Source organism: Bos mutus, chromosome 4 (genome assembly GCF_027580195.1).
Source record: "Bos mutus isolate GX-2022 chromosome 4, NWIPB_WYAK_1.1, whole genome shotgun sequence".
In the NCBI taxonomy this organism is placed as follows: Eukaryota; Metazoa; Chordata; class Mammalia; order Artiodactyla; family Bovidae; genus Bos; species Bos mutus.
In genome coordinates, this window is record NC_091620.1 from 67,215,414 (window position 1) to 67,287,502 (window position 72,089).

The 72,089-nt window shown below is 40.3% G+C and overlaps 1 protein-coding gene across 2 annotated transcripts; it reads left to right on the forward strand.

Moving 5' to 3' along the window:
* Positions 1 to 9,269: 9,269 nt before the first annotated feature.
* CAV1 (caveolin 1) lies at positions 9,270 to 44,971 on the forward strand. 2 transcript variants are annotated; one of them, XM_005899130.2, is made up of 3 exons: positions 9,270 to 9,426; positions 10,871 to 11,035; positions 42,772 to 44,971. In XM_005899130.2, the coding sequence occupies exons 1-3, from the start codon at positions 9,397 to 9,399 to the stop codon at positions 43,111 to 43,113; spliced, it is 537 nt and encodes a 178-aa protein (XP_005899192.1). In that variant the 5' UTR covers positions 9,270 to 9,396; the 3' UTR covers positions 43,114 to 44,971. The 2 variants fall into 2 exon arrangements, with proteins under 2 accessions (XP_005899192.1, XP_070225686.1); XM_070369585.1 differs by lacking the exon at positions 9,270 to 9,426 and adding an exon at positions 9,979 to 10,130.
* The last annotated feature ends 27,118 nt before the right edge of the window (positions 44,972 to 72,089 follow it).

Consider the following 72,089-nt stretch of genomic DNA (forward strand, 5'->3'; position numbering starts at 1 on the left):
AATCTGAGGACTAGAGTGAGACCCTCAGGTGACACAAACACACGCCCTTCCTGGCTAGCCCAATTTGCACAGGGCAGGCTCAGCAGGGAGGAAACAAAACGTGTAAAAAGAAGAAGCCAAGACAGATTGAGGCCTCTCCTTTGGGGTCGGCTGGCCCTCACACCTCGTGGTTATACTATCCAAGGCTATGGTTTACCAGTAGTCATGTATGGATGTAAGAGTTGGACTATAAAGAAAGCTGAGTGCTGAAGAATTGATGCTTTTGAACTGTGGTGTTAGAGAAGACTCTTGAGAGTCCCTTGGACTGCAAGGAGATCCAACCAGTCCATTCTAAAGGAGATCAGTCCTGAATATTCATTGGAAGGACTGAATGCTGAAGTTGAAACTCCAATAGTTTGGCCACCTGACAGGAAGAACTAACTGACTCATTTGAAAAGACCCTGATGCCGGGAAAGATTGAAGGCAGGAGGAGAAGGGGATGACAGAGGATGAGATAGTTGGATGGCATCACCAACTCAATGGACATGAGTTTGAGTGAACTCCAGGAGTTGGTGATGGACAGGGAGGCCTGGCGTGCTGCAGTCCACGGGGTCGCAAAGAGTGGGACATGACTGAGCAACTGAACTGAACTGAACTTGTTTGCTGAATAAAACTCTGAGCCATAACCGAGCTGTAACACTGGTCCACTGTTTCAAATCTTTGTTGCAGCAAGATAGAACCAAGGAAATTACACACTCTCCAGACAGTATTTTCTCAATATTTAAATTTACCTATATGCTGACAAATCAGATTGTATTATGATTTTGCTTTTAATGTAATTTATGGGGAAAAATTCAAGGAAAAATTGACTGATAAAAGAAAAACAAATCTTTAAATTTTGAATACCTACTCTTAGAAACAAAATTTTGCTGCTTTTTCAAAGAAAAATCATGTATCATCATATTGCGTTCTAAGGCTGGAGGAATAATAATGACAATGACAATAAGATGGTCTAATTTTTTGAAGGTAAGGTAGACTCTTAGCTGCCTTGAAAATCATATTCTGCTTTAAGGCAAGAGAATGTGCCTTGTGACCTGCTGGGACCCTCAATCTGAGGCCCTCTGTCAAGCATCATATTGTGAAATGAAAATATCTCCGGCCATATTAATAAATAAGAAATGTCACAGCCATCAGTAATTTCTGGCTTCCAAATGTGAGTGAGGGCTCCCAAAACTTCGATCCAGGGATGCTGTAACCCCCCATGGTGACTGCTGAGGAGCTGAGGGAATGCAAGAAGCAAGGTGAACAAGGATTGGCCCCAGATAGCTGAGGTATATATGAAAGGAATGAATTCAGTGAGCCCAGAGCCGTTCATCTACCCATATACATAAGCTAAGTTCCTTAACTTGACACCTGATCTTTTTGATGTTCAGACCGCCTGCTCCCTCTGCTGCAAACTTGTATATAACCTGACTTCGCCTCCTGCCTCCTTGGAGCAGTTTTCTCAGAGCTACTGAAATGCTGTCTCCTGGGCTTGGAGTCCTAAACATTCCCACCAAATAGTATAACTCTACTTCCAGGTTGTGACTATATTTTTCAGTCAACAATATTTAAGAATCTTCACATAGAAAATCTTCATTTAAGATGAAGAGATTTTGTTATTGTTGTTACAAATGGTTTAATAGATTTTAAAAATAATACATAAAGCTTTCTGAGAATGAAATAAAAGAAGCAAAGGGTATATAGAATTGATGCTTTTGAACTATGGTGTTAGAGGAGACTCTTAAGAGTCCCCTGGACTGCAAGGAGATCCAACCAGACCATCCTAAAGGAAATCAGTCTTGAATATTCATTGGAAGGACTGACATTGAAGCTGAAACTCCAATGCTTTGGCCACCTGATGTGAAGAACTGACTTATTGAAAATGACCCTGATGCTGGGAAAGATTGAAGGCGGGACAAGAAGGGAACGACAGAGGATGAGATGGTTGGATGGCATCATGGACTCAATGGACATGAGTCTGAGCAAGCTCCAGGAGTTGGTGATGGACAGGGAAGCCGGGCGTGCTGCAGTTCATGGGGTCGCAAGGAGTCAAACACGACTGAGTGACTGAACTGAATTGAATTGAGAGGGTATATCTCAGAAATTCGATTAAGACTTGAAAAACTGAAAGCCAAAATCCAGTCTCTAGTGACCCACACACAGTTGATGTAGATTTGGCCTCCTCACAGCTTGCTGCGTTCACACCCTTGCCTTGGCCTCATCTTGGGATTTATTTGCCAGTCCCTTGACTTTGGGTGACTTGCCATGGCCAACAGAACAGAAGTGTCAGCATGTCATCTCCAAGTGTAGACTTCTCGAAGTCTGGCATATTTTATCTTACTCTTGTGCCTCCGTTACTTCTCAGAGCCTGAGAAGAAGCTGCCCTGACTAACTTGCTGGTCCCAGGAGGCTGAGAGGCATACAGAGCAGAGCCAGCACAGACCTGCAGTGGGAAGCAGAGGTGCCCCAGCCACCCCAATCTAGACCAGCTGGGACCCAGCCAAACCAACCCATAGATTTGTGAAAATAAATGGTTTTTCTTCCACTGAGCTTTTATATAAATTATATATTTGGAATTTAAGGGTTTGCTATAATTCAAAAAGACCAGATAGATTCTCAGTTCAATTCAGTCGCTCAGTCGTGTCCAAATCTTTGCGACCCCATGGACTGCAGCACGCCAGGCTTCCCTGTTCATCACCCAACTCTCGGAGCTTGCTCAATCTCATGTCTATTGAGTCAGTGATGCCATCCAACTATCTCATCCTCTGTCATCCCCTTCTCCTCCTGCCTTCAATCTTTCCCGGCATCAGGGTCTTTTCAAATGAGTCAGTTAGTTCTTCCTGTCAGGTGGCCAAACTATTGGAGTTTCAACTTCAGCATCAGTCCTTCCAATGAATATTCAGGACTGATTTCCTTTAGGATGGTCTGGTTGGATCTCCTTGCAGTCCAAGGGACTCTCAAGAGTCTTCTCTAACACCACAGCTCAAAAGCATCAATTCTTCAGCACTCAGCTTTCTTTGTAGTCCAACTCTTACATCCATACATGATTACTGGAAAAACCATAGCTTTGACTAGACAGATCTAAATAGATCTTAGATGCTACTAACAGTATCTCACCAGGATTATTTTTTCTTCCAGTTTTATTAAGATATAATTGATATACAGCACCCCACTCCAGTACTCTTGCCTGGCAAATCCCATGGACGGAGGAGCCTGGTAGGCTGCAGTCCATGGGGTCGCTAGGAGTCGGACACGACTGAGTGACTTCACTTTCCCTTTTCACTTTCATGCATTGGAGAAGGAAATGGCAACCCACTCCAGTGTTCTTGCCTGGAGAATCCCAGGGATAGGGGAGCCTGGCTGCCATCTATGGGGTCAAACAGAGTCGGACACAACTGAAGCAACTTAGCAGCAGCATAATGATTTGACTTTTATAGAGAGTGAAATGATTATCCCAAAGTTTGAAAGTAAAAGTCACTCAGTTGTGCTGGACTCTTTGCGACCCCATGGACTATACAGTCTACGGAATTCTCCAGGCCAGAATACTGGAGTGGGTAGCCTTTCCCTTCTCCAGGGGATCTTCCCAACCCAGGGAATGAGCCCAGGTCTCCCGAATTTCAGGTGTAGTCTTTACCAGCTGAGCCACAAGGGAAGCCCATCCCAAAGTTTAGTAAACATTGACCATTTAATATAGATACAAAATTAAATAAATGGGGGGGGTGAAAATTTTTTCTTTCTGATGAGAGCTCTTAGGATTTACTCTTTCAACAATTTTCATATATAACATATAGCAATGTAAATTATATTTATCACATTGTACATCAGATCTCTATTACTCTTATCTTATAACTAGGGATTTATACCTCCTGACTACCCACATCTAAATCCCAAGGGAAGGAGGAAAGCTAGTGAATGATGACACTTTTGATATATTTGTTCTTTCCTGGATGCCCACGGAGCCTTCCCCCACTCCACTTCCCACCATACCTAGGGAAAGATTAATACAACAGAAAAGCAGAGATGAAGAGAGAAGGTTTCTCTTGATTGCAAAAGCCTTGGTCTTGGGGGAATTTAGGGCATGAAAAAGAACTGTTGAGTGATATAGGAGCAAGACTTCCCGGTCAAGGGAGAATAAGTTAGGAAAATAAGCAAAGTAGTTTTTGACACATGTGCACCTTTAGGACTAACCCAGATGAGGGAGGGTTTAAAAGCAGAGGTACTTGTGCCACCTGCTTGAGTAGGGCCCTCTGAGGAGTTCCTTCCAAGTGGTTCCCCTGCACAGTGGCAGGGCATTTATTCTGTTCTCCACACCACATTCACCACATGAGGCTCCATGATGCTGCATCAGGCCTGCCCACTCAGATTTATCAGACTTGCACAGAGCCCCAAGAAAAGGAAAGAAGTATCAAAAAGTGTCTTTAGCCCTACGGGTCATATTGAATGAGCATGAAGGACATTATAGCAGCATCCCCAACAAACCAGTGACTGAGGACAGACAAGACGATGCACCATCAGCAGATCCAAGATGTAAAACTAAGGAAGAGACTCTCCTCCACAGACCCACCCTGACAGTCCTTGGCAATAAGCCCCTGGAATTTATATGCAATACAATCTTAACAAACTGGAAGAAACTAGGAACTGATTGAGATGAAGTTTCTACCACCTGAAGGAATGGGGATTTGTAAAAGAAATTAAGTTCAGTTATTTAAAAAAGAGAAAGTTTTATCTCACAAAGGACTTCAATAATCTATGTTTTCTACTTTTAAAAATCTGAATCAAACCAGACAAAACAAAATTATTTCATCAAGCTGATGGTAGGTATTCATTATACTATTTGGTATATCTGAGATGGTTGAACTATTTTACAAAACAAATTTTGCAAAAGAAAATATATTTATTCCAATCCTGAATCTATGTACTGAAATTTGCCTCCTGAATCCTGGCATCTGCTATGATTTAGGCAGTATCCTCAGTGCTTTTAAGTGCATCACCTCATTGAATGTTCATGACACCCCTCTTGAGTAGATGCCAATTATATTTTTTATTTTACAAATAAAGAAAGGAAAGCTAATTTAAAGAAACAGTATAAAAAGAATATTTTCTTAGCCATCTTGATCAGATTTTTAAGATGTAGAAATAGTTGTCTTTTTTTTTTTTTTTTTAAGAAAATAAATAGAAAAAAATCATTTAAGAGAGTCAAAATGAAAAGACTCAAACAGGAAGATTCCAGTGAGGCCTTCAAACCAGCACAGGAACAGGAAGGGATTGGGTAATGAGGCAAAGACTTCTCTAGAAAGCGATTTTTTTCCATGTATAAAATGAAAGGTATAGAAGAAGTTATAGCAGGTAAGGGAAGAAGGCCTCAATGGGCTTTGGTGTATGAGGGTGAATAGGGAATGGTATGAGAGGTGGTGGTGGTGAAAATGGGGTAAATACTCAGCGGAAATACAGGCTGTAAAAATACTAGCATTTATGTACTTGTATATAAATAGTCACTGCTCTAAAATGTACTCCCTCCCCTCTTGTCCTTCTCCCAAGGGCCCCAACTCCTAGTGAGCCAGCAGCTAGCCAGCAGGACGCTAAGGCACAGCACCAGAGCTGGGACCAGCCCTGGAATGACTCCTTGGTGCCTCTGCATACTGGTTATTAAATTGTTTTTATATCACACCTAGTGATAATCCTTATTATAATCCAAGATATTCTTTTTGAACTCATCAACAAAGGCACATTTGGGCAGTCTCAGCCTTCTGTGTGTTAAGAAATCTTTGAAAGATGACTGCATTTTCAAACTTTCATATCACTGTAAGTGGTCAAACCTTAGACTCCTAATCCTGGAGCAGGAATCAGATGAAGCCAGCTGAGAGTATGAAGAGGACCCAGGGAGGTAAGGATGGGAAGAGGAAGCTGAGCTAAGGGGTTTAGGAGGCCAAGAGAAGGAGGTGAGAGAACATAAAAGGCAATGAACGTCACAGTCCTGCCATGAGCAGGCCCTCACTGCACTACTTAAGAATCCTACACCCCATAAGCTGTTAACAGTACCATAGTTATTTACCAACTTTAAAATGTTTCATTGCCCCACAAAACTCCTTAAGATCATTTTCTTGTCTTTAAACTTCAGTTTTTCCATTTTGAAGATGGCTGGTTTGATGATCTACATCCTTTAGCTCTCTATACAGTAACATTGAATGCATGAGCTAACCTTTAAGACAGCTTCTTATTAAAAAAAAAAAAGGGCAAATGGGTCTCCATTTACCCTTTTTTTTTTTTTTTCCTAGTCAATGATTTAGAGAAGTTATTAACCTGCCTCTAAGCCTAAAGTTATCTGTGTGGGTATCAAATAAAAAATATACATTTTTTAACATGATTATTCATTTCAATCTTATACTCTGCTAACAATGTCATACTTCATCTTTTCTTTATATCTCATAAAGTTGGATGCAGCCAAGTATCTAAATCAGCTGTTATAACCAGAATATGATCTGTTTCTCTTTGGTGCCAGCTTCTTGTTGGGGCAGGTTATTGAAGAATTTGTGGTTTTTCCTCTCATTAGGAATTCATTTTGGCCTTGACAACATTTCACTGATCATTATGATTCTATGTGCTATGCTGACTTTGGGGTGGAATCCCCAGGGAGGCTGCTTTCCCTTCTTTAAGTGCTAGTTAAGCATTACTCAGGCCTCCCCACAAAGTCCATTCCTTGCTGGAATGCAGGACATGCTGTCTCCCTGTTCCTGTTGACTTTTTTTCACAATCAAGATTACTCATCCCAGCTGAAGACTGGATAACAATAGATGGGAAACAGCTTCCACATTTTTCCATAGAATAAAACTCAACTGCTTTGCAGCCAACATTTACAAAGGAGTGTTTCAGAGAAGAAGCCAGTTCTAACCCTGCTGCAGAGAAGCAGCCAATTCTGACTCCATTTTGGAAACTGTTTGACTTGCTTTTCATTGCTTTTGTTATTATAATCATACACTAGGGCTTGTTTCAAAGGACCCTGTCCCTCTGCCTGAAACTAAAGTGCCTTTGTTAAATTCATAGATAATCTGACCCTGCCCACCTGTGAATAGAAGAGATTAACACACCCCTTCCAAAGGCTGGCCATTCCCTGGAGTTGTTTTGCAAGACTGAAGACCCGTGAACTTGACTTCCCCACTGCCTCTCCCTCTCTTTTCTGCCTTTTGATTTTAGTTCCTCTTTACTTCTTTCTCTCTGACTCTATAAAAGAACCTGGCATCCAGACCACGGCAAGATGGTTATTTTGAGGCACTAGCCTGCCATCCTCTCTGTTAGTTGGCTCCCTAAATAAAGTCCCTTCCTTGTCTTAACCCCTAGTTTCTCGGATTTATTGGCCTACTGTGCAGGGAGCAGACTCAGTAACAGGAAGAGTTAGAGGAACGGTAATCTTTTAAGAATTATTAGAGGTAGACTAGGCACTACACAGGGTTTCCTGGGTAGCTCAGCTGGTAAAGAATCTGCCTGCAATGTGACCTCTGTTGGATTCCTGGGTCAGGAAGTTCCCTTGGAGAAGGGATAGGCCACCTACTCCAGTATTCTTGAGCTTCCCTGGTGGCTCAGATGAATGTGAGAGACCTAGTTTCCATGCCTGGGTTGGGAAGATCCCCTGGAGGAGGGCATAGCAACCCACTCCAATATTCTTGCCTGGAGGATCCCATGGACAGAGGAGCCTGGTGGGGTTGCAAAGAGTTGGACACAACTGAGCGACTAAACACACACACAGGCACTACACAACACACTGACCCTGACACACCCCCCTTTGCTAGAATATCTTGTTTGTTAACATGTAATCTGTTTAAAGCATTTAGAAGTAAAACCAAAAACCCAACTTTGGGAAAAATTTTAGTATTCTAATGATGACTAGTCAGCATAATTAGTCATGCCAACATTTGTGACACTTCTCCTCCCTTATAGTTGAAATTTATCTTTTCTTTAAAAATTATATTGCCTTTCTGCCATCAACAATAACAAAAACCTTTGCGCTGTCATTCCCTTTATGTGTTTATGTTTTCTCTCCACCTCCATAATCAATTCTAGGAGTTCCATCCTCTATTTCTCCTTCTCCTCCTTTTGTACCCATATTCCCTTTTCTAGACTGCCATGTATCCTGTGCCATTTCTGGTATAGTCCTAACTTTTTCAAGTCATAATCTGACTTTTGATAGCATGTGGAACATACTGTAAAATGTCCTTTCCATTTTTGGAGAGTGAATTTCCTAACAATAATAAGTGAACTTGTCCTAAAGTAAAATGACTGATTATTGCTCAATTCATCTTGTGCTGATTTATAATAAGGCAAAGAGAGAAGCTCCCGATTTAGGAAGTTTCTTAGATAAGATATTTTAACTTCTAAAAACTTTTTAAAAATTCTAATCAATTACTTAATAAAAACAAGCCTCCTTTAACTCACAGTCAAGTACTTTAAAAAATGTCTGGAAAACTTGAAACTCCAATTAAATATTTGTACAACTGTAAATATTTTGTGTGTTTTGTAAACGTAGCATAACCTGTTGCCACAGATTTCCTTTGTTCCAGAAAAAAAAAGTAATACAATTATAGAAAAGTTAAACATTTTTATTTCTTATTTCAAAGCATTTGGGAGACGTTTCAGAAGCAGTTGGTAAACGTTAAATTCGGCAGGCCTGTTTTTCCAAGTTTCCATTCACACAGACTAGATGTAAACCAGTGTCACCAAAAGCACACCACACACGCACCCACACAGATTCCTTCCTTGTGTTTAGGTATGAATTACACCTAAAGATTCTGGGTCACTTTTCATCCCTTCCACTGTAAAACTGGGAGATAGTTGTATCTTAGGCAGCGACGGAACTTGGGCGACAGGAAGAAACGGCTTAAAACAAGGCAGAATTCTTTCTGAAGCTCGGTTGCCCATACTGGGCATCTCCGTACACGGTCTTCGTCTCCCTCCTCCCGTCCCCACCCCTGCTGGGATGATGCACTGCGAAAACATTAGCTCTCCCCAGTACGCCTCTCAGTGGCTTATAGCTGAGAAAATGTTGCCCCAGGTTTAAAATATCTGCCCAAGGAGCCCAGCGCGAGTGAAACGCTTTCTCGTTGCTCTTGACTCCCTGCGGGCTCTCCCCGCCCTCTGCTGCCATAACCTTGGGGATGTGCCTAGACCCGGCTCAGCGCACATCCCGGCCAACCGCGAGCAGAACAAACCCTTGGCGGAGAGCCAGGAGGCTCCCTCCCAGCCACCGCCCCCCCACCCGGCCGCCTCACCCTCAGCGCCTTTTTTTTTTTTTCTCCCATACAATACAAGATCTTCCTTCCTCAGTTCCCTTAAATCACAGCCCAGGGAAATCTACCCAGAGTCTTCAACCAGCCACGAGCCAGAATGTCGGGGGGCAAATACGTAGACTCAGAGGTACGCCTGGGTGGGTGCGCTCCGGAACGCGGCGCACAAGGAGTTCTGCTTCTGCTATCTCCACTCTAAATATTCTGACTGCTTTGCTTGCCCCAGCCCTCTCTCGACGTTGGAGCACTCCTCTGGCTCTCGCATTGCTGAGGAATGGGCTTGGGCGGGGAGGTGAAGAGGAGGCAGGAATGTTTGTTTCATGTTTTCCTATTAGGAAGGGGGCCAAGGGAGCCTAGGGGCCTAGGTCGCGGAAAGAGGGGGTCGTTGGGGTCCTGAAGTTGGTTTGGTCGGACTGAGGGCGCGTTTCTGAATGGCTTAGGGGTACTGCTTTATTGAGAGACCCCCAAGGTCCGGATCCTGTCTGCTGGAGAGTGGAGAGCTAGAGTGCAGGGTGGGAACTCATTCACTTGCAGTCTTGGGGACAGTCCCCCACGACTCCCCACCAGGCGCCTCAACCAGCTGGCCGAGGAGGCGGCGCGCGTCATGTTTGCACTTTCCAAAGCTCTTGGGCCACCTCTAGAACTCTTCCTGCATCTCGGCGCCTGGCAGGGGTGCTTGGATAAAGCACCCTCCTCCTAACTACCACTCCCCCCAGCCCCCACCTTCCTACCACCTCCCGGCGCTCGGGCTCCGCCTGGGTGTGGAAACCTAGTTTTCCCAAACGCAGCCGCCGCCGTTCAGCAACCGGCCAGGGGTCTGGGAGTGACCTAAGGGTGGGTCTGAGGAATTGTGCAGGTGGAATATCGTTCTAGACAGTATAGGGGGTCTGACACTTGGCTCGATCCAAAGATAGGGGATGCTGGCTAGTGTGCACCGGGGGAGGGGGGTGTACTGGGAGCTGTGCAGGGACAGAAACGGCAGAGGGAGGGTGGAGGACGCGGGCAGGTGCAAAGGATACTTGGCCAGAAAGGAACGAAAATGGGAACACTGCGTGGGTCCGGGGTGGGGGGTGGTTCATCGTGGATCTTAAGGATGAAGTTAGAAGGAATTACGGAGAGAAGGGAAATAGGGACCAGGGACTGGAGCAGGTGAAGAGCTGGGGAGAGGGTGGCCTGGCGGAGAGAGGGGCTGGATAAAAGTCGGAAGTCGGATCCCCTCTCCTGTGGGGGTCTCCGCGGGAATCAGCCTGTTGGGAGTGAGTTGGGCTGGGGCCGGGCGGACCGAGCTGCGGGGTTTGCCCTGACCCCTGGCGGTGGCGGGCGAGGGAGGCAGGAGCTCCCAGCCTGGTACCGAGGGGTGTGGTGTCCTCTCCCCGATCCTCTTAAAAAGCTTGCGGCGCCAAGGAGTTTACTGTGCGCCGAGCCACCGCTTCGAAATCGGTTAGTTCGATTTTGAGCCTTGAGGTTTGCCTCGCTGCCAAGGCTAACTTTTCTGATTGCGGATTTTTCTTTTTTGAAATTTCCTTCCCACCGCCGGTGCCACCCTCTCCCTCCGGGCCGTCCGCCCTCTGCAGGGACATCTCTACACTGTTCCCATCCGGGAACAGGGCAACATCTACAAGCCCAACAACAAGGCTATGGCAGAGGAAATGAACGAGAAGCAAGTGTACGACGCGCACACCAAGGAGATAGATCTGGTCAACCGCGACCCCAAGCATCTCAACGACGACGTGGTCAAGGTAAGGTGAGGCGGCCAGCAAGGAAGGGATGTGCCCCGAGGAGACGCTGACAGGGCCAGGACAGCTCTGTCTGGCTAGTAGCCTGTGTTTCTTTCCCTGTCTTTGCCACACACTCACCATTTTCTGGGGCTTGATGTGCGGGAACCGCGGTCGTCAGAAATGTCACATCTCTCCTACCCGCTCCTGCCAGTTAGTTCAGCTGGAATTTGGCTAACTTGAGTTTTGTGGGAGTTGATATAACTGCACCCTTCTCCTGGCATATGAACCTCCAGGTCTCAGTAACAGACAGCCCCGCACCCTTTGAGAGCGGGAGGTGTTTGCTCTGCAGGTCATCCTCTCTCCGAGTTCAGGTTGAAAGTCTAAGTGAAGCGTGGTGCTCCACTGCATATAGAATTAATAAGCAGTGAGATGGTTTTGTAAGGTATTATGCCAAAGGTAGCAACCGGAGTACTAAGGGGGCAGGTTCCCCCAGTTAAAATTAAGATAACCTGAAATAATTTTCTTAAAAATATGGATGGAAATGCTCCTGACTAAAGATGAAATATGTTTGTGTGCATATATATATGCAGAATAGAATCGAATATTTAATATTTATAAGAAGGGTATTGGAAAAAACATGGTGTTTGTTGTACACAGCTAAGCATATTTACACAACCAAAAATAATATGTGCCTTTTGATTTCTCCTATAGACCTCTAGTTAGTTGTGGAGAGTTGCTTCTTGAGCTTATGGGACATTCAGGTTGGAGTTCCTTTTTATATTTCCAGGATGTGCTTGGTGAGATTAAAAACAGATTAATTGAATGGGTATTGGCTAAACTTAGACCTGACTGGGTGGTCAGTTTTTAATTACCATTGTGTTATTCAACTTTGACCCTTTTAGTAAATCTTATCAGAGGAATTTGTTGCTTGAACCCATCTTGATTGGGAAATCATAGTCCTGAGCCATCCTTGGCAGAGGGTTTTCTTTTAAGAAAAGGGAAGGTCAAGGGAATTCCTGGCCCTTGACCAGATTAAAGTGTGAAGACCCCTGGGGCAGCCAATGGGGTGGATGACCAGTTTCCACCTACTCAGCATCCTATCCAGGATGGGAGGAGCCTTAGTTCAGAGACTGTTCACATTTATGAATAATATATTTCAAAAAGGGGAACAATTTAATCTGTAACTGGAAGGAAAATGGAACAGTCAGAATTGAGTCTCTTGGCTTGTTGGTGGAGGAAAAAGGAAAATTGGAGCTTTAGCAGACTTTTCTACTAGCCAGATTATGGAATACTTAAAAGCAGCAGCAACAACAAAAGTAGCTTATAAACTGGAAATTAGAATTGCTAAAAACTATTTATTAAAAACATTACCTTAAAGGAGCAAAGGGCATTTTGCTTGTTTCCCTTCTCATGTAGCTTTGAACAAGAAGGAAAAGTGTCAGGAAAAGAGGCAGATTTCAGAAAGGCCTAGCTTCATCTCAGCCTCCCTGTTGTTCCCCTGCAGTGGAGAGGGATTCCTGGAGCAAGAGAACCTCCCAGGATGAGTCAGAGAGGCCAGTAGTGTGGATGTGGGTCTCTACACATAGCATGACTAAGTTGAGAAAGAAAGGCCCCACTGGGAAAAGAGACTTCAACACAGATGGAAAAAAGGCATAACAGGCTTAGTGGAAATAGCAGTTTACAAAATAGCATTTCAAAGAGCAAGTGTGGGGATCTTCATATTAAATAAATTAAAAGGAGGAGATAGAGCAAGCTTCTGATGGCCTAGAGAAAACAAATCCTACCCACTTTCTCATAGAACTATGAGCAAAACAAGACAATCAGAAAAATCGACTTTGAGAAGAATTTCGTAGGACCACTTACTTAGAGGTCTTGCTTAAAAGGCCTTTTGAGAATGCCCTGCAAAGAAAGGGCATTTAAATGCAATTTAAAATACAGTTCTTCAGTCACACTAGCTACATCTTGGGTTCTCAACACTTAAGGTTAGTAGCTACCATATTGGATAGCACAGATATAGAATATTTCCACCTTCATGGAAATTACTATTGGACAGTAATTTCAATTACTTCTCTTTAAAAATGTCCCCATACCGAAGTTAGAAACTTGTAGGTGGAGAATAAATGAAACATAGATGTAAGTGTAAGGAGCAGCCCCATGTGTCTCCACAGTATCCTTTAGTCTCATAAAACAGCTATTTAGGGTGGAGAAGAAAACTCAAAAGCTAGAGGTGCCATGAATTTATATTCAAGAAGGTGGAGTATTATTACCTATTCCACTGGTGATAATAACATAAGTTAGACTACAATTTAGTTCCAATAAAACTGGTTTCTTCTTTCACTAAAGGTTTGTTGTAAGATGTCTGTATAGGTATTTATCCAAAAAAAAGTCAGTGATAGATTATTTAAAAAATTTCCTCTAATTAAAATAGTCATACCTCCAGACCCTCCATTCTCCATTTGAGATTTCTATCTTCTTCATTCATATGTTTACTGTGTACTATTTTGATTTTCTAATAAAGAAAATGGCTTCAGATTTATTACTCTGGTATCACAATAGCCATTGATCAATTTATTAAATTCCTAACATATGCTAGAATAGACACTGAGCTATGTTCTACAAGGGTAATTCCTAAAATAAGCCCTAGAAATCACAAAGATTAGAAGTGATGAAGATGAGATGCATATAGATTAAAAATACACACACACACAGACACACACACACACATACACGATCACAACAGTAAGTCACTGCCAAATATTAACTAATTGGTCCTTTTTTTTTTTTTTTTAACTTTGACTGCCAGGAAACATATAACTAGATTTTAAGTTTCATTAATCCATGTTACTTATTCTCTCACATATGGTTTTGAATTTTCACTTTTTCAACTGGCATGTTGTTTTATGTGCCCTCTATTATAATGCTTCTCATCATTATTTTGGAAACAGACCAAATATATACTATAATAAGAGCTTCCCAGGTGGTTCAGTGGTAAAGAACCTGCCTGCCAATGCAGGAGACAGAGACTTGGGTTCAATACCTGGGTCGGGAAGATCCCCTGGAGGAGGGCATGGCAACCCACTCCAATCTGCTTGCCGGGAGAATCCCCTGGACAGAGGAGCCTGGCAGGCTATAGTCCATGGGGTCGCTAAGAGTCGGACACAACTGAAGCGACTTAGCATGCACTCAGATACTATAATAAATTAAAAGAAAATAGTATTTAGCATTGCATAATGAAAAGTTTATTCAAAACTGAATCATATCAATTATCTTGATCTTAGTAATAATTCTGCAATATGCATGTATATCAAGTCATCATGTTGTACACTTTAAATATTATATTTGTCCATTATCCCTCAGTAAAGTTTATTTTATTTTATTTTAAAGTTTTTTTTAAAAGTTTCTTAAAAAGTGAATGGAACTGATATTGTTAGGGAGACCCTACTTGGATAGGGCAATAAGGTGAGAGAAGGATATACTATAGAAAGTTTAATGGAGAAGGGCATGAAGGAGATACAATCTGAGTTGGGTCATAATGGATAGATGGAGTTCAAATAGGTGAGAAAATTACAGGAGAACATTCTTAATGAAAAAGCATGGAGATGGGAATGTCCCACACAGGACATAAGTCTAGGAGGTTTAGTAGCCCATTTTGACTGACATTAGAGTTCATGTGGCATAGTCACAGGTCATAAAGAGGAAAACACTGAGTGTGGCCAGATGATAGAGCCCTAAGTCCAGTATTCCTGATAAGTTTGAACTGTATTATGTCAGCAGTGGGAAGCCAAGAAAACTTCAAGCTTGGGATGACATGATGAAGGTCGGGCTTGTTGGAAGATGACTGGTGGAGGTACAAGATGTAATAAAAAGGTAGCCAGTCTGGATGAGGAGCAGTTATGATGTAACTGCATCAGGGTCCAGACATGAAATGAGAAGAACAGGATGTGGTGGCATTGGAATAAAACCACATAAGCACAAAAAGACAGAATTTTAGAAATAGAAAAGAATGTAATGGTCATCAAGTTAACCTCCAATTCCTTTTTTTTTTTAACATTAAGAGAAATCTAAGGGTTAAGAAAGGTTAAATTTTTATACACATGTTCACATGGTTACTGTACAAAAACAGATATTTTCACATATCATAAGGGATGAATAGATAAGATTATGTGATTATTGTCCTTAAAGGAGAATTCTGAGCCTAGCCCTGAGACAAATCAAGACATCTTAGAGAAGATATTTTTGAAAATAAAAATAATGCATTTATAACTTTCTTTTCTAAAATTTTAGAGTAATATTATTAAATATACACAGATACAAAGTTTTCTTTAGCAATCAAGGAAAAAACATACAAATGGTAATCAGACCAGTTTTGGTTTCAAAATAACAGCCTAAAGCCACCATGATCCCTTTCAACTATAAAGCATTCTAGAGCCATTAGTGATTAATATCAACATAACCAATTTTAAATTTTATGTTTGCTTACTATACTTATAATCAGAGCACAAGATTTAAAAGATCAGACTGACCCAAAGCACTCAGCACCATGTTAATAGTCTCTTCTGTTGGAACTGGTATTGGTTTTGTTTATTTGTTTGTTCAGGAGATAGGCGCACAAGATGGTTATTAATATTCTGCCACATGTAAGATCATGCATGGCATTCAGAATCCCCAGTTTGTAAAAGAGCACTGTGGTCGTGTTTGGTGGGAAATTATTCTCACATCACTGAGCAAATAATGATATTAAAATGGGAGACATTATTCATTCTTAACCATCTGAAATATTTTCAAGGTTAGTCAACAATGATACACATTTTAAATGCTTGTTAAAAGAAAGTGTTATTTTTTTTTCTTTCTCTACCTCATAATTTCAGTCAAAAATTATTGAAGCATTAGCTCAACTTTGGTTCAAACTGAATAAACTTTCATATTATTTATTAAAATTTAAGAAAAATACACCAAATATTATTGAATTATTAAAAAGTTCATGATGCGGAGTTTTCTTCCAATTAATAGCAGTGTTGGCTACATTTTAAAGTGGCTTGAAGTAAGAACAGCTGCAAGAGTAAGCAGCATCTGGAAAGTTCAGTAATTTATAAAACCACCTGCTTATGCATCCTGCCCACTCAGGTTCATAAAATAGCACTTTCATATTCCACATGAAACTGCTTTTTAGTTTGCCCTACTTTTAAGCATAAGTTATCATTCTCTATGATGAAATGTTTAGAGTGAGCTGGTCCCACGATGAATAGGGCTGTGTGCCCTGAACCATGGGGTCCTGGGCTCTTTCATGATTCTCCTGGCCAAATTTGCAGTGGGAAAAGGGTAGGGCTGCTCTTTTCATACGAAGATGATTTAGACCAAGAAATACACTCTCTTCTTCCACTTTTTGGACCCCATATATACATGGGGCCCTAGAGAAAAAGATTTGCATACTATACTTCTGTTAAAAGAAGTTTTTATTTTTTTAAAAAAGCCTTTATCAAAAGCTTAACCATCAGCCTCTAGAAATATGCTTAACCATAGGTGCTCAGTGGCACCTTGACAGTAGAAAGAGTATTGTGTCAGGAAAATACATTTTTGAGACTTTGATAACTTTATTTTTTAAAACTTGAAAGTAATGATTCTTAAATATATTAGACACAAAATTCTGTTTCTTTAAAAATCAAGAAAAGGCATGCACACAATAATCAGGTCAGTTTTGGTTTTAACCTCAGGACCAAATGCTTTTGTGGTCTCTATTAACTGGAAAGTGTCTAATCCCATTAGTGTGGGACTGAACACCAAGGAAGAGGGAAAGTTATGTCAGGACAATGGGTTTCTCAGCCTCAGCAGTCCCCAAGAGTGGAACTTAGAAACAAAGAGCAAACTTGTTTGAAAGCTAGTAAACCCCAGCCCTAAAAATACTTTAGCAAAGCTATTTTATGTATCTATGCTTCAGTTTCTTTAACCATAAAGCAAAGAATGAGAGTCATTCTCATATAATAGCATTCCTCCCTCAAACCCATTTATCTTTCAATAAATGACTATTATATACCTACTATTTTGCACTGCACATGACTGTTGGAACAAAAGTAGACAGGAGCACGGCCCACAGAGTTTTTGACTATCTCCTTTGCCTCTCTTCACAGTTTCCTTTGAAAACTTTTGCTGAAATTCCTTTATCAAATTCTACTGTCTGTTAGATATGCAGATGACACCACCCTTATGGCAGAAAGTGAAGAGGAACTAAAAAGCCTCTTGATGAAAGTGAAAGAGGAGAGTGAAAAAGTTGGCTTAAAGTTCAACATTCAGAAAACTAAGATCATGGCATCTGGTCCCATCAGTTCATGGGAAATAGTTGGGGAAACAGTGGAAACAGTGTCAGACTTTATTTTGGGGGGCTCCAAAATCACTACAGATGGTGACTGCAGCCATGAAATTAAAAGACGCTTACTCCTTGGAAGGAAAGTTATGACCAACCTAGATAGCATATTCAAAAGCAGAGACATTACTTTGCCAACAAAGGTCCATCTAGTCAAGGCTATGGTTTTTCCTGTGGTCATGTATGGATGTGAGAGTTGGACTGTGAAGAAAGCTGAGCACCGAAGAATTGATGCTTTTGAACTGTGGTGTTGGAGAAGACTCTTGAGAGTCCCTTGGACTGCAAGGAGATCCAACCAGTCCATTCTAAAGGAGATCAGCCCTGGGTGTTCTTTGGAAGGACTGATGCTAAAGCTGAAACTCCAATACTTTGGCCACCTCATGCGAAGAGTTGACTCATTGGAAAAGACTGTGATGCTGGGAGGGATTGGGGGCAGGAGGAGAAGGGGATGACATAGGATGAGATGGCTGGATGGTATCAACTAACTCGATGGACATGAGTTTGGGTGAACTCCAGGAGTTGGTGATGGACAGGGAGGCCTGGTGTGCTGTGATTCATGGAGTCGCAAAGAGTCGGACATGATTGAGCAACTGAACTGAACTGAACTGTCTATTAAGATCTTAAACCTTCAGGACTGTCTTTTTAAAATGCCTCAGTAAATAAGACTAGCGGAAATAAGGAGCATATATTTTTTAAAACAATTTGCCCTTGTTTTGGTCCTATAAAAATAGTAACTAACTTATTATAGAAAATATTTCAGTTCTCTAATATTCTCTATTCCCATATTAGTGCTGAACCTTTAATCTTTCTATTGAAAATTTAAAATTTCCAACCTTTTAAAAACCTCATTGCCTCTTTGCAAACCCAAGAGGGCTTTTATATTCACCGGGCATCAGAGTCATCATAGGAGTTTTTAAAAATACAGATACCTGGACCCACTACAGAGCTACTAAATTAGGCATATATAGGAATGAGGCGCCTAAACTAGGGGGTCTTGGATCCCTAGATTGTGAAGTCAAGTTTAGAAATGATTGTACCAAAGGTCAGCTTAAAGATATACACCTGGATGTTACTATCCTAAGAGAACAGTCACACTGTGTAGTCTAGATGTTCTCCCTGCCAGAATACTTGAAGGTTGCGTGCATGCGTGCTAAGTAGCTCAGTTGTGCCTGACTCTTTGCGACCCCTGCGAGGCTCCTCTGTCCATTGGATTCTCCAGGCAAGAATACTGGAGTGGGTTGCCATGCCCTCCTCCAGGGGATTGATTCTCAGCCCCTGGTCTCTTATGTCTCCTGCACTGGCAGGTGGGTTTTTTACCTCTAGTGCCACCTGGAAGCCCCACGTGAAGGTTAGGCCGGTTTAAACCAGGGAGTTTTGAAACACCATAGACAGTTCCCAAATCAGCCTTGCTCAATAGTCCTTCATCCCTTGATGCCACTTGGGCTTACAACCAGCTGCAAGCTTAGAGCCTCAGGATGACCTAGGGTTGGGGTAGCCATATGTTCTAGGTTGTCCCACGCCCCTGAGTACTATTAACAGTGCCCTTTTCATGCTTAGAAGCATCCCAATTTGGAAGAAAAAGTATATCCTCTTGAATGAATTGGCAATGACCTGTAACTGATTCCTATACCTGGAATTCACCAGAAGTCCTTGCTTACATTATTTTTTTTTAGCAAGTGGGCAAAATTTCCACATTCTAGGAATGTCATGCTTTTTGTTCCTCTCCAGTCGCCAGTGTCACTTTCTCTTATCCTTCACTGGGCCATCAAGCTGCAGTCTAATTTGGATGACATGCTCTTAAGTATCAATCTACTCTACCCTCAGACCTTAAGTTTCTTTCCCTGCAACACAGGGTTAATGAAACCAACATCCTTCCAATACATATTTTGTCAGGTACTCAATCAAAGAGTAGCAGCAGCAGCATCAATCAAAGATTAAAATGTTTAAAATAGTTTTGATTTTTTTTATTCAGTCCAGGAAACATAAAATGGCGTGCTTTCATATGAGCCATTGTTTAGCGTGGGGGAAGTGCTTTTAATTTTGTCCTAAAGGAAATCTGCATGATCCATGTACTGTGCAACTACCAAGGGAATTTAATTGGTAGAACAGATTTACACCTGCACATAATACATATTTCCTGCCTCTCCTATGTTGATGTTTTAGATATAAAATACATTTTGTTTTCTTTACTGAGCCTTGAGAAGACGTCTCTTGTCAGTCATTATTTCATAGCAAGGGAAGTACATGTTCCTAAATAACTGAGCTTCCCCTTAGTCATTGTTAGCTATTTAGGTAATGAAGAGCAAGTCATTTTTAATTTTTATAAGACTTAAGTGTTGATAGTGTATGTAGGTGCTTAATATATTATAGCAATTTAAAAGTGAAATTTTTAAAAGTGCATTCAGTATATAAACCTTTCTTGAGCCCAGCAAGGGCATTATAATACAAATAGACATTGATATATTCTATATAAAAAGATAAACTACATCCAGATACTGCACTAGGTCATCTCACTGATGTAGGCATCAAACACAATTTCTCATTTATAGTGAAGAACTAAAAAAGATGCTGACTTCTGAACCCAAGTAGTGAGAAACTAGGAAATTGGGAGGGAAAGAAATAAAGATAAAGAAAGGACAACAAGGCCCCTTCTCCCTGCCCTGCCACTCACTCTCTGCTGGACTAGGTTTTACATATGCCAACTCCAGGACCCACCACATCCATTGCTTTGCATAGTGCTGGCTTATCTAATGATATGATCAGGTCTAGGCACTGACTATTAATTCTCAGCCCCTGCCCCCAAGGGGTTTAGAGGTTATCAGGAAAGTACACGTGCAAAGAAACAGTGTGGTCACCGTAACCTGGGGATGGCCTATAGCTGGGCACAAAGCAGAGAGTTCGCAACAGTCTCTAAAGCTGAACACCAGGCACACATGACAGGAAATGGATGCCACCAGAGGGAGCAGCAGGAGCAAAGGTATGGAGGCCTGGGGGCACCTAGCATGTTTTGGGCACCAGTGGCAGGTCAGTGTAGCCAGAGCAAGGGATCCAAGCTGGAGCCAGATCAGCAAGGCCTTCTGTGCCCAGCCAGAGCATTTGTCTCTTTGCAGTCTACAGCAACCCACACAGGTGTTTTTAGGCCAGGAAGTGACCTGATGAGATAAGACTTCTGTTAATAGAAAGGAATTTGAATAGAATAGAAATTAACTTCTGTTAATAGAAAGTTGCACTGGGCAAACCAAGGGGTGCCAGATGTACAGGTGATAGTGAAATAGGCATGGAGAGCTTTCTCCAGTACTTTGTATAAGCTAGCTTGCTGGTAAAGATTATTTTACTTACTCTTCCAATGGCCCTTTGAGGAGGTAGTATTATTTTCAGTTATATTCACCTGGTAGATAAGCAAATTCAGGTCTAACCATTTGCTCAGGATTTCATAGGTAGCAAATGGTACACTCAGAATTTGAACCCAGACCTCAGGACCAGGGTTCTCAATCACGTGCTCCAGTGCCTCTCTGTAATAGATCACGATCTAAGCAGACAATGGTGTCTCCATAGCAAGGAAAGGAAAGACATGACCGTGTTCTCATAGCGGCTGAGCAGCATTTGGCAGGGGGGATTCCAGACATGGTCTATTTGTAAAGTGACAGGTCTACAGTTCTAAGGTCAAACTTTAGATCCTGGTAGGTGAGTTGGGGGAAGAGGAGAAAGGACTAATGTAAAGACCAAGATAAAACCTCACGGTGGGTGAGCAAGCTCCCAACAAGGCAGCAAAGGTCAAATCCCAAAGACAGATGAGGGGTACAAAATAGGGATGTGTCCCAGTGATTAGAAATGGAATACACGTTTGGGATGAGACAAGCTGCTAGCTTGTGTTGAATTACCTGAACCTTTAAAGCACCTTGACTGCCCAGGTTGGCCATAGCTCCTGGGCTGTAGGGGTAGGTGTGAGTAAATGAAGCAGGTCCTGACATGCACTTTGCATTTAACAGCTTCATTTAAGGTTCTCAGTTTGTCTGCTCAGATATTCATGCCATTACAGGAATACATTGTAAAAATAGGAAACAGTTGAGAAAACCCCTAGTTTTATGCTGGTGGGAGAAATGCCTATTTAATCCTAAAAGAAGTTTCTCTGAGACTTCCTCCCTATAATTACGTAATTGTTCTCAAAAACAAATACCAGAAGTAAGGAACAGACTTAATAGTGCATTTTACAAGGCACCATTAATCTCTCAGAAAAACAATTAAAATGTTCTGTCAATCATAGCTTACTGTTTGCCTTTTCTATATTATTAGCAATAATATATAGCTGGAAATGGGCATACCAAGACGTGTTCAGGAAATGGAACTGCATTCATTGGATTTCATTGACAGCTATTTTGGATGGTCAACAGATCCCTATTTCTCACTTGTTCTTAGTGTCAGGCTTCTTGCTAATATGTAGCGAGAAATTGTCTAAAACAGTTAACAACCACCAGTTCACCAAAACATTTTGGGTAAACCTTTCTCTTATTCTAGCTATAAAGGTAGGAATGAGAGTCATTCTCAGATAAAGTGCTCCCCAGAAAGCCCATTCAGCAAATGTTTAGGAAGCACTTACTCTGCAGCATGCATGGAGCCTGCCATGCATCCTGGTACACCAGAACCTGCCTGACAGAACCACAGCCACCTGCTAAGCCTCACCTCAGATGTCTGGGCCTCTGTCAGCCCTCCCTGACAGCCCTCATCAGAACTGATCGTCTCTTCCCTTGGCTCCCAGCACACTGTGGTTTTTTGTCTATTTTAGCATGTATCACAGCCCTCTAAGCGTTCTGCTTCCCTATCCTCATGGCTCTCTCCCCGCTTCTCTTCCCACATCATGTGTGAGTCCTTCAGAACAGAATAGTGGCTCCCTGTGGTCTCAGGACTGTGGCTGCCTGGTGCTTACCCAGGGCCCCGACTGAGTCTGCTATCAGAAAACGGATGCCGAACTGAATCTGCTGAAAAGAATCTGAAATTTCTTTTTTAACTGACTGTTTTACGTGAGTGAAAAGACAGTAGGGTTATGTCACTGGCTTCCTTTGTTCCTTTTCTCTGTGGTGGCCACATTTAAAGCCTTACAAGGAAAAACATTTCCAAATAATTAAGAAATAAATCTAAAAACATTCACTCTATCTCAGGTAAAGAGAAAACTCGTTCTAACATGTATATATATTTATTATTAAAAATTCTTTTTAATCCTCAGTTTGAAGAGGACACAGATATGCCTCTCTTGAGCCTTCCTATAAGCAGCTAAGACACCTGGACAATCTCCCAGGGCCTGCAGGATAAGGCGAATCTCCTAAGTAGATGGCAGGCAGAGCAGGCAGATTCCCAGAATGCCAAGAGATACCACTGCTACAGCTTGGCACTGTCTCCTACAGCCAGAAGTATGAAGGCTGAGAGTTGGGTCTTAGGCCACGTGAGAACTCCCCTGCCAAGAGAGGGCTAGGAGGACTTCCTGTCAGACTCTCCATATACCTCTGGGCAATTGCAGGGGTCAACATCAGAGGAATGACTAGGTCAGGAGAGAGCCCTGAAGAAAAATCCAAAACCTGAAGAAAAAAACAAAGCTTAAAGAAGACAACAGCTTTGAAAATCCAAAGCCTCATCTTCCTGCTCTTTCATTTTATTACTTCTATATATTAATTATACAGAGCTCTGAGATTTTACTAGCTGGGAGGTGGTGACTATTAATCTACCATTTCAACAGCATAGAAGTTTCTTTGTACCTCATAGGTGGTCTCTCAGAGATTTCAGATCTCTTCTCAGGAGCAAAACAGAACAAAACAAAACAAAATAAGCAAAACACTTCAATATTTCTAGGAGTCAGACATCATTTGTTTCATTATTGCTATCTGGGCCAAGTGAATGTTAGCTCCTTTTCCAGACACACTTCTTTCTCTCATCTCCTGTGATACAAGGTGGATTTACTATAATAAGGAAAAGAGTAAGACACGTCAGTGGTAGTCGCTCAGTTGTGTCCAACTCTTTGCGACCCCGTAGATTGTAGCCCACCAGATTCCTCTGTCCATGGAATTCTCCAGGCAAGAACACTGGAGTGGGTAGCCATTCCCTTCTCCAGGGTATCATCTCAACCCAGGGAACAAACCTGGTTACCCACATTGTAGGCAGATTCTTTGCCATCCAAGCCATCAGGGAAGCCCCAAGACATGTCAATTTGATTCCAAATAGTTTCCCTATCAAGAAAGTATAGGAAATCGGGATAATTTAATATAAATTAATAATAATTTAATATAATTATTAATAATATAATATAAATTAAATAATAAATCATTATTCAGTTAAGCATAGGTAGAACTAGAAAGCTGCCATTAAAAAAGGATGCTGATGTGTAATGTGGATTTTAGATGTGACTCGTATCTAATACACAACCAGGAACACAGTTTTAGACATTTACCATTTTATCAATGAGTGGCATGAGCAAGTTAAGAGGACTCTCAACTTACAAATGACACTAATTATAACAACCTTGCTAACATCTATGATAAAAATAATATCAAAATGATTTTTGACAAGTTACAAATATTCGATACAAATAAGATTCAAAACCAATACAAAGTGAGATAATGTTAAAAGACTGGGAATACAACACATAGCTGTTAACTGGGAAACAAATAGGCAAAAATATGAAGAATAAGAAAATACCAGGAGAGGGTTTCTCCTGGTATTTCTGTGGAAGCTTGTGATGTGGAAAATCAAGATGCTTGGTGAACACAATGGATATAGAAACCCTTTGTAATAATTCCCTAGCCGCTAAGGGACCAAGGTCTCCTGGGTGAAAATCACTATTGTAAACATACCCTTGAATGAATCCATCAAGTCCCATACCCCTTGGGCAATAGGGGACCCAAACTAAGTCTTATCAATTATTCCTGAAAAACATCTCAATAATTTAATGATATTTTAAAGGAAATATAATAAATAGACTCAAAAGGAGAATGCAATCAAAAAAAAAAAAAGTCATAGACAAGATTCTCTACTTTATTTACTACGAATCAGACTTACTAAATATGGGTTCTGTTTTGAGCTTATGAAGGAGGTGGAGATGCTGGAAAGATCCTATAGAAGAGCAAAAGGAAAGAGACAGGGATGAAGAGAAACACCCAGGTAGGGCTGGGGAGGGACTGTCTTGTCTGGCAATTTGTTACAAGAGTTGAAAGGGACATAAAATGTCAGCTGCTTTTAGTTATTGCTAGGATCTTATGAGACTTACAAGGGAATTATTGCTCAGATGCAATCACCACTCAGGACAAGGAAAAAGGAGGAAAGAGTTAGTTAAAAAAAAAAAAAGATTACGTGGGAGAAGAAATTCCAAGTAATGAGTGGTTAATCCCAGGAATGTGTCACAAGAGGTTGTTTTGTAACAGTTGTGTGTTAAATTCCTAATTTGTCTATGTAGCTTCTCAAAACCTTCTATCTCTACAATTACATTTTGGTGTGTAAGAATACTGACACAGAGTCTCATAACTAAGCATAGGCATATGTATGAACACTTTCCTCTATTCCTGCAGGATACCTGGTTTGTTTGGGGGCAAAGAGGAGTTGATGTGGCATTGTGTTAACAGTGGTTGAGAATGCAAGTTGTAAACATCTGAAAGTAGAACACTGAAAAATGCATGCATTGTATGTTCCAAAAGGTCAGTATGAAACATTATCTTTATGGCAAGCCTGCCTATCCACTCCCTCCTACACATTGCATATTCACACAATTTTGCAGCTTGTATAAACCCCTATTGTGATGTAAACTCATGAGACAGTGTGGCTTCTGCAGAGGGTGGCTGTTTTGTGACTGTAGACCAGTGGTTCTTTATACTAGTTGCAAATCATCTGGGGAATATTTTAAAATACTGTTGTGCATGCCCCATCCTTAGAAATTCTGATCGAATTGGTCTAGGATGGGGCCCAAGCCTATGTGTTATTAATTTTATTTTTTGGAAAGTTCCCCAGGTGATGCTAATATACAGCTGGAATTGAGTCTGGTTTCAACTCAGAATTTCTATATAATAAAACCACACATCATGACAAAACTCTAAGCACTACAGTGGGAAAATTATTACTTCTCTAGGTCCTCATCCGGCAGAGTCCTTAGAATTTTTATTGGAATATGATGCTTGTCACTCAAATTCCTATTAAAAAAATGCTTTCTGGAACTCTGCTCTAGCAGCTATATAAGATAGACTTTGTACGTAGGATACATCTCATGTTACTTACGTAATTCAGTCCTTATGTTTTTCCCTTTCTTTTGCTCATTCTTTCTATTCTCTCCAAGAGGAAGGTCAGCTGGTTAAGAGTCAGAACATCATCCTTGTCATCCCTTTTTAAACTTGGGTTCATGGCTCAGGCATATACTAGGAATGGAGCTGACAACATGCACTGGTTTCTCTCCTAATGGTGTAGAGGCCACAGGAAGCTTCACTGGACCTAGGGATGGCAGTGTCCTACATTTCTCCAGGCCTGGCACAGAGAAGAGACCCCAAGTCACTGAGAAGTACTTTACTGATGCCAATCATTCCTCAGACCAGATGGGGAAACTGAGTCTCAGAGGAAACCTGAATTGCAGCCCTCTCTTGGACACTGACCTCAAGTATTACCTTGGGCCTTGGAAAAGTCACTTGGATCCTTTGGACAGCAGTTTCATCATCTATAGCAATCAAGAAGTTGAACTGGAAGATTTCTAAGTCACTTTTTATTTCTAAAATTCTGTGATTCCAGTTAACCAGTATTTATAAGTGTGGAACAGTATAAAAGCACGTAAAAGTCCATGCAGAGAGAAGGGTGGAGGACCCCTCATCAATGCTATTTTTATTACCTTCTTCCTAGATTTTACCAGTTGTCATTTTCACTTTTAATATTAAGGCTGTGGGACTTAATTAGTCATTTTTGAAATACTGAGCTATCAACAGATGGTGTGCTGAATACAAATATACCGCACACAAACATTTGGTCCTGAAGAAGATCAAGAACTGGAGTTCATTTCCCCTTCTCATTTGGGTTCAGAACTCTGTGGTCTTTCTTTTTATTGCCCGTGCCTCCAAATTGGCTGTTTGTGTTCCAAGATAGATCAGTTCCAAAGTTGGTTACAAACTTTCCGTACTTTTTATTTTTTTTTAACCAGCCAATTCCTCTTGGTTCACATAACAGAAGAGTGCATCATCACTTGCAACTTTAGTTAAAGCAATGGTGTTAAGAAGGTCTAGCTAAATAGAAAACGCTCAGACTTTCTGAGTGCTGACAGTTGTCAAATTCACCTAGTTCATACGGCCACATTTCTGAAGTTCTTTTTAACAGCCCATCTGTGAGCAATAGGATCAGATGACTAAGAACTACAGGGCAGAAGCACTATGACTTTGAATCAGATTTTCCCGTTACCCAGCTATAGAGTCTGTTTCTCTCTGACCCATATACAGTTCAGCATTTAAGACCTTATGTGATTTTAATTCCATCACTTAGCACCCTGGCTGTATGAATATGAAGGAAAACATGAATTTGTTCGAATTCCAGATGCCCTGAACATTCTCTGGAACTCATCAGCTCCCTAAGCTAAAGCTATAGGTTTAAATCTAAATCTAACTCCATAGGTTTCAACCTAAATTTCATGATGAACAAAACCTGAATAGACGTCTTCCCTGTCTTTGATCATTCTTTTTCCAAAATTACTATGACTGCATTAGGACAATAGAATGCAGTCAACAAACGCAATCACTAGCCCCTGGCCAGATAACACATTCCAAACTTTATTTCCTAAAGGAGATTTTATCAAGTTTGTGCTCTTATAAATAGGAGAAAGAGAGAAATATAACTTGGCAAATGGAAGTGTTCATTAATTTATCCATTTATTCAACAAACATTAATTTAGTATCTACCACATTCCAGCGAGCTTATAGCCTAGCAGCAGAAATAACCTCACACACACAATCAAACCATTAAATAAGTGTAGGGTATGTTGGATTAAAAAAATGGTCTGGTCTAAATTCAAGAGGTTAGTGATTTGGGGAGGGGCAAAAAAAGTGATTCTTCTATTACCTTAAAAGTAAGGAAGTGTACCCCAGAAAGACATCACTCCTCCTTGATAATGATTGTTGAGCAAGCTTGAGCAGCCAGAAGCCATCCCTATTTCATCTGCACTGTCCCCTTTTCAAAGATACTCGTACCCAAATCATAGATCCTATCCTGGTTCTGTTTCTTCATTTCATTTATTCCATCCTCAAAAAGTAGGTACTTCGTAACTACTGAATAAACTCACAAGGCCACAGAACTGTAAACCAAAAATGCCTGAAATAAATATGCAAGCATTCTAGTCTATAAATGTTTCTAAAGTTTAGGTTACAGCCTCATCAAATCGTATTCTGATTTTCTAGAGTAGCAGATTACAACCAGGGATAACTGTTTGCTCCCCTCACGGGGAACATTTGGCAATGTCTGGAGACATTTTTAGTTGTAACAATTTCGGAGGTGCTACTGGCATCTGGTGGTTAGAAGACAGGAATGTTGAGAGTCACACCACAGTGCCCAGGACAGCCCCCCAACCCTCACCCTAACAACAAAGAACTAGCTGACCCACAATGCCAACAGTGCCCAGATGAAGAAACCCTGTAAGAGAGATTGGAAGTTGTGTCTTGGGAGCCACATAATGGGCTGTGATTATCCTTGCTTAGGCCTTACAAGGACCCTAGTGTAAATCCTTTTCCTCACTAGCCAAGCAATGTTCAAACCTGCAGAGATTTATTTCATTCATTTTCTATTTGTTTAATAAACAGACTGGAAGCACTGGAGGGAAAAATACTCAAGTAGTGAAGTAAGATGAAGGATATTAGTAACCCTAGTTTGACTTAAGTGAATAGTAGGAAACAACATCTGCCATCAGGAAGTGAGTTGTAGAAACTGAAAAAAAAAGTTAAGAGTGTTTAAAAAGCTCTGGTTCAAACAAATATCTATGTGAACCAATGGGTAGCTTGAAAACAGTGAAGACATTTCCGTTTCTTATGTCTTTGATAGAATGGAAAGAGCTTTTATTTTCTTTAGCGTGGTAATCATTCATATTTATCCTATGGCATGCCCTAAAGCTTAAAGAATAACAAACTGCCAAGGGTAAACAGAATTTTGTGAGCGAGTGAGACCTCTGGATGAATCCTTATCATTGTATGCTTGGATAAAACAAGATTTCCATGCATTAAACAGTACAAGACTTTCTATTTGGGAAGTAAGCTCCCACCACTTTGAAGGGCTCTAGCTACTTCTCAAGGATAACAAACATAAACTCCCCCAAGGTATGACTCCTTCCCCGTTCAAGTTCAGCGCTCTAGTCTCAGTGCTCCTATCACCAGCCCTTGCTTGGCTTATTTTTACACTGTTCGCTGTTCCATGTCATTTATTCGGTAATACTTGACATCAACAAGTGCCACCAAATAAATAAATACCAGAAGCCTGAAAATTTAAAAAAAGGAGTCAAAACACATGCAGGCTGCTTTGTACCAAGCCATCTGAAGCTAGGTATTTTTTGTAATAATGAAAATGTGAGGCCATGCAGATGGGAGAGATGGTTCCAGATTCCTGCAAAAGGCTTATGGTCAACTGGTCTCAGGTGCACCAAATGTGGTTTTAGGTTCCTGCCTGGGATCCCAAGAAGAAAGAGTACTGAGCTTACTCAAGGAGGTACAAAAATGCTATGGAATCTCCAAATCATCTCATCATCGAGGACAGTTTTTAACAATTTCAGAAGGATGTATATTCATTTCAAAGGAATGCCTTAAAAAGTATCACAAACTAGGGGCTTAAAGCAATAGAAATTTACTGTTTCATGGTTCTGGAGGCTAGATGTCCAAAATCAACATGTCAGCAAGACCATGTGCCCTTTGAAATCTGCAGGGGAATCCATCCTTGTCCCTCCCTAACTTCTCCTGGTTTTCTGGCCATCTTTGGCATTCCTTGGCGTGCAGCTGCATAACTTCAATCAATAACATGGCCTTCTTGTGTCTTCACATTACACCATCTTCTTAGAAGGATGCCTGCCATCTCAGATGGGGAGCCCACTCTACACCAGTGTGACCTCATCCTAATTACATCTACAAGATCCTGTCTCCAAATAAGGTCACATTCCAAGGTACTGGGGATTCAGACTTCAGTATATTTTTTGACAGGGAACACACTTCAAGGCACAACAGGATGTAAACTATGAATGTATATTTTTGTTATCAAAACAGGGAAATTTAACTTTAATACAAACCCAAGGATCACATATACTCCCTCATACAAAGAGCAAAAGATGGAGACACCTGGCGGCTCCCTTCAGGCTAAAGGTGAAAACAAAGGAAGAATAAGGCGAAAAGGAATTAATATAAAGAAAGAGTCGTGTCTTCTTGGTGTTGCTGCCGCTTTCAGACACATCCATGCACTCGTCAGCTGGAGCGTCTTCTCCCCCAGGGCATGTATGCTTCAGGTTTGTAATAAGCTCCAGAAGGCTAACGCGCATGCAAGAGATGAACTAATTCTGCTTATTTGCTCAATGGCAGAATGCAGAATAAGCACCCTCCTGCACAAAATGATTTCAGGAATGCCAAGAGGGTCTATCGTTCCAAAAGAGCTCCTCCATCCTCCCAACACTGTTAATGAAATCCCTGACACTTCCCCACTTCTCCTGGTTTGGGTGCCTGGGCCAGAAGTTCCCAACGCAGTATTGACCACTGCCCTTGACACTGTTCCAAATATTTTGCCTAAGTTATTTAATACACAGAAAAATCCTATGAAGTAGACACTATTATATCTACAATTTACAGGTAAGAAGTAAGGCACAGGGAGATTTAATAATCTTAGCAAAGCTGAGATCCAAAGTGGCCCCCAAACTATCAACCATGTTACCATATTGCCTTTCAACAGTAGGGAGAAACACAGTAACTAACTTACTATCATGCCCACTTAGATCGGAGTGTTAGGATATTTAATCCTCTCAGTAGAGAACTAAGACAACAAACAGATTTTTTTTTTTTCAAAGTGTCTTCCCTGTACCACTTGTATCAAAATGAGGGAAAAGGTACACACACCTGGACTCTACCCTCAGACACAACTGATTCAGAATCTCAGTGGCCAGAAATCTGCATTTTGAAAACAAATGAGTGGATTAATGTTTGAGAACCACTGGCCCAACAGGAACGGAATAGGGGGAAAAGTCCAATGTTAAGGTTAACTAGAAAAAGCCACAGAGAGGTGACAAGGCAATGGGGACCCCGTAATCGATGGTCAGATGACTCAGGGGGTCCTGAGCAGAGAAGAACTTGGCTGCTGGAGAGTGAAGGTAATGCTGAACGTGGAGGTTTGATAGCAGAAATAGGCCAGCCATAGCCTCCGACTTGGATGCGCATGCCCTGTTCTGTTAGAAATGGTTATTTGCTGAGTCAGGACAGCATTTTCTGTTCATTTGGATGAAAAACATGGTTGCAGGCAAGGGAGAGCAACCAGGGCACATAGATTCAGAAATTCTTACTCTGACTCTATTTGAATGAGCAGGGTTTCATAAACAGAATGAGTACTGGTATGAGATTACAGCAAGTGGTATGATGGAGGATCCAAGAGACTTAAGTCCTATGTTTGGTTCAGTCACTGATTATAGCCTCCCTGAGGCTCAGGCTCTCGATCTGTAAAATGGGGGAAATAACACCTGCTTTGAAGGTCCTCACATACAGGATGTGAACTCACTGAGACATAGTACTCTATTATTGCTATTCCAAGGGCTCCAAAAATCTCTTGACTCAGAATATATATGCCACACTCGTGCCCTAAGACCATTAATAACACAACAAAGGGCAACTGGAAATGATGCTCTGCCTTACTCTGTGCGTCCCTGTGCCTCTGCCAGGAAAGACAACATAGTCACCAAAATTCATTCTAAAGTACAAATTGCATTGTAGGCCTCCTGCTCTGGAGAAACACACACACACACGAGGAAAAGTGGAGGCTAAAAACACCAAAGGACAAATTCACTCTTCTCACCCCATCTCATCCACACTGGTGTGCTCTACTAATTCTCTGAGGAGCTGAGCTGCTATTTCTGCTTCTACCTCTGCTTCCCCTCCTCAGCATACTCCAGTGCACACTCCTTGCTTTTGTGCCACATCGGTACAATTATAGTTATTCAGATCATTGCAGCAAAACTCAACCAAGCAACAACATAATCAGTATTTTCTAAATCATTCTTCCTTAAATCTGAAAACTTCTGAGTCCAGATTGCCTCCTCCTCTGTAGGAGGAAGCTTTCCTCTGTAGGCTTTCCATGCCTTTCAAGTAACTTGCCCTCCACTTCATTTTGATCAAATCATGGTATCACAGAGCTATGGTAAAAAAGAATATAATTTTGAATAAAATAGGATACCAAAAAAATTGATAATAAAAATGTACTTGTGAAATCAGGATTAGAATTCATAGTAGATAATATGATGGTTAATGTACGCCTACAGCCTTTCAATGGCTATTTATAGCACCTTTAAAATATATATAAATGGAATGTTTGCTAATTAATGTATGCATAATACTACTAGGAATTGTGGAGGACACCAAAATGGGTGCAGTGGACACCAACTTGCCCCAGATCCTGGTTTGCTCCATTCATTCATTAGTTAAGTGACCTTTTCTGTCAGGGAATTAATAGACTATTTTCTATTCTTATTATGAAAATAACCTAGAACTTTACAACTTTGTGAAGAGAAGCAGATGAGTGAAGTAGGACACTAAATGTGTATAATATCTATTCTGAGGTCTCTGTAATGTCTGAGAAGCAATCCTGAGGGAGAGACTCAAGGGTTCCAGCTAGAAGCCCGGGTCAAGGGCTACAGGTCCCCTTTGCACCCTTCCCTGTACACCCAGCCCTCTCCTGTCACTCAGAAGTATGCAAATACCCACCTTTCTGTTCTCTAGTTTGAAACTCTGATTACTAATGCAGCCCTCTCCCTTTAGGTCAAAAGGCAGCCCAGTGCTCTCCCACAGGGTGAAGTTGCCTAGCACCTGTTACCCCAAGGCAATCCAAGAACACTTCAGTGTTCCCACCCTTGGTTTAAATTCTTCCTAGTTCTCTGTGTAGATTTCTGGAAGTCCAAATAATCACAAGCATTAAGGATACAATAGAGGCCTCCTCTTTTCAGTCGAGGCTGCAAGAACACTGCAGCTTTCACTGCCGCTTTTTCCCCTCAATGATGCCAGCTCAGTTCAATAAACAAATGGATATTTGCCCTTGCCCCTGAGAAAACACTTAGGCATTAGGGCAGAGTTCCTGTGTTCTGGTAACATTTAATTGTGCTAGTTCTCAACCCTCTCTACACCCACACACTCATGGACCACATTTATTCCACTAACTTCAAAGGCCATTCAACATGTTGGAAATATGTATGAGAACACTGAGGGGAGTTTGAAATTAGTTTCAACCCTCTTTCTCTATGTGTGGGCTTGGTTCATGTAGTAGGTAGGATTTTAGAAGTACGTATTTGATTTTTAAAACATTCATTTGTTTATACTGGGTTTAAAATCATAAAAAATAAATCAGGATTTCTATTGCCAGTTTTTGTGTTTTCCATAATAACAGTCATTCATCCTTGTCCAATAAATATTTATAGGTTTAAATTAGGGAAAGCTTTTCAAAAGAATTTCCATTCATTCTTTATCCACCAATTTCCATATGCCAGCCGGCACGGGAGGAGTTTCAGGAAAGAAGCAGGAAGCAGATTAGGGCTTCCAGGCACAGAGGGAAGAGAGTACTGACAACAGAAAGAAGCTGTCATTAAATCCATACAGAGGTTGTCATTCACTAATTCACTTTTTTGTATAAGATTCACCAGGCCCACCCCAGACAGTGTGATCCTAGACTGAAAGGAGCCTAAGAATCTGCATTTTAACAGGTACTCTCCCTCCCTCCCATTAACTTTGCCACACTACCCCTGTGGTGGTGCATTCAACACATAATCAAAAGTCCAGATTCAGTGGCATGTCTTCAAGGTGGAGCTGACTCTTAGTCTTTGGTGCATATCTGGGTAGAAATCCAAGCATATTAGCAATATGAGCTGAGAGCACTATCAACTGTGTACAGTTTTTCCAATATTCAGTTTAATATGAATTGTTGAAAGTTTAAAATGCTGTATTTCCTTCTCATATATTCCTGGACTTTACTCCAGGACCGGATTGCAGGATATTTATATTCACTCAATTCTGAAAGAGATGGGAATACCAGACCACCTGACCTGCCTCTTGAGAAACCTATATGCAGGTCAGGAAGCAACAGTTAGAACTGGATGTGGAACAACAGACTGGTTCCAAATAGGAAAAGGAGTACATCAAGGCTGTATATTGTCACCCTGCTTATTTAACTTATATGCAGAGTACATCATGAGAAACACTGGGTTAGAAGAAACACAAGCTGGAATCAAGATTTCCGGGAGAAATATCAATAACCTCATATATGCAGATGACACCACTCTTATGGCAGAAAGTGAAGAGGAACTAAAAAGCCTCTTGTTGAAAGAGGAGAGTTAAAAAGTTGATTTAAAGCTCAATATTCAGAAAACTAAGATCATGGCATCCAGTCCCATCACTTCATGGCAAATAGATGGGGAAACAGTGGAAACAGTGGCTGACTTTATTTTTTGGGCTCGAAAATCACTGCAGATGGTGACTGCAGCCATGAAATTAAAAGACGCTTACTCCTTGGAAGGAAAGTTGTGACCAACCTAGATAGCATATTCAAAAGCAGAGACATTACTTTGCCAACAAAGGTTCGTCTCGTCAAGGCTATGGTTTTTCCTATGGTCATGTATGGATGTGAGAGTTGGACTGTGAAGAAGGCTGAGCACCGAAGAATTGATGCTTTTGAACTGTGGTTGAAGCATCACATCACTTGGAGAAGACTCTTGAGAGTTCCTTGAATTGCAAGGAGATCCAACCAGTCCATTCTAAAGGAGATCAGTCCTGGGTGTTCTTTGGAAGGACTGATGCTAAAGCTGAAACTCCAATACTTTGGCCACCTCATGCGAAGAGTTGACTTATTGGAAAAGACCCTGATGCTGGGAGGGATTGGGGGCAGGCGGAGAAGGGGACGACAGAGGATGAGATGGCTGGATGGCATCACCGACTCGATGGACGTGAGTTTAGGTGAACTCCGGGAGTTGGTGATGGACAGGGAGGCCTGGCGTCACAAAGAGTCGGACATGACTGAGCGACTGAACTGAACTGACTGACTGTGTATGTTTTTCTGTAAGCATGAAAATGGAATTATATAACAGAAAAAGAATAATATAATGAAAAATAAAACATGATCATCAAAGGTGGTTTGTTTTAGAATCATAGTAGTCATCTATAGCTGCATAACCAACGGCCTCAAAATTCAGTGGCTTTGTATAGCAAATATTTAAATAATCTAACAGTGTATCTGAAATCCAAATGTGACTTAGCTGAATGGTTCTGTACAGGGCCTCTCACAGGCTTTAATGCACGTGGCAGGGCTCGAGTTCGTCTCAAGGCCCAACTGGGGAAAGACCCACTTCCAAGCTCACTCACATGGCCACTGGTAGGATTCAGTTCCTCCCAAGCTTCTGGTTTGAGGACTTAGTTCCTCAGTGGCTATTGGCTATAGTTCTGCCTCAGTTAACTTCCTCACACACCTCTCCAAAAGGCAGCTCACAACTCAGCACCTGGCTTCCCGCAGAGCAAGCAAGCAAGAGAGCAAGAAAGGAAGGAAGATGATACCATGGTCTTTTGTAACCTGATCATGGAAGAGACTACCCCATCATTTTTGCCACATTTTATTATTTAGAAGCAAATCAACAAATCCAGCCCACTCAAAAGTGGGGGGAACGTTACACAAAGGCATAAATACCAAGAAGTTGAGGAGAAGGGATCATTGGGAGCCATCTTAGATGTTGTCTATCACAGAACAGATGAATTTGCTTTTTTTATTGTCAATTTATCATCCTACTTATGGTTTGCTAAAACAAACTTTTCTGATACAGGTTAGGGAGTGTATTCTGGGGGTAGAGTATAGTAGTGCTGAAAAGATTCTGAAGTTACTAATTGAACTTAGGTTTATAAATGAGGAGTTGTACACCTACTATGCTAACCAAAAGGAAAGAGTGTTAGTTACTATATCACTTCAGAATGCTTTCTGATATAGGTAGCTGAAAATCTGAATAGCTGTGGCTTAAAAATAAAAGCATAAGGAGAAGTCTAGAGGCAGATAGCTACTGAATTGTTTCAGTAGATTTGTAGCACAAAAGCAGCATCTTCTTCTATTCTCTTGGTCTTTTAATTATATATGTCACCTCATGGTCAAAAGATGACTTCTCTACATTAAGGCAATACATCATTTTCTAAGTAGGAAGAAGGGCAAAGGGCCATACCAAATGCCTCTGTTTCTTTTCATAAGAAAGATAAAGCTTTCCGGAAGTCTAGCCCGGCAGACTTCTACTTAATCTCATTGGCGAGAATAGGGTGACATGTCTACTCTAAACTGACCACTTGACAAGGAGACTAAGATTACCATGGCAAGTCTAAACCATCTATAACTTATCTCTAAGATAAAAGAATTATTTCCATGACCTGAACAAATGAAGCTTCACTGGCAGAAAAGTGGGACTGTGGGTGTCAGGCAGACAACACACATCTTCTATAAACATCTTGTTTGTTATTATTTATGTGTTCCATATATCCAGTATAATCACAGTTTCATAATTTTATCACAATTTTCACAAAAATCTAAAATGATATTTTCTCATGGAAACAGAATAGGCAAGCATCTTTGCTTATTAAATCCCAAATGTACTTAAAGTTTCCTTCTTGGAAATTCTTTATCCAGAAATAAAATGTCCAAATTTTGAGACAAAAAAAATGAGCCCATGTTTTTTAATCCTGTGTACATGGAAAATTCTTTTTTAATATTTCCATCACATACATTTAACAAAATGACTTGCACTAGCCAACAACTGTTATTAAAACACAATGAGACAGATTGCTTTTCTTGACTCCTGCTGCTAGATTTTTGCTAACTTATGTTTCAAAAATTATAGCATCATAAGTCAGTGTTGTACAAAAGTATTTAATGTCATTTATAAAAATCTAATAACATAAACTCTTGACTCCTTATAAAGCATCTATTAAGACATACAAATACTGAAGTTTATTTATGCCTTTGATTTTGAAGTCTGATTCTTGCCAGAAGGGCAACTTGTTCCATAGTTTACAGAACAGAAAATCAGCTCATTTGAGGAGCAGCTCAACCTCATCTGAAGCATCCCCATTCTAAGAAACTAAATGGCACCTGCATTTCTTCGCTTTTGTGTTTGTCCAAAAGGAAACCTCTAATTCTTGCTCTGCTCCAAATTTATGTGAGCAAATACAGTTCGCTCTGAGTAACACCTGCTCTGAGACTTCCTCTAGAGGGTTAAGAGGGTCATGTCCCTGAGGAATGGGACTCCAGAGTGACAGCTTTGATGAGGGATAAATCAAACCCATGATGCATATGAACAATGAGCACACGAGATAATCAGAAAAAGGCACCACTTTTCATTCAATGATGTTCAAATTCACATTCAAGCCTAGTTGCCTTTTCCATTGGCAATGGAATGTAGCATCCAGATGATGGAGGGTGTGCGGTGATAAGCAGACAGTAGTGGAAAAGCCCAGGAAATTTCTAAGCCTGAATTCCAAGTCTGCGCCTGCCATTAAGTGGGAAAGTATTCTGGAGAATCCCATGGGTGGAGGAGCCTGGTGGGCTGCAGTCCATGGGGTCACTGGGAGTCGGACACGACTGAGTGACTTCACTTTCACTTTTCACTCTCATGCATTGGAGAAGGAAATGGCAACCCACTCCAGTGTTCTTGCCTGGAGAATCCCAGGGACGGAGGAGCCTGGCGGGCTGCCGTCTATGGGGTCGCATAGAGTCAGACACGACTAAAGCAACTTAGCAGCAGCAGCAGCATTCTTGATCTGGTCATCTGACAGCTTTGTCCATCAATTTCTCTCTCTCAAGTGGATCTCCTTTTCTTTAAGAATCCCTTCAGCTTTATATATCTATGAATCTGCTAAGGCAACTATGCTTGGATGGAATTGTGAACTGCCTTTAAATGGAATGACTGATTACTAACAGAATTTTGTTGGGTTCAATCGATTATGAATGTTTCAAAATGTATAATGAGGATATTTTCCAAAATATTCCCTCTGGTTTTCACCTATTCACCCTAAATAGGTATACAGAAATGTCTATATTCATGCTGAGAAAAGGACATTTCTCCTAACCTCACACAGTGATATATTTCAAGTCCATGTCTTAGAAGACAATGAGAGACTTACAGGAGACCTAGAGTTAGGAATGGGGTAGGCAGAGAAGGGACATAAGGAGAAAGATGTACATTCATAGGGAAATAGTGTGGCGGGTAGGGGTGAACCTAGGCCTGGGAATCAGGAAATTAGAGTTCTAATTTCACTGATTCACTTAGGACCTTGAGAAATCTGGTCCATTTAAATTGTGCCTCAGTTTCCTTATCTGCCAATTAGAGAGAGAGTTCTTGGCTAGGTGCCCAGGATTGTGAGAACATGATGTGCAGGGCCATGGAAATTCAGTCAGTACCAAAAAGGAAAAACATCCTAGTTACTAGATGTTCTAACTTAAAATAGAAACATTAACAAGAGTAATTTCTTTAATAATCAAAATGTGCATGTTTTAGGAAGCATATCATTATTCCTAAAATTAAGCAAACAGGTCTAATTAGAAGAGCTTATAGTCCCAGGGATACAAAAGCAAAAGGAAGTTAGACTTAAAGAAGGACAAGTTCCAGTTTTGCCCCTTATCATCCATATGACCTTGGGTAATGTCTTAACCTCCAACAGTAGCCTCATTATGTAAAATGAGAATAATGATACGTACCTCAGAGGTTGTGGTAAAGATTATTACAGATGGAAGTTAGCTCTTTTGAAGCACTGATGAGGTTTGAATTTACAGCCACCATGTACTTTGCAACTGATAGTTTCTCTTATTTCAATTGCCTATTTAAAAATGTAGTCACCCACAACAAGTAATTTTTAATGCTGTTTATTATTTACTATATTGCAATGATCTATCCCCATGCCAAGCACTTTACATAAATTTTCTCATGTCCTCCTCACAAACACCTATCAATATTACTATTACTGTTGCAGAAATGGAGGTAGAGAGAAACTAAAGATTATTTCTGGCTTCACTGTGTTTCTTTAACCTGCCTTTTCTCTCTTGAACTGCATCTAATTGACTTTTATTTTAAGCCACGTTACATTCTTAAGACTAAAGCAGCAACTAACTAAGGAATATATTTATATAACATGTTATTTTTGTCATGTTGCTTTCCACCCCTGGAGACTTGCTCTAAATTCACTTGGATATTTGAAGATAAATCATACTCACTGCAGTTTTGGAAAGCATTAAAAAAGTAACCACTCAAATTTTTTAAGCAACTTAAAACTTAAGAATTTCCAAAATGTTCACTGAAAAAAGCATTTATATTTATGTTTAGAAAAATTAAATTATCAGTAAGAAATCTTACATAGATGGCACATGTTTATAGATCTTCAACAAGGACCAATCATGTATATAAGTGTATGACCTCATCCTAACACTGTTCTCAGAGACTAGGCTATGGGAATTCGTACAGTTACCAGAGGGTTAAACTCAATAATCTCTCTCTTTCTCTCTCTCTTTTTTTTTTTTTTTTGGTCAATTTGCCTTTTAATTATGAAATACTGATTGCCTTAGAGAAAATTTGAAAAATATTTTTTAAGCAATGTGGTATTAAAAGAAAGAATCAATATCTTTCAAACCAGATTGGAAATTCAAATCTACCTCTTATTTACCTGGACAATCTATTAAACTTCACATTTTTCTATTAAATGGCAATAATAAATTACAGAGTTGCTGTGAGTTAAATGAGAACAGCGTTTGATCACGATAGCCAGTCAACAAATGTTAGTAACTATCCATTCCCTTGGAAAAGAATCTGTAGGCAAACATGCTTAAATTCTGTTCTGTAAAGAGACAGGAATCCTTGGTTCCTGTAAAGTCCTTACCAGCCTCCTTTGGCAATAGACTATTTTCTATAAAAGTGATGGCCCTCATCTATTAAGTGCCCCCTTCAGGGCATTCATGGACCACCATTGCCCAACCTTTGATTCAGATTAAGAATATCTTGCTCTAGTGCATTCATTTTGACTTCACCAAATCCTCTTACAAAATAGTCATCTTTTAAAAATAAAATTCTTTGGGGACCTTTCAAAGGAAAAGCACAGACCTTTATTTTTAACAGCTTTGGGAAAATCCAGTACCAGAACAAAACCCTATAGTAAACAAGTATCTGCACAGAAACTTCATTGAAAGATTGATCTGACTTGCCACACATTTACAACAATCTTTTAAAACACACACATGTTTACTTCTGAGTCTAGATCTAAACAGGGAAAGAAAACATTAGAACAACAATAAATTTATTTAACTTCCTTTAGATAATTATGGACATACCTTTTTTATGTATTACATATTCTTAGGACATTGGACAACAGATCAAGAAACAGAATGTTTTAGAAAATAAACATTAACTATTGGTAAGCATCATGTATTTTTTTCCAAAAGAAGTTGATTGTGTTTAACCAAAAGTGGCTCCTTGGCACTGAGAGGCTCCATGGAGTCACATAAGTCCTCATTCCTTAATCCTGAGCTTGCCTGGATTGCTGCTGCTGCTGCTAGATTGTGTCAGTCGTGTCCAACTCTGTGCAACCCATAGACAGCAGCCCACCAGGCTCCCCTGTCCCTGGGATTCTCCAGGCAAGAACACTGGAGTGGGTTGCCATTTCCTTCTCCAATGCATGAAAGTGAAAAGTGAGAGTGAAGTCGCTTGGTCGTGTCCAACCCTCAGCGACCCCATGGACTGCAGCCTTCCAGGCTCCTCCGTCCATGGGATTTTCCAGGCAAGAGTACTGGAGTGGGGTGCCATTGGATTGCTTCTGGCAGTCATCAATGTGTTTATATTTCAAACCACATAATATATATGGTTTATATATTTATATATAAGGATATATACATATATCCTTCATATAGCTGCCACCACTCCACAGTTAAACTGGCTCTGTCCTACACTTCTGGTGGTAATTTTGTTACCCCATGCTTTAGTCTATATAATCCTTCCAGATGGATAAAAGCTCCTGCAAATTAATTCTGTGGGAAAGAATGCTATTGGGAAAGGGGCTAGGCTTGCATCCTGTCCCCACCTCTGCTGTGTTTGACTTTAGCAAGCCACCATTATGTCTCCGAATCTATGTATCTTCTTTTGTAAAATGACAACCTACCTTCCCAGATTGGTTTGAAACCCTAGGTCACATGGAGACAATACATGTAGAAGCACTTAGTTAACTGCTACATGACTACAAACTAATTTGATTATTTTCTAGTGGCCACCAAAAGGGACTAGTACAGGTGTTGCTTCTGCTGCTAAGTTGCTTCAGTGGTGTCCAACTCCTTGCACCCCTATGGACCATTGCCTGCCAGGCTCCTCTGTCTATGAGATTCTCCAGGCAAGAATACTGGAGTGGGTTGCCCTGATTTCCTTCAGTGGATCTTCCTGACCCAGGAATTGAACGCACATCTCTTATGTCTTCTACACTGTACACTGACAAATGGTTCTTTACCACTAGCACCGCCTGGGAAGCCCCTAGAGAGAGCAGAGGTGACATTAACAGCAAGAAGAAAATTAGGAAGGCAGTTAAGAAAATGTTAAGAGAGAACTTGGTTTTTAAATTGAAGAAACAGTAAAAGTTTTGAATAAAGACAAATTCAACCTGTAATGGGCCTCACAGGTGGTGCTAGTGGTAAAGCATCTGCCTATCAGTGCAGGAGATATGAGACGCAGATTCGATCCCTGGGTCAGGAAGATCCCCTGAAAGAGGGCATGGCTTTAATCCTTAAAGCTCAAGATTAAGCAGCAGTCCAGACAAGCTCCAGTACTCTTGCCTGAAGAATCCCATGGACAGAGGAGCCTGGCGGGCTATGATCCATAGGGGTGCAAAGAGTCGGACTCAACTGAAGCAACTTGGCATGCATGCCCAACTCTCTCTGGCAGGCAGACCTGAAGCTCAAAGTTCATCCTAGGCTTTTCTCTCTCCTTATCCTTGAAGTAACCAAGTCCTGGGCACTCTTCCTTTAACATCCCTGAAATTCATTCTTCTCTTTTTTCATGGTCACTATTACAGTTTTGGCCCTGCCATCTCAAACTTGGGATACTGCAAGAATCTTTCTTCCTTGAGTCTCTTTTCCTTTTCCCCTAGCCTAGACACTGCTATCAAATTCATGTTGGTAAATGACTGAATTGGATTGTGGCTGCATTCCTCTGCTCCAACATCTTCAACAGACACCGCCCCCTCACCCCCCCACCGCCCCCATCACCACTTCATATAAAGTAAAACTGAGTCTGGCCTCAACCTTTCTTTTCAGCCATGGCCACACAGGTCTATCTGTCTGTGACACTCACTGCATCATCCTTCGTTGTCCTGGGGCCTTGATCACAGCGTTTTCAGATCCCTTCTTCCTTCCTTTCCAAGCCATACCCCATTTTCCAATCCCTGCTCAAATCCCGTCACACAATGAAGATTTCTTAAATCCTCAGAGCCCACAATGATCTAATTTCCTGAAGATATTCTACCAGCTGAGTGTTGGAGAGTTGACAATCAGTCATGAATTGCTTCCCAGGTGGGGCTAGTGGTAAAGACCCCACCTGCCAATGCAGAAGATGTAAGATGTAGGTTCGATCCCTGGATCAGGAAGATCCCCTGGAGGAGGTCATGGCAACTCACTCATTTTCTTGCCTGGAGAAACCCATGGACAGAGGAGCCTGGTGGGCTACAGCCCATAGGGTCACAAAGAGTCAGATACGACTGAAGTGATTTAGCACATATGAACTAACTACCTCTTAACATTGTTTGTGTAGTTGTCTCGGAATGCAGTTAACTTAGATCATGTTATTTACATTTTACTGAATGCCTAGTATACTTATCCATATTGCTGGGCTTTACTTGAAGGCAAGAATTTTATCATATCCCTTTAGTTTTCCCTAGAGCAGCAGTTCTTAACCGTTCACATAGCGAAGAAACACCCAGAGAACATGTTAGAAATCCACCTTGACACTACCCCTAGAGGTCTGGGTGGAGCCCAAATCTGCATTTCCCACATATTCCGAGTGAGGCTGATGCTGCTGGGTGCCTTTAAGCATTTTACACAGAACCTGTACATAAAAGCTAATATATATTTATGCATACTCAGAAATGGGTTTTTTCTTGTTTCTTCTATTTCAAGCTCATGTTCTGTCACTTCTTCTTTTCAGATTGATTTTGAAGATGTGATTGCAGAACCAGAAGGAACACACAGTTTCGACGGCATCTGGAAGGCCAGCTTCACCACCTTCACTGTGACAAAGTACTGGTTTTACCGTTTGCTGTCTGCCCTCTTTGGCATCCCAATGGCACTCATCTGGGGCATTTACTTTGCCATTCTCTCTTTCCTGCACATCTGGGCAGTTGTACCATGCATTAAGAGTTTCCTGATTGAGATTCAGTGCATCAGCCGTGTCTATTCCATCTACGTCCACACCTTCTGTGACCCGCTGTTTGAGGCTATTGGCAAAATATTCAGCAATATCCGCATCAACACGCAGAAAGAAATATAAATGACATTTCAAGGATAGAAGTATATATGATTCTTTCTTCCCTTTTAATTTTCTCAGTGCCAATTTCAAGTTGCTAGTATAGCAACAGCATATGAATGAATTTCCTGGTTCAGAACAAAGATATCACTCTCTCAGTCTTCATAACTATTATTTTTCTCCTCTGAGCTATTGGGTTGTCTGTGTTGGGGGTTGTCTGAACTTTTAAAACCCATTTAAAATATTTTTCTTTCATTTGGATCATTGTCCTATTGGCTGAGATATGAACCTATTGTTAAAAGATAACTTGAGAGAAATATGAAGAACTGAGGAGGAAAAAGAGAACTAACAACCTCAACTGCCTGTTCTAAAATGTCGATCATTTTATGGTAAGGGAAGTATTCAAGTATTCCAGGCTATTGTCACTGAGTGTACAGATATGTGGGCAGTTTTAAGCAAACTCTTCCCTCTGAAGTGTTTAGTGAATTGCTGCCATTCACTGTAATGATTCAATGGGATCTAGCGATATTCATCAAGTTAGAAAACATAATCTGCACATGATCTATTGCCTTACTTTCTTGAAGTTTTAACCTGTGATAGATACTTGTATGCCTGGATATTTGTTACATAGATGATGACACCTAAGTGCCTTCCTGTTCTCCAGGTTTTCCTTTTAAAATAGGGTCCACCTCATCAACTTTTATTAGGTCAGCAGCCTTCCTGAAGACCAAAATTAGAAAAATCCATTACCTAGTTCTTCACACTTATTTCTGACTCCAAGATATGGGATCAGATGAAGTTCATGTCTGTACTTGATCACACAACATCTTTATCCATATGGGGTATGGTCCACATCAGCCCCATTAAATGAATTAAGGTGAATAAATGGGGCCAAGCCCTCTGGGCTGGCAGAAGTGGAAGCCAACTTTCCCTGCCTCTCACTAGCTGAATGAGGTCAGCATGTCTATTCAGCTTCGTTTATTTTCAAGAATAATCACGCTTTCCTGACTCCAAACTAATCCATCACCGGGGTGGTTTAGTGGCTGAACATTGTGTTCCCTTTTCAGCTGATCAGTGGGCCTCCGGGGAAGGGCTCATAAAATGGAGGCCATTGTGTGAGACTGTCAGAGTTGTTGCAAATGTGACCCCTTCAAATTAAAGCACTTGCAACTGCCTGTTATGCTGTGACACATGGCCCCTCCCCCTGCCACGAGCTTTGGACTTAAGCCAAGCGTCACTTTGCTCAGAGAGAAGATGGGGGAGGAGGCAGTAATAAAAGATGGAGGTAATTTTGCTGGAATAAATTCAAATTCTTCTGAATTCAAACTGAGGAATTTTACCTGTAAACCTGAGTCATACAGAAAGCTGCCTGGTACATCCAAAAGCTTTTTATTCCTCCTGCTCATAGTAAGATTCTTCCCTGGGGGACTTTATTTTTAACCTTCAGTTATGCTTTTATTTCCATACACCTGTTGGAATTCTGCTTGGTTTCTTTTTTTGCCTCTTCCAGTTTTCCTGGCACTTTAATCGCCAACCTGTTACCTATTTAGGTTTTCTGCATTAAAACAGACACTGGCATGGACATAGTTTTACTTTTAAACTGTGTACATAACTGAAAATGTACTATACTGAATAATTTTTAAGTGAAAAGTTTTTTTATCTTTATATGAGGAAAATCACTTGGGAAATTGTTTTGTGATTCAATCTGTAAACTGTGTATCCCAAGACATGTCTGTTCTATATAGATGCTTATTCCCTTGTGCAAATCAAGTGCTGGTCCAAAAGACTGCTGAAATTTTTATATGCTTACTGATATTTTACACTTTTTTTATCTTGCATGTCCTGTAATAAGTCTACACAATAAAAATGTTTAACAGTTAAATAGTCAGATTTATTATTTTTCCCCAAAACAGGCCTGCATGTGTTGATTTCTGTAGTGTGGCGTGTGTGTGTGTGTGTGAAGTGCATGTACATAGAGTCTGTACATTATTGGAGTATGTTTTAGGGGGTGGTGGTCTTCCATTTTTCAACTATTAAAAAGTCATTTAGTTGGGATCTTTCTTCTAAGGTCATCACCATTCATAAGTTACTTCAGATAAAAGTTATAATTAATAAGTATTTGTTTAGCAGTTTAATCAATATTTTGTTACTTGTCACCTAATTTGAGCCACTAACAACTTTATGTGATTGGTAACTTTCTCTATTGGTATTTGACACATTCAGGGAGGCAGTTATACTTTGACTCTTTGCCATTTCTTAACTGGAATTTTTTAAGATGTACATTTCAGAAGTAATTTATTTTGGCCTTGGCTAAGTTTACATTAAGATATTCTGTATTAGTCAGGGTTCTCCAGAGAAGCCAATAGGATATACACACACACACACACACATACATATATATATGAAATATACCCATGTGAATATATAAGGAAAGTACAGGGAGAGAGAGGAGTAAGAAATTGGTCCACACAAGTTAAGGCTAAAAAGTCTCAAGGTCTGCAGGTGAGTCAACAAGCTACAGGAAAACTGATGGGACAGTTCCAGTCCAAAAGCTGGCAGGTTGAAACCCACGAAAAGCCTATGTTTCAGTTTGAGTTCAAAGGCAGGACAAATCCAGTGTTCCAGTTCAAAGGAAGTCAGGCAGGAGCAATTCTGTCCTACACAAAAGATCAGCTCTTTGGTTCTGTTTGGTCCTTCAACTGATTGGCTGAGGCCCACCCATGTTAGAGAGGGCAATCTGCTTTACTCAGTCTACCAATTTAAATGTTAATTCCATCCAAGAATTATCCTCATGAAAACACCCAGAATAAAGTTTGACCAAATATCTGGACGCTCCAGTCAATTTGACACTTTTATAAAATTAATCATTACAACTTCCAAATAAAATTTTGTAAAGGAATCTTCTAACTTCTTTGCCCTGAAACTCCTTTCATGTGGTTTACAAAGTCCCTCTTGCTTGGCTCTCAAGCATGCACTGAAGCTCATTATTTAGTAATGCAGCCTGGTATTTGTGTTTATCCAGCAAATCCATTTCTAGTATGCAGTGTGAAGACCTGCTTTTGACCATGGCAAGATGTCATTACTTGGCCAAAGTTATTCCACCAATTCAAGAAAAATCAATGAAGTGACTTTAAAGAAAAGCTTTTGCACAACAAAGGAACCTTCGACAAAATAAAAAGACAGCCAACTGAAGGGAAGAAAATATTTGCAAATGATATGACTGATAAGTTAATATTCAAAATATACAACTCAACATCAAAAAAATAACTCAATTGAAAAATACATAGAAGATTTGAATAAATATTTTGAAGAGGAAATGCAGATGGCCAACAGACATATGAAGATGCTTGACATCACTAATCATTAAGGAAATGCAAATCAAAACCATAATGAGATATCACCTCCTATCTGTCAGAATGGCTATTATCAAAATGTACACAAATAACAAATGTCGGAGAAGATATGAAAAAAGGGAACCCACCTTCACTGTTGGTGGGAAATTGGTACAACCACTGTGGAAAATATTATGAAGGTTTCACAAAAAATTAAAAAGAGAACTACCATATGATCTAGCAATTCCACTATTGTGTAAACATCGAAGAAAAACAAAAACACTAACTTGGAAAGATACACACATCCCAATGTTCATAGCAACATTATTTATAATTGCAGAGATGTGAAAGCTACCTAAATGTCCATCAACAGAAAAAAATGGATAAAGGAAAAAAGAAGACATATAAATACACACAATGAAAGCCATATTGATATGTACACTTTGTTTTATTTAAAACAGATAGCCAACAATTCCCTGTATATCACAGGGAATTATGCTCAATATTCTTTAAAAATCTAAATGGGAAAAAGATTTGAAAAAGAACAGATACTGGTATATGTATAACTGTGTTTCTCTGGTGGTTCAGACAGTAAAGAATCTGCCTGGCATGCAAAAGACCCAAGTTTGAACCCTGGGTTGGGAAGACCCCCTGGAGGAGGGAATGGCTACCCACTCCAGTATTCATGCTTGGAGATTTCTACGGACAGGAGAGCCTGGCTGGCTACAGTCCATGGTGTCGCAAACAGTTGTACACGACCGAGTGACTAACACACACACACATGTGTATAACTGAATCACTTTGCTATACACTTGAAACTAACAAAACATTGTTAATCAACTATCAGATCAGATCAGATCAGTTGCTCAGTCGTGCCCGACTCTGCGACCTCATGAATCACAGCACGCCAGGCCTCCCTGTCCATCTCCAACTCCCGGAGTTCACTCAGACTCACGTCCATTGAGTCAGTGATGCCATCCAGCCATCTCATCCTCTGTCGTCCCCTTCTCCTCCTGCTCCCAACCCCTCCCAGCATCAGAGTCTTTTCCAATGAGTCAACTTTTCGCATGAGGTGGCCAAAGTACTGGAGTTTCAGCTTTAGCATCATTCCTTCCAAAGAAATCCCAGGGCTGATCTCCTTTAGAATGGACTGGCTGGATCTCCTTGCAGTCCAAGGGACTCTCAAGAGTCTTCTCCAACACCACTGCAACTATACTCACATATAAAATAAAATTTCTTTAAATAAATTAATTTACTGCTGTGTCTGAAAAAAAAAAAGAGAATGAAATAATCCCATTTGCGGCAACAGGGGTGGACCTAGAGAATATCATACTAAGCGAGCTAAGTCAGACAGAGAAAGACAAATATCATGTATCATTTATGTATCATGAGCAATTTTTTCTTTAGGATGGTTTCCCTTTTATCATTAATTCACTGGATTCTGTGAAGAAGTTCCATCTTCACTATTATCTTGCTTTTGAACTCTTGCTTCGTTTTCACTGTCACTACCTCAGTGTAAGCAACCATTATTTAAATCCTGAACTATCCTAGCTAGTTTTTATGTTTTTACTCTTGCCCCTTAATCTAACTCATTTGGTCATTTTGCGATACAGAAACACAACTGTCATACACACATACATACACACAGCTTAAAAACCTCCAGTAGCTTACTGTATTCAGTATAAAATCTAAGACCCACAAAGTCTTACATGACCTAGACCCTAATTATATCTTCCATCTTAGCTCATACCACCACCTCCTCTTACTATCTGTGCTCTAGATACACTGATCTTCCATTCCCAAGGGCATGGGAAGTCCTATCTGGTCACAGGACTTTGCACAGCTGTTCACTCTGACTGGAATGCTCTTACACCTTCCTCTCTACTTTGCTACCTGCTCCTCCTTTAAGTCTCAGCCTCAATATTACTGCTCAGAGTGGTCTTCCATATCTGAAGCAAGTCCTCCTGTCTTAGTCACTATCTTAGCCTCTTGCCTATTTTCTTCACTGCATGTGCCATATTAAGAAATTATTTTGTCTGTTTACAATATTTTGTCTTTGTCTTCCTTAGGATATAAACTCCATGAAGCATAGATTTTTATCATAATAGACATTCAATTAGTATTTGGTAAATGAATGGATTGATGGATGGATGGGTAGAAAGGGAGACTATGAAGGCATAAAGTGCCATGTTTATGCTTTACCACTAATAGTGTCTTAAAGATGGTCTTCTAATCCATTCTGAAGTAAAGTACAGCATTATCAAAACATACTTGCCATTTGTTTTTATTCCCCAACTCCATTTTTTTTTCTCCATGATTTTCCTCCATTGAAACTTTCTCTATTGTACCCATTTAAACACTTTGATATGTCAAAACATGAGTTTCCCAAGTGAAAAATCTAATGAGGACTACCATGGATATTTGATATACACTTTTTTCTTACTTAAATAATGGAAAACACATGTTGATACAGTTATTAAGAAAAAAGATGATTTGCCAGCAGCTGTTGACTTCATCAGTTCCACTATGTGATGAGTCACTCAAACTTCCACAGAGCTAGAAAGTTACATGCAAGAAAGAGGATTTCTTATTGTGATCAGAGAGGAGTGGGAAGAGTTAGACATGGGGAAAGTTAACAAAATCAACAAAAATGAGGATTTGATGCTATAGAAAACTAAGTAATTAGGGGATATATGTATACCTATGACTGATTGATGATATTTGGCAGAAAACAGCAAAATTCTGTAAAGCAATTATCCTTCAATTAAAAAATAAATTTTAAAAGAAAAGTAATTTATATGTCAAAATGAAAAAACTATAATCTACCCAGTACTTTAATAGAACAACTGAAAACATGTGGAAACTAGCATAAAAAGTAGGGAAAGTACTTTCAGCAGGAAGAAGGTGGTCATTTAAAAAGGCAACAGCTGCCAGTCTGAGCCACTCTATGAATGGGCAGCAAAGAAATCTACTCCTCTACTTCATTTGTATTATTATCATGCCAAATATTAACAAAATAGTAACTGTCCCAGGTATCAGTCAAAGTCCTTCTTGAGAGGACATTTCTTAAACTCTTTATCACATTACACAACCTCTTGGAAAAGGTAAGATTTCGTTACCTGTCAACTCTAAAATAAATTTCTATCAACTGCATAACACAAGTAAGTACTCTGTGAAATGCACAACACAATATTCACACTGATGGATATAATTTGGCTTGAGACTGACTTTGCATTTTCACTGTGATTTTGTCCTTTTGCTCATTGCCTTTCCTTTATTGAGCATATACCACACATGATGGAGAAAGAAATGGCAACCCACTCCAGTATTTTGTCTGGAAAACTCGATGGACTGAGGATCCTGGTGGGCTGCAGTTCACGGGGTCACAAAGAGACAGACATCACTAAGTGACTAAACCACCGCCACACACAAGGCAGCATGCTAAGCATTTTATAAATATTCCTAATGACATCCCTATGGCTTATGGGACCTTCTTTAGGCCAAGTGGCTGCCACTGCTCTGTTTTAGAGATAGAAAACAGAAGCTCAGATGGATTAAATAGTTAAATGCTCAAGGTTACCCAAACACTTTAACACCCATAACTATTAGTTCCAAAGCTTTTCTTTATAGAGAAATTCACTATGATCTTGGGAGAAAATGCTAAAGTGGAGCATCATTTGGCAGTATTAAAATAGCATTTTGTGTCCTTGAAGGTTAAAAAAAAGACAGTAAATGGTTAAAAGTCATGCAAATAATATACTCTGTAATCCAAGTATCTGTTCACATAGTTATTTATTTTATTCCTTCAGCAGGAAGCAACTCTTTGGTGTAGTAGGAAATAGAAAAATAAGTAAGACACAGATGGGTAGGACAAAGGCCTTTGTCTTCAAGGAAGCTCAGTGAAGCACCAAATGAAGTCAACTCTAAGATACAACAGAACTGATATTTTGCTATTTTTCTCTGAGAAAATAAGCTTTTTGTAAAATAAAATTACTAACAATAAATTTTATGGTTCAGTACAATGGCTTTAAAACTGTAGAACACAGAACTATAGAATCCATAAACACTGATAGCTTTCCTAAGAGAACAAGGTTGGGTTAGAAGTAGAGACAAGAGGAACAGTATCAAATACTTTCTCTCAAACAAACAAGTTCCATTTTAATTTTTTTCTCATGAGTTTTCAGCATAATATTTTGCTTGATTAAACAGTCCCATCACTGAGAAAATTTGAAAACCTCTGCCTTGGTGAAATAAATACATCTTTTATACCAACTTAGATCTTATGAAAGACTGGTGCTTGCTTTTGTGATTATTACTCAAATATGTCCTAACAATATTCTTTGAAAATCCAGGCTCAACTGAAAAGACAAAACTCAGACAAGATCTATCAAAATCATAATAAATATATAATAGCCTTGTAAAATCTCATACTCCAGATCTAACAGAAATGAATAATAATTTGAGAATTTGAGTGGGATGAGTAGGAAAAAACTGGGAGTGTCATTTATATTCCTGAGGAGGGAACAAATTTAACACTGAGGTTATGATATTAGGACAAATATCCGAGATGATGTCAAATATTGCTCAAGCAACTTATAAAAAAAAAAATCAGCCTTCAGTATCTACACTGGGTTAGAAAAACTTCTTTAGTCCTTGTTTTTTCACCATCAACCTTAAACAATAATGAATGTGAATAATAAGCCATACTGTAGCAGAAAAAACCTGGAACAGAAGCGGGGAACTATAACCAAATCTGCAACCAAACAGCTATAAGACCTTGGGTAAGTCATATAACTACAGTCTCTTAAACCAGCAGTCATAATGTCTCCAATCTCATGAGATTGTGCTTCAAATAAAAATGTGAAAAATGACTAAAATAGAGCCAAACCTCATGGGAAATAGGGTTTCAAACAGTCTCTCAATCCACCACCCAATTTCATTCTTTCCAGTGCCTCTGGGTCACTTGATTTTTCTTAATACATCCGAGCCATCCTCTTGCCTGTCTTCATGGACCGTATTTCCTCTAGTGCTTATCAAATGGACTGAGTCAAAGTGCCCCAAATATACCTGACATTTTATTTCAAGAACCGGTCATTGTCCAACTTCCATTTCTTGTCTCTATATTCATACATCTGATTGGCTCATACTAGATCATAGATAGGCTTCTCCTACATTAGTTGTCCATTCTGAACCTATCAGTGGTCTCTACAGCATCACTGTCAGCTGGTTTGAAAAGTTATCCATTTAAGATGTAATGGAAGGAAGGGGAAGCTAATTAGAAATAGGGATATGACCAGCAAACTAGCCAAATGCCTCTTATAACCTAAATATCTGTAAAATTATAATCTTCCGAACTCTTCCACATCTGTGTCTTCCATGTTCCCATGAGATAGGAAGGGAAGTAGCCTCATAGTCTCATTTTACATATGGGAAGAATAAAACACCAAGGACCAATGACTTACCTAGGGTCACTTATGAGTGACTGATGGAGCAGGAAATAAATCCAGATTTTCTGAGAGCTTAGAAAGCCTGGTTTCTCTTTAACAATTAAGATTGCAAAGATTTCTAAATACAGCAAGGGCAACAAGTATAGTACCAATTGCATCAGTACCAATTGTACAGGCAGAAATACAGGTACAACTAGAAGGAACTACCCCAAGTCACTAAAGTAAAGGAAAAAATCAGCTTGACATGGACTTGTGTCTTGACAGTGCTGTGCTTTCACTCCTGGGCAACTTCTTTCTGTAGAGGAATATCCATGCCAGTCAGAAAGAACCTAGGGTTAAATGCTTGGCACTAACCCTGAGGGCAATGGAGAACTTCCCCAACCCCATCCAATAATTCAGCCAGTGAATAGATGTCTCTTTCATAAATCTCAGAAAACACAGTTAATTTTCGGCCACTACCCTCAAATTAAATGAGGATTTATCTTACTCTAAAAGATATAATGATTTCATTATTTGTGCAAATTTAAATAACACATGAAAAAAGGAGAAGAGACACAAAATAGCAGCTCTCAGAAATTTCAATAAAAAATCACCGCTGGCCACTCTTAGAACACTGGGACCATGTTAAACATAAATGGCTTCTGCACCTGACTCGTAGTGGGAAGAGAAGATGGGAGGAAGGTTCTCTCAGCTTTAAGCAGCAGAGTACAAAGAGAAGCGTCACTGGCATGAGGTCTAACTGCCTGCCTTATGAATAATGTCGCCAGGCCAATTTGGGAGTTGTCACGGTTCCCACCCTATAGTTCAGGATTATTTGTAAAATAAAGCAAAGGGAGGCCAGTGCTTTGAGAATGCCAATGCAAAATTATAATAATTGCTTATTACATAATACAGTTATTAAAGTACTTTCTGTGTTGCTCAGAAAATGGGGCATGTACATGGATAGAGAAGCCGAAAGAAAATGGACATAATTGTTTTCCTCTTGTAACTTTCCCAGGCAGAGAAAGTTGCTCTGCCCTCAAGGCTTTGGGACATTTTATTCGTATCTCCACTGAACTGTAAGCTACTATGGGGCAGAGACCAATTTTTAGCCATCAGTATGGCCATAGAGCTCAGCAAAAGGACTGATAATAAATATCTGTTAAACTGACACTCTGTGATTGAACTTACCACAATGTACTCTGTTCAGCCATAGGCAAACAATAATAATAAGTTTTTCAAATGGTAGGCCTCAGTCTGATCCCTTTACATCTCTGTCACTTTGGAGCAGTGCTATCCAATGAACTTTATTCGAATAGAGAAATGCTTTATTTCCAGTACAAAAAATGGAGAGCAACAAAAGGAAAGTTTTCCCTCTAAAAAGCTTTATTTGCACTGTTCAATAGTAACCACTAGCCACATGTGACTCTTGAGCATTTGAAATGTGGCTAGTGTGACTAGAAACTGAAATTTTAAATTGTAATTAATTAATTTAAATTTAAGTCGACACTTGCGATTCACAGCTATTATGTTGGACAGAGCAGCACTGGAGCCTAGTATGATGCATTGCACATGGTAGTTACTATTCAAATGTTCCTGAATGAATGAATGATATATCTATCCTTCCTAAGACCACATCCCTCCAAACAGGTGGCAGCTACAGAGTGCTGCTGCTGCTGCTGCTGCTAAGTCACTTCAGTCGTGTCCGACTCCGTGCGACCCCATAGACGGCAGCCCACCAGACTTCCCCGACCCTGGGATTCTCCAGGCAAGAACACTGGAGTGGGTTGCCATTTCTTTCTCCAATGCGTGAAAGTGAAAAGTGAAAGTGAAGTCGCTCAGTCGTCCCCGACTCTTAGTGACCCCATGGACTGCAGCCTACCAGAGTACTGGGAGCATTTAAATACCTAAACATTAGCCTGGCTCAGTTGGGATTTTTTTTTTTTTTTGAATTTATTTTTTTATTGAAGGATAATTGCTTTACAGAATTTTGTTGTTTTCTGTCAAACCTCAACATGAATCAGCCATAGGTATACATATATCTCTTCCCTTTTGAACCTCCCTCCCATCTCCCACCCCATCCCAACCCTCTAGGTTGATACAGAGCCCCTGTTTGATTTTCCTGAGCCATACAGCAAATTCCCATTGGCTATCTATTTTATATATGGCAATGTAAGTTTCTATGTTACTCTTTCCATACATCTCACCCTCTCCCCATGTCCATAAGTCTATTCTCTATGTCTGTTTCTCCATTGCTGACCTGTAAATAGATTCTTCAGTTCCATTTTTCTAGATTCCATATATATGCATTGTAATATGATATTCATCTTTCTCTTTCTGACTCAATTCACTCTGTATAATAAGTTCTAGGTTCATCCACCTCATCATAACTGACTCAAATGTGTTCCTTTTTATAGCTGAATGATATTCCATTTTGTATATGTACCAGAACTTCTTTATCCCTTCATCTGTCAATGGGCATCTAGGTTGCTTCCATGTTCTAGCTGTTGTAAATAGTGCTGCAATGAACAATGGAATACATGTGTCTTTTTCAATTTTGGTTTCCTCAGGGTATATGCCTAGGAGTGGGGTTGCTGGGTCATATGTGGCTTTATTCCTAGTTTTTAACGGAATCTCCATGCTGTCTTCCATAGTGGCTGTATCAGTTTACACTTCCACCAACAGTGCAAAAGTGTTCCCTTTTCTCCACACCCTCTCCAGCATTTATTGTTTGTAGACTTTTGATGATGGCCATTCTGACTGGTGTGAGGTGATATCTCATTGTAGTTTTGATTTGCATTTCTCTAATAATGAGTGATGTTGAGCATCTTTTCATGTGTTTGTTAGCCATCTGTATGTCTTTGGAAAAATGTCTGCTTAGATCTTTTTCCCACTTTTTGATTGGGTTGTTTGCTTTCCTGGCATTGAGTTGTATGAGCTGCTTGTATATTTTGGAAATTAATCCTTTGTCAGTTGTTTCATTTGCTATTTTTTTCTCCCATTCAGAGTGTTGTCTTTTCACCTTGCTTATCATTTCCTTTGCTGTGCAAAAGCTTTTAAGTTTAATCAGGTCCCACTTGCTTACTTTTATTTTTATTTCCATTACTCTAGGAGGTGGGTCATAGAGGATCTTGCTTTGATTTATGTCATCGAGTGTTCTGCCTGTTTTCCTCTAAGAGTTTTATAGTTTCTGGTCTTACATTTAGGTCTTTAATGCATTTTGAGTTTATCTTTGTGTATGGTGTTAGGAAGTGTTCTAATTTCATTCTTTCATATGTAGCTGTCCAATTTTCCCAGCACCATTTATTGAAGAGGCCATCTTTGCCCCATCGCATATTCTTGCCTCCTTTGTAAAAAATAAAATACCCATAAGTGCATGGGTTTATTTCTGGGCTTTCTATGTTGTTCCATTGGTCTATATTTCTGTTTTTGTGCTAGTACCATACTGGCTTGATGACTGTAGCTTTGTAGTATAATCTGAAGTCAGAAAGGTTGATTTCTCCAGCTCCATTCTTCTTTCTCAAGACTGCTTTGGCTATTCGGGGTCTTTCGTGTTTCCATATGCATTGTGAAATTTTTTGTTCTAGTTCTGTGAAAAATGCCATTGGTAATTTGATAGGGATCGCATTGACTCTGTAGATTGCATTTGGTAGTATAGTCATTTTCACAATATTGATTCTTCCTACCCAAGAACATGGAATATCTCTCCATCTGTTTATGTCATCTTTGATTTCTTTCATTAGTGTCTTATAATTTTCTGTGTACAATTCTTTTGTCTCAGTTGGGATTAAGTGTGTGATCTAAAGGAAGAGCCAATTTGATCATTCACTGGATATTGTGAGGAAAGTCTTTTATGGCTAATTTGAAAGACAGACTTAAAAGTAACTGATTGGTGTAAGAATTAGTTATTTACAAACCCTATTTTCACTTCCAGTCTTATAGCTTTGTGCAGAGTGGTCATGTAGAAAAACAACCTATTGGGTTCTAATCCTACTGAACTGTCTATTGGCTGAAAGATTTTGGAGCTCAGTTACCCACTCCAGTACTCTTGCCTAGAAAATCCCATGGATGGAGGAGCCTGGTGCAGGCTACTGTCCATGGGGTCGCAAAGACTCGGACATGACTGAGTGACTTCACTTCACTAACATAAAAAGCACTTTACTTGTTTTTTTACCTGTAAATTGAGGGAATTCTATCTGCCTTGCCTGCATCCCAGGATGTGGTCAACAGCAAATAAGATTAAATGTGTGAAAATATATAATGCTAAACAAAGGTAGATTCAGTTCAGTTCAGTCGCTCAGTCGTGTCTGACTCTTTGCGACCCCATGAATTGCAGCACGCCAGGCCTCCCTGTCCATCACCAACTCCCGGAGTTCACCCAAATTCATGTCCATCGAGTCAGCGATGCCATCCAGTCATCTCATCCTCTGTCATCCCCTTCTCCTCCTGCCCCCAATCCCTCCCAGCATCAGAGTCTTTTCCAATGAGTCAACTCTTCGCATGAGGTGGCCAAAGTATTGGAGTTTCAGCTTTAGCATCAGTCCTTCCAATGAACACCCAGGGCTGATCTCCTTTAGAATGGACTGGCTGGATCTCCTTGCAGTCCAAGGGACTCTCAAGAGTCTTCTCCAACACCACAGTTCAAAAGCATCAATTCTTCAGCACTCAGCTTTCTTCACAGTCCAACTTTCACATCCATACATGACCACTGGAAAAACCATAGCCTTGACTAGATGGACCTTTGTTGGCAAAGTAATGTCTCTGCTTTTCAATATGCTATCTAGGTTGGTCATAACTTTCCTTCCAAGGAGTAAGTGTCTTTTAATTTGCTCACAGCACAAGATCATTACTATAATAATCATTTTTAAATGTTACTTAATTCAAAATAAATAACAAGGGTAGATTAATGTTACTTATTTTGAATTAAATAACATTTAAAAATGATTATTATAGTAATGATCTTGTGCTATGAGCAAATGATTATATGTATTTTCTTACACAGGAAAAACCCACATATGCCTTCCAAAAAAGGTCAAATTACTTTCTTCCACTTTGATTTCCACTTTTTTTCTGCCACTTCCTATCTCATGAGGTCACATCCTACTTGCTGGGTGACTTCAGATGAAAATTCTGCAGCTATTCCTCTCACCCATTGCTCAGCATTGTTGGATGTGGCTGTTGCCACAAGAGGGTTGCATTATAGGATCTGTGTTTGTAGGGGAAAAAATTGTATTGGCATATCATTTCCCCAACAACTCCCCTAAGGGAGCTTCCCCAATGGCTTAGTGGTAAAGAATCCATCTGCCAATGCAGGAGACCCAAGTTTGATCCCTGGGTTGGGAAGATCCCCTGGAGAAGGAAATGGCAACCAACTCCAGTATTCTTGCCTGGGAAATTCCATGGACAGAGGAGCCTGGCAGGCTACAGTCCATGGAATTGCAAAGGAGCTGAACACTGTTTAGTGACTAACACACACTAGTGACTAAGCAACAACTCCCCCAAGGAGAAAATTTCATATTGTGTTTCTGAAAGTGAAGTGAAAGTGAAAGTCGCTCAGTCGTGTCCGACTCTTTGCAACCCCATGGACTATACAGTCCATGAAATTCTCCAGGCCAGAATACTGAAGTGGGTAGCCTTTCCCTTCTCCAGGGGATCTTCCCAACTCAGGGATAGAAACCAGGTCTCCCACATTGCAGGTGGATTCTTTACCAACTGAGGGACAAGGGAAGCCCAAGAATACTGGAGTGGGTAGCCTATCCCTTCTTCAGGGGAACTTCCTGAGCCAGGAATCAAACAGGGTCTCCTGCATTGCAGGCAGATTCTTTACCAACTGAGCTATCAGAGAAGTTTCTGAAGGCCCTCATGCAAAGTAATTATATGAACTTCTCTCAGAAATGAAAGAAATGGAGAAAGAAACACTGGAAGGCAATTTGGAGAAAATCCTTCAAGATTAGGGAGCTAGCAGAGGTGTGTGGACTCCACAAGAACTGGGAATTCCTCCTCTGAAGTCTTACAGTGCTTCAACATGTGGTAGGACCTCTTCAGAAAGGATCAACTACCTATAGATTCTAAGGAAGCAGGACACTGAGCACTTGGCTCCTGGCCTTGGCTAATGATCCTAGTCCCCTAGAAGAATCCCCAACCTTGAGGAATGGTACATATCTGAACATTGACTACTGCCATCAGCTCTGATCTTTAGAGACCAAATACAAGAGACCCATGGGGCATTCACACGGAACGAAAAAGGACTCTATCATGACAAGGTTTGATATTTCTATTAGTCAGGCTAAATGGAAGCTTGGAGCATATTAAATTATTTAGAGAAAGGAAAAAATGTAATATTACTCACATCCTGTGTTCTGAAGAAAAATCAGGCTGCTTTCAACTTTATGACTATGTCTCAAAGCAGGGCTTCCTTGCACTCCACATTTTTTTATAGAGGCCATAGTTAGGTGGCTTTTTGACTCATCCTTTGTCAAGCCTCTATTTCCACAAAACTATGGGGGCTGAGCTGGAAACAAGCCCAGTTATACTCAACAGACTGTGTCTAAAAACCATTTCTCTTCATGCATGCTCAGTCACTTCAGTTGTATCTGTCTCTTTGACACCCTAATGACTGCGGGGAGCGAGCTCCGCCTCTGGCAAAGGTCATGAGGAAGGAGGCTTGGCATACGCAAAGGCGGGATCAAGCCTCAGGAGTCTCCCTGGAAATTCTCGAGCAACCTACCCCCAAAACCAGAGTCTGCCTACTTTCTGCTTTGTGCTTTCACCTACACCTCTGACTTTACGGGGGGCTGTCCCCCACGACCTCTCTGAAAAAAGAGTTAGCTTACAGCTCCAGTTAATAATTCCTGGGTGTGACAGTGTTTAACCTACAAACTCCTTTGGAAATCCTCTAGCCTGCCTGAATAGGTTTTTCCGGCCACATGTGATTGTTCAGAGCCTCCCAACTGTGAGAGGCAGGAGATGTTCTAAACTGTCTAAACACAGATTCTTTTGAGTAGTTAAAAGATTGATTAGAAATTGTATTGGTGAAGGGATTTTCACTTGTTGGGCCAATGTTTGCTGCTAAGTTTCCATATCCCTTACCTGCTGTGTCCCTGGCAGTGTATTGATTAATATAGTTGGTGTAAGTAGTAGCTTTAATGTTTGTAACCTGGGACCCTTGAGTTAATTCTTTTTCTTGTTATAGCCCACCACACCTTTGCTCTGTAGGAATGCAACTTTATCTAATGCTTTTTGGAGGCTGGCGCCTGACTTGAGAATAATCACCTTTAGAGAAAAAGGCCTCCGGGCCAGAAGATGATGCAAATCACCTAAACTTTTGCATATGATATGTTTGCAGGAAGAAAGCCTGGCTTACTGCATGACTCTACCCCTTCCCCCATTATCCTCTATGCATAACTTAAGGTATAAAAACTACTTTGGAAAATAAAGTGCGGGCCTTGTTCACCGAAACTTGGTCTCACCATGTTGTTCTTTCTCTTACCTTCTGGCTGAATTATTCAGCCTCTTTTCTACACTGAATTTCCTCACTGAGCTATCCTTATTTCAGCCTCTTTTCTCCACTGAATTTTCCTACTGAGCTATCCTCATTCTATTACTCTTTATATCCTTAATTAACGTTTAATTAAGCAATTGTTTCCTGATCTTCGCCGACGCCGTCCCCGCTTCGAATTCCCTGGATCAGCCGGGGCTGGTCCCCGGCAAATGACTATAATAGCCTACCAGCCTCTCTGTCCATGGGAATCTCCAGGCAAGGATACTGGAGTGGGTTGCCATGCCCTTCTCCAGAGGAATCTTCCCAACCCAGAGATTGAAGCTTAGTCTCCTGCAGCTCCTGCATTGCAGGCGGAATCTTTATCACTGAGCCACCAGGGAAGCCCGTTTTTCTTCAACCCTCAAACAATTTCCTTAGATCAAGAGAGTATATTGATAAGCAAACTGTTTTGCTCGTGAGTTTTAAATTATTCTGGCAGATATCGGTTACCTCCGGTAGCTAAGGGTGAGAATTGTAATTATCCTCCCCCACAATCTCAGTACCAAGTGATGTATTACACTGAAAACATTTCAATCAAAAAAGCCATTGTTCAAATACTTAATACAAGAAGGCCCCAAAACATCTAGATAAACTAAGACATGTGCAAAATCCCAGGAACTATTATACAGGTATAAAATGGTCACTCAAGGCAGTGTCCTAGTAAAAAATTCAGCTAAATTTCCAGTCAGAAGTCAAGTCATAGGATCCCATGCTAAGCTGTTGAACAAAGCCTGAATGAAGGTCTGTCCAAGAAGGTTCCTATGAGGCTCTCTCTAGATTCTTACTCTCTGATGTTCATACAAAGGCATGTATAATATTTCCAGCTAGTCTACATAACTTATTCATCATTCTTTCACTAGTGAACAATTATTCTAGTATCCCTTATGCAAACTAGTAAATCTTCTTGTCCTTATTGGAGATAAAGTTTTAATAGGATTGCAAGTTATGGTTTTTCAATGCTAACTGACTACCCCAGGGTGTAAATTCCTTAGTCCAGTATTTCAGAAGTTAACTATCCACCACAATCCATTCTAAACACACATACATACACACACATCACTCTGTTAGTACTAAAGAATAACAAAGTAACTCAGATAATACAATAGTATTGCTCTCTCTTCTGAAGAGTTCTCTCCTGAATGGTTGAGAGGTTTGAACTCTTGCTTCTTCCCAGTCATAGGGCTTCACCTTAGAGTTCAATGTTTCCCTTCCCTTCAATGTCTTTCCATTAAGACTCCCATACAAATAAGCCTCTGGTGAATCACAGAGCTGGCTATTGATAACCACATCTGTGTGAGACAATTATGATTAGACAGCTTGTGTATGCCCTGTTCCTGGTTTTTCCAGTCAAAACACTGGAGCCATTCTTAAAAGCAAGTGCCATTCCAAAGCTTCAAGAGTCTCCCAATTTCCCATTATTTGTTCCATTTAACACCACAGTGCTTGTTCTCATTGGAATGTGGACACCTGGAAAAATTCTCACAGGAAAATGCCTGCCATGTATTGATTTTTTTCTTTCTTCCAGGAACAGAGGATGTTAATAAATTTTGGATTGTATCGACAAAGGTCACTGCACAGCTATCCTGAGGGACAGAGAATAACAGTTCTGCAAATCTTCTTCTTGAACATTCATCCTTTAAGAATCCTGTTACACCAGTATCTGCTTTGGAATGTGTCTCTTTCAGCTAGTGTTTCTTAAACTGTGGATGCAGACCTCTAACAGCATATTAAAATTGATTTAATGGTTAATGGTTTTCATTTTTAAATAAAAATAAGACAGAACAGAATGGGATGAAATGGGATGGCATGAGATGGCATGGGATGGGATAAGACAGGACAGAATAGAAATAACAAAACAGATCACAGATAGCAAGGGTAATATAATGACTTTAATATTACTTGTTTCAGTTTTATGAGTGTGGGTGTATGTTTGTGTGTGTGGTGAGTTGCAAATTAGAACATATTTCTTACTGAGGATAATACCAAAAAGGTATTTTAAGCCACTATCAAAATTTACATGGAGATAAATTTTCTTTGGGTCTCAAATAAAATGAAAGATAGTTATAATGTGAAGCTTCCACGTACCTACTGAAATTAGCTAGGAAGGAAGGTTAGGGGTAAATACCATCATGATCCCAAAATATGTGCCTGGAGAAAAAAATGTTATTTTTAAAGTGTCAGAATAAACCCTTCATGCAGCCCAGGCTATTTTCTGGAATAGTCGAGTTTTAGTTTGCTTTCTCCCAGAGGCAGACACTGAGACAAAAATCCACACGGTTTATTTGAGAAGAGCAGGAACCATCAGTTGGGAGCTATGAGTGATCAATCATGGTCAGTTTAATGTACATGGGAAAACTCAGGGAAATGGTCCACTAGACACCAGAGAATTATCCCACCCAAGGAGCAAGAGAATAGGCATTTCTATTTAATTTCCGATTCTGCTGAAGCCTGCTTCTGGGGCTGGGAGGTGGAAGTGGCAGGTGTTAATTCCCTGGCACTTCCAGTCCGCCCTACTCCTGGGCAGAGCAAGCCAGAGAAGTTTCTACTTTTCCCACCAGGAAAAAAAAAAAAATGCAGATACTGGGAATCTGCCACCATGAACGGAAGGGGAATTTGCTGAAGTTCCATAGTCACCTGGATTCCCCTGAGTTAAAATGGACAGATTCAAGGCATCTCCAAATCCTGTGCAGGGAAAGGCCTCACCTGCAGGGGGTATTACTCACAGGTGTGGAATAATTCCTCAGGGCTACCCGGGTGACTGGTAATTTCATACTTTCTCATCAATCATTCAGCTACAGATTCACAAGGTGGTTCTGCCAAGTTGTCTGGCCAGGTAAATAAATGGAAACCAAGATGGGTTTAGATCTGTAGTAAAATAAACCTTGGAGACTTAACCACAATGTCAACTAGATTCAGAGAGAAACTTTATATTCTTCAACTCCAGCTAACTGAAGAAACTCAACACCTTTGCCCTAGTCAGCTGCAGGGTTAATTCTATCGAATCTGATAGAGCATCAGAGACTCCTCTCCATCAAGTGGCGTATGTGAGTCTGGACTAGTTTGTGCAGGAGACTCTCTTACCTTTCCTCCTGAACCCACAGCAAGACCAAATTTCCCAACCTTTCTTGCAGTGGCCATGTGACTCAGATCTGGCATTGAAATGTGGGAAGAAATTATGTGCTCTATTTCCTGGTCTGAGCTATAAAAACTCTCACATGTTCCTCCATTTTTTAGCTGGATGTCTGTAGACTAAGGGCATCTATGAAAACCACATGTTGAAACAAGAGTATCTCTCAGCCTGGGTCCTCCAAAGACTGTGCAGAGGAAAGCACCATCCCCTACCCCATTCCACTCTCCAGCACTAGTGGGCTCTTACATGAGTAAAATCTGAGTTACCAAAATTTCAGGGTTTATCTGTTACAGCAGCTGCACTTAGATTAAACAACACAGCCACCCATGACAGAGGCTAGGCTCGCAGCAAGATTGGTCACTCCAGCTGTTGGCTGCCTGCTCCCCTCTCCCTCACAGTTGTTCCAGGATTCTTCACTGCCCAAGGAGGTAGTTTTAGACATACAGGGTGAAAAGATGGCTAGGAGACACTGTCTTGGACATGTTTCTCAAGGGAAAATCTTTCATTTTTGCATGTTTTGTGACAAGAATTTTCCATGGCCATGCAGTGAGTCAGAAGCAAAGCAAGGATTCATGTTCTCGCCTGCTAGGGCATCTCCCCACCTCCAGGATGGGGTCTAGGTTCTGTGCTGTGAGATGTGGGGAATCAATTTACAATAAGGGTCAGGAAATCAGGATTCTACCTTCTGTCTTAGACTAATGAGAAGACTTTAAGCCTACCAGCCTCAAATAGTTTTAAATCATCTGGAAAATCCCTTTTTGGTCTAAATATAGCACCAATCCCTCTCCCACATGACTTTATCCCATTAGTATCTTCATGTCATTAGAAATGCATATTCTCATTGTTTAATCTCTAAACTACATAGTCTGATTCACTTATACAAAGAAGAAAATTGAAAGTTCTACCCTATAGTGTCATCACACTTAGCAGCTAAGTGCTGCCACCAAGATGTACAAGCAAGTTAGTTTAAGAATTGGGAAGGAAACATGTTCTAACAGGGTTCCTGAGGCTCTGGACTCTGGGTCTGGTCACCAGGACCAGCTTGTTTCCTCCAGAAAAGAGTTCATGAAGTTCCCGCAGTTTTGTGTGTCCTCAGAGAATTTAGGAACGTTGCTTCAGCCCTACCCTGAGAAGAAAGACTGCTCAGAGCAGTGTAAAAAGCACAGGGCAAAGAATGGGGGAGGAGGCTCATGACATGTAGCAGGCCTCCGTTTGCAGAGAAACAGCTAAGCTGGGAGTGCCTTGCTTAGCCTATATTTAGTTTATCCAGTGACATCTTTGCACCTCAACACCATCTCTCACGCTAGCAAAGGCCAGAGACCAATCATTTTTCTCATTGTAACAAGGCTCTGACTCACTAGTTCTAAAAAATATATGAGAACAATAAGACCCAAGGGGACAAGAAAATTCAAAAAAATAATAATTAAAAAAACAGTTGAGCATTCCCTGTAGGCTGAATTAAAAAAAAAACAAACATGATGGTCCTAGAAGTTTTCCAAGAGGCCTCTAGCAAGCTCTTTTATCGTTAAGAGCACAAATTCAAACTGCACCAAACACTAGTTTATAATTTCCAATGATGTCTGAAAAACATAAGACTATTTTTATAATGAGTGTTTGCAAAACAAAAAAACTGTTAGCACCAACCACAGACTAGCACCGTGTCTCACTGCCAATAGTCTTTGAGAGGCTGATTCCAAATGTGAGAGGTGCCACATTCAAGCCAAGTGGTGGCCTGTTTGGTTTCGTCTTGACCCCCCAAAAAGGTTAGAGACAAACTGAATATTTTTCAATCAAATCTCTTCTAAATCTATGCAACTTACTGCAGAGGTTGGCAAACTTTTTCTGGACCAGATAGTAATTATTTTTAGGCTTTGCAGGACATACGGTCTTTGTCACAACTAGTCAACTTTGCCATTCCACACACTGGCTGTGTTCCAATAACACTCTATTTTATTGGGAAAAAGTAGGCAGCAGGCTGAATTTAGCCCGTGGCCATAGTCTGCTATGGCTTCCCTGGTGGCTTAGACGGTAAAGCGTCTGCCTGCAATGAGGGAGACCCGGGTTCAATGCCTGGGTTGGGAAGATCCCCTGCAGAAGGAAATGGCAATCCACTCCAGCATTCTTGCCTGGAAAATCCCATGGACATAGGAGCCTGATAGTCTACAGTCCATGGGGTTGCAAAGAGTCGGACACAACTGAGTGACTTCACTTTCACTTTCATAGTTTACTAATCTCTGACTTAATGCTCAGAGCCACCATTGATGAGGCCAGACTCACAAATACTACCTAGGGCTTCACCCTCGGTCCTATGGCCGGGTATGTTCCCCCATCCCCACCCCAGTTAGTTGTTTCAAAAACTGTGTCCTGGTCAAGAAAGCCAAGCGAGAGAAAGTGAATCTATCCTTGTTTTTCTATCAGCACCACAATATTATCACTCAAACTCTAACTTTGTAGGAAACAGAAAGTTACTGGAAATCTGAAATAACTATATATTCTTTTAAGTCTGAACCTGAAAAGAGAATGAAATCTCTGGCAACTCCTGCATCCATCAGCAGGAATTGGACTTTAAGCCAACTAACTTCTATGAGGTTGGGCCTTTGTAAGACCTGGCTTAGACCAAGTTCCAGGGCCATAATATAAGATTTGGTTTCCAGGAAGGACTGACACCAGAGCTGTGCAAGGAATATTTGTGGCATGCGGCACATGGGAGACTTAATTAGTTCTTGTATTAAAAAAAATATTAATGAATGGTTGAGTGGTCCACCCAAGTCTGGTCATTTCTAATTTCATAGTACCTGATTGAGGTTCTTTAGCAAAATAACAAAAAGAATTACCTACCTGATAACAAAATGCAGGCTTATAAATAATTCATTTAAGCAAGTATGACTAATACATTTTCCCCAAGGAAGGGGTAAACTCTTACCATCCCAAATAAAATCTCAAAATCTAGGTTTTGGTTCTGTCTCTTCTCATAAGGCAAAAAGCATGGAGTTGAATGAGAAAAGAGGAGGGCCTTTTTCTTTTTTAGTCAGAATAATTTTTATAAAATAGGAATTATGAAAGAGATCAGGACCTATACCGTATATATATTATAAGGCTATAAGGATTCAATGAGTTAATTAATATCAAAATCTCAACACAGTTCTTAAACATTATCTCTTAGCACCAATTATCTTCTTCTTGAGTTCTCAGTTTTGAACTTTCCATTTGTACTTTCCAAATGGCATTAGTGATAAAGAACCCACCTGCCAATACAGAAGAGACATAAGAGTTTATGGTTCGATCCCTGGGTTGGGAAGATTCCCTGGAGGAGGGCATGGAAACCCACTCCAGCAGTCTTGCTTGGAGAATTCCCATGGACAGAGGAGCCTGGAGGGCTACAGTCCATGGGATCTCAAAGAGTCAGACACGGCTAAAGCGACTTAGCACAAGCACGCACCTTTCAAACACTTAAGCTTTTCCTCATCTTTTGTGTTCTTCTGTATCAAGTCGCTTTAGGCATGGCTCTTGTACTGCCTCTCACTCTAGGTTGTGCAGTTGGCACTCTGGCCAGGCTCACACTTGCCTCCACTAAGGGCTATTAGACGGCACTGGAAGGCCCAATGCCAAAGAACACACCAACAGACTGAAGATAGTTATATGCAGGATTGCTCAGAACCAAGGAGTTTCCCAGGATATGGGGGTTGCACTGCTAAGACAGAGACAGTCTGGGCTACCCTGGGTGGTTGGTCACACTAGCTGGAGCATCTGGGAAATCAATGCAGGCAAGAGTTATTTTTAAGGAAGTCAATTGGCAGGAAGTCAGGATCTCAAGGTCAGGCTCCACTTCTGGACAAGAATTAGGTTTAAGAAGAGAAGGGATGGAAAGAATAAAGCAAACCCCAGCCCTAGAGACATTAGGCCTATGCTTTTTAAGGAAAGCAAGAACCTAGTTAAAAAACTGAAATTCAAGAAGGCAATGTCATAAGGTCAAGGCCCAACTAGAGCATAGGTGGCATGAGTATTGTGCTATAAATGCTTAAATCTCAATTATTTCAACAAGGCTGAACTATCTCAGCCCCAAGCAAAACAAAGATGCAGATGCTGGGTGAAGCAATCTATCCCGCACCATCCTCTTTTTTTTCTTTTTAACACTTTTAAAATTATGATAAAATACACATAAAAATTACTTTCTTCACTGGTTTTAAGTGTACAGTTCAATAACATTAAGCATATTCACATTGCCCTGCTTCCAATCTCTCTGTCACCCTAAAAACTGGAATTAGGTACCCATTAAGCAACAATTCCTCATTTCCCCCTTCCCTAGCCCCCCACAATCACCCGTTTTACTTTCTGTTTCTATGAGCTTGACTACTGTAGATACTTCATTTCAATGGAATCAAACAGTATTTGTCTTTTTGTGACTGGCTTATTTCACTTAGTATAATGTCCTCAAGGTTCATCCATGTTATGGTATGTGTCAGAATTTACTTCCTTTTTAAGGCTGAATAATATTCTATGGCACATACCAGATGTTGTTTATCCATTCATGTGTCAATGGACATTTGGATCACTTCCATCTTTTGTCCATTGTGAAAAATGCTACTATGAACATGAGTGTAAAAATATCTCTTCGAAACCCTGCTTTCAATTTTTTTGGATAAAAACCGGCACATGGAATTCCTTTGATCTCTTCTTAAGCTCTCAACCTGACCTCCACATCTCCTTAAGAATCTCTGTGGCTTTTCTCAGGGTGACAAGAGCTTGCTACCCTTCCCATGGAACAGCTCTGCCCTGTTACTGTTACCAAGGCTGTAGTTGCTCCCTCTGCTGTATTTTCAAACTCTTGGGACTGGAATGTTAATTTTTTCTGCATGCTCATCCATTCATTCATTTACTGAAGAAATACTGACTGTAAGGCTGAGACATGAAGACTGACAAGATAACATCCAGTGAAAAGTAGAGGGGAGAAGAGCATTAGAAGTCAAGCAAACATCATGTGTGAAGACTTACACCTGATACATCTTTTCTCACCATCCCTGATTTTCTACTACTCTTCTACATCAGGGCACACCCTCTTTGGCTCCATACAGTTTGCCTCACCTAGTACCTTCCTAATCATTTGGCCAGGAAAGATTCCTTCTTGACCTTCCTTGGACCCTCACCACCAGCTGCAGCCACCTCATCACCTCCAGCAGCCTCATATCTGCTTATCTTCAACAAAACTCACAGCAGATGTTCTGAACGCATTGACTCCTGGAAACAATGATTCTTCCTCTCTGCTCTCCAGTGGACTGGGATAGGTTCTTCATCTTTCCCAAGTCTTTTGAGATAGATAAGAACAGCCCCTAAGGCAAAGGTCCCCCTGGAAATTCCTGTCCCTTTAGGAGAAAACATTCCATTATCATTTCTCTCTCTTTTCAAATTTCCCTTTTATTAAATCATATTGAAACCTTATGTAAGCCAATTTTCAGTATTTAATATAAATAACTCTTCCTACAATTACCTATGAATTGTGTCTTCAACAGATAGGGCATTGGGTGGTATGCTCGTGGTCACATTCAAAAGGAGAGCATCTTGATCTGGAATCACATTCTCTAGTCTGATCCTTTCTAAAAAATCAAGAAAACTCAGAAAATATGCTTATTAACTTTATCATTCCAGTTTTTATGGTCCTTTTAATTTAATAATATCTCTTGTATTTTTATGTCAAAATTGTTTTCAAACAAAGTGAAACAAAAAAGCAGGTATATGTTCCATTTATATTGGTCCTAAAGGGCAAAAAATGAATCAGGAGGTAGCTTAAAGCTAACTTTCAACTTCATTATGTGAAACTTCATCAAAATTTCCAAAATGCATGTTTTTAACAAGCTGCAATTAGGGTTTAAGACGATGGTGTCCTGTGAATGTTAGTGCATAGACTGCCATCTACTGGGCATTTATGATTTAAAAAAACTAGCTAATCGGAGTAGGCAATGGCACCCTACTCCAGTACTCTTGCCTGGAAAATCCCATGGACAGAGGAGCCTGGTAGGCTGCAGTCCATGCTAAGGGTCGGACACGACTGAGCGACTTCACTTTCACTTTTCACTTTCATGCATTGGAGAAGGAAATGGCAACCCACTCCAGTGTTCTTGCCTGGAGAATCCCAGGGATGGGGGAGCCTGGTGGGCTGCCATCTATGGGGTTGCACAGAGTCGGACACGACTGAAGTGACTTAGTAGCAGTAGCAGCAGCAGCTAAACTGATCTAGGACCAAGGGATTTAATAACTTAAGTAGGATTTGTAAAAGAAAAATATGTCACAAATATTTTTAATTTAATAACAAAGGTAAGTATCTAAATGGCTGAATTGAATACATAAGTAGAATATGCAATCACAGCAACATTCCATATGGAAATACTTGTTACTAAGGAGTTTTCATTTGCCAATCTGATGAAAATAGAATAGCAATGTTCACGCTAATAAAATGACTTTCAAATGTGATAAGGCAGAGAGCAGAGATAACTCATATCGTGCTTCCTGTGGTAAAGTAAAAGTAGATGTGTGGAACTTCCCTTTTTTCCAAAATGATTGCAGAATAGGACATTCTGTCTAATCATACATTCTGAAAATGTACATTATAAGTGTGTACACAGTCACAGAAATTTACAGAAGCTTACCATTTTCTAAGAAATTGAAATCAAATCACATTTACAATGCTGAATTTTTCATAAGTTCAACCTTCATTTCAGAAGCCAGTTCTGGGTTTTGCAATGCTTTATGATCATTATTAAAAACATTATTTTTTATAATATTGCAAAAAATACATTTAGTTGAGCTTTGACCTGTTGTTACTCTGGATAAGTGCTAGACTGATTGGATGGCAGAAAAATACAAGAGTTTTGCATCTTTAAATGCTCAAAGTACACACACATGGGAGTGACAAGGTGGGTTCTGAATATTTGGCATACAAATGGGAGTAGCAAGGTGGGTTTTTTGCACAGTAATTTTATAATAAGAGGGAAATTTGGGAAAGGGCAGACTTAGGAATGAGAAACATAAAACTTATAGATATTACAACTAATTTTTATAAGTCACATATCATTTTTCTACTTATTTTGGAGCAAATCTTCCCATGCATATGTACCTTGTTAGAGAGTCCTTTAAATAACAATATAGAAAGTTGCTCCCAGTCATCCTAAGTCTTAGAAAAATGTGTATATGAGTGTATATATGTGTATGTGTTTGTGAATATGTATGTATAATATATGGGGCTTCCCAGGTGGCTTAGTGATAAAGAATCTGCCTGCCAATGCAGGAGATACTGAAGATGTGGGCTCGATCCCTGGGTTAGGAAGATCCCCTGGAGGAGGAAATGGCAACCCTTTCCAGTATTCTTGCCTGGGAAACCCCAGAGGAGCCTGCCTGTCTGGTGGAAAAGAGTCAGACACGACTGAGCGAATGAACATGCACGTGTGTAATATGTATGTCTGTATGTATGGGTGTTTGTGTATTGTTTATGGGAGGAGTTGTTTATCCGGCAATAGCGGTTAAATTAAAATATGTTCTATGTTCTATGATGCCATAGAAATCAAGATATTATACACTAGTGAAAGAGTTAGATGAGTAGGTTAAATTTTAACTGCAAGAGCACAAGAGAAAGTATACCTAACGATAAATAATTTGGAATGAATAAAATGGGATGAAGTTTCTATTTAAAACCCTTTAGTATTTTCAGAGAAGAATTCAAGAAAGCTAAAATTTAATCAACATTTTTAAAAAACTGTCCATTTTTCTTTGCAGACACTATAATAAAAAGAAAAGCATATGTTTCAATATCTCATGGGACTCCTGAGCTTTTTTTTAACCTGAACTTTCAAACATAAAAAAATTAGCTTAGAAAAATAATTATAGGGGTTGGGCATTGAAATTCGTGCTTACTAATTGTTACAAAGTGTTCTCTGTTTTTGCATGTTTGCATCCTTGTTGTGAACCAGAAGAAAAGAAAAATCTTTGCTTTACCTTAATTCTATTAAATCAGACTTACATAGCTGAAACCATGAGAGAGAATTCAATTATGGAATCAATCCTAAGGCACTTGTATAGTGAAATCTGCCCCCCAATCCCCGCAAAAAAATTGGAGTGGTGAAAACGAAATAACAAGAGTCACATATAGTCAATCAGCATACAAAACACCAATTTAAGTATATTGGTGAGCATCACTTCAAATTTACCATATTTCCTACACTCTATAAATCTATATGGTCTAAGATGGCAACCACTAGTCATATGTGACTATTTAAATTTAAATTAAACTTGTTATTTGTTGTTGTTTCATCACTAAGTCGTGTCTGACTCTTTTGCAAACCCATGGGTTGTAGCCTGCCAGGCTCCTCTGTCCATTGGATTCTCCAGGCAATAATACTAGAGTGGGTTACCATGCACTTCTCCAGAGGATCTTCCCAACCCAAAGACTGAACCCATTGCAGGCAGATTCTTTATGCTTTGAACTACAAGAAAGATCTAAAAATACTGGAGCAGATTGCTATTTCCTTTTCCAGGAGGTCTTCCTGACCCAGTGATCAAACCTGTGTCTCCTGTAGTGGCAGGCAGATTCTTTACCAGTGAGCCACTTAAAATTAAAATTTAGTTCCTCAGTATCACTAGCTACATTTCAAGTTTCAAGAATTGGGTTGGCAAAAAAGTTCATAAGATAGTACAGAAAGACTCAAACTTTTAGGCCATCTCAATATTAAGCAAAGCAGATATAGATTAGACAGTGTTACTACAAATCATTAAAATTCTATCTTAGCTTTTGTTAAAACTTGTAACATCAGTTTTTTTTTTTTTAAGCAAAAGAATAACAATACTCCTCCAATTACCAACTGTTTTATTTACTAGTTTATTGGGTAGACATATTCCAAGCTTCAAAATGGAGTTGGCTGGCATACATATCCAATGCTTAAGATATCTTACAGGGTACTAGAGTTTGAAAGAGCCTAGAGATGGGCTGGAAGAAGCACAAGCTGGAATCAAGATTGCCGGGAGAAATATCAATAACCTCAGATATGCAGATGACACCACCCTTATGGCAGAAAGTGAAGAGGAACTAAAAAGCCTCTTGATGAAAGCGAAAGTGGAGAGTAAAAAAGTTGGCTTAAAGCTCAACATTCAGAAAACGAAGATCATGGCATCTGGTCCCATCAGTTCATGGGAAATAGATGGGGAAACAGTGCAAACAGTGTCAGACTTTATCTTTGGGGGCTCCAAAATCACTGTAGATGGTGATTGCAGCCATGAAATTAAAAGACGCTTACTCCTTGGAAGGAAAGTTATGACCAACCTAGACAGCATATTAAAAAGCAGAGACATTACTTTGCCAACAAAGGTCCCTCTAGTCAAGGCTATGGTTTTTCCAGTGGTCATGTATGGATGTGAAAGTTGGACTGTGAAGAAAGCTGAGCGCCGAAGAATTGATGCTTTTGAACTGTGGTGTTGGAGAAGACTCTTGAGAGTCCCTTGGACTGCAAGGAGATCCAACCAGTCCATTCTGAAGGAGATCAGTCCTGGGTGTTCTTTGGAAGGAATGATGCTAAAGCTGAAACTCCAGT

Bases quoted from the DNA above. Each gene is read 5' to 3' on its own strand.
- CAV1 (XM_005899130.2), top strand. From the start codon at position 9,397: ATGTCGGGGGGCAAATACGTAGACTCAGAG. The intron at 9,427-10,870 runs GTACGCCTGGGT...CGCCCTCTGCAG, and splicing joins GCAAATACGTAGACTCAGAG to GGACATCTCTACACTGTTCC. The intron at 11,036-42,771 runs GTAAGGTGAGGC...TCTTCTTTTCAG, and splicing joins TCAACGACGACGTGGTCAAG to ATTGATTTTGAAGATGTGAT.